The sequence below is a fragment of the Thermobia domestica genome, unplaced genomic scaffold (genome assembly GCF_964235325.1).
Source record: "Thermobia domestica unplaced genomic scaffold, izTheDome1.hap1.1 HAP1_SCAFFOLD_1103, whole genome shotgun sequence".
In the NCBI taxonomy this organism is placed as follows: domain Eukaryota; kingdom Metazoa; phylum Arthropoda; class Insecta; order Zygentoma; family Lepismatidae; genus Thermobia; species Thermobia domestica.
The window spans coordinates 1-59,529 of record NW_027656813.1 but is presented as its reverse complement, the minus strand read 5'-3'; the positions used below and the strand labels follow the sequence as shown (position 1 = coordinate 59,529).

The 59,529-nt window shown below is 36.1% G+C and overlaps 1 protein-coding gene across 1 annotated transcript; it reads left to right on the top strand.

The window, feature by feature from the left end:
* Window positions 1–4,510: 4,510 nt before the first annotated feature.
* LOC145677612 (protein-lysine N-methyltransferase SMYD4-like) lies at window positions 4,511–54,779 on the top strand (the record flags this gene model as incomplete). Its single annotated transcript, XM_081748063.1, is given in 6 exon segments — window positions 4,511–4,860; window positions 8,970–9,314; window positions 18,801–19,023; window positions 27,007–27,416; window positions 29,975–30,176; window positions 49,919–54,779. Coding segments are annotated over 6 exon segments (2,061 nt in total). The 3' UTR covers window positions 50,463–54,779.
* Between the last annotated feature and the right edge of the window lie 4,750 nt (window positions 54,780–59,529).

Below are 59,529 nucleotides of genomic sequence, written 5' to 3'. Positions count from 1 at the left end.
GGTCGGGTCGGGTCAAGTCAACTCGGGTCGGGTTGTCGGGTCGGGTCAGTCGGGTCAGGTCGAGTCGGGTCACTCGGGTCGGGTTATCGGGTCGGGTCAGTCGGGTCAGGTCGGGTCGGGTTGTCGGGTCTGGTCAATCGGGTCAGCTCGGGTTATTCGGGTCGGGTTATCGGGTCGGGTCAATCGGGTCAACTCGGGTCGGGTCACTCGGGTCGGGTTATCGGGTCGGGTCAGTCGGGTCAGATCGGGTCGGATCAATCAGGTCGGATCACGGTTCGGGTCAGTCGGGTCGGGTCGGGTCAGTCAATTCGGGTCACGGGTCTGGTCGGGTCGGTATTCAACCCGACCCGACCCGACCCCTTGAGAGCACTAGTCACGACACTGGGTGAACGCCAAAATGCACTTCCATTGCGAATTAAACCCGGATCACGTGTACCGAAGTCTTACACGTTAACCACTAGCTAGATCAAGCGGGGGATTTGTATATGCATCTTAATGAATATTTGGCACTTTTGAGGTTTGGTTATTTCTTTTTGTAACTGATACCAATGTCCGACGTGGGAGAAATTTATTTTTTTCTTGCTTTAGTTCTATGTGACGAAATTTTTATTCAAGGTCAATATTCTCACCTGCTCGGACGGCAGGGTGTCTTCTCGGAAGGCAGTAGCAAGAGTCTCTTGGCGGAGACAAAAGGAAATCGTTTAACTACAATGATAAGGGTTGAGGAAACGGGAGAACACCTGTGATTTTTTCCAACCCTTCAACTTTCATTCCAAAATAGGTTCTTATGATTCCGGGACCCGCGCCACTTTGATTTTTCTTTCTCGGTGATTAAAACGTATTTTACAGTATATATAGTTGCAAGTATGAACATACATAATATGAATTTTGTAATTTAAAATTTAAAAATACAGTATGATAATTAATTATAAAGTACTAATTTTATTTCATCACCTTCAACCCAACAAATGAAATTGAAACAATTCGCACCCTGGGTCTTGGTCATCAATACTGCGTCTTATTCTTTGTCTTGCACAGTCAAGTCTTGGTCCTGCATTTCGTAGTCTTGGTGGTCTTTCATGCTATACAAGAGCCAAGAATGCTCGCCTCATCGTTACAAATGAAGACCAAGTGTGATTTTGATTATGGTCTTTCATACTATACGGAAAGCAAGAAAATATGCTCATCGCTACTTGGTGATCACCAAAACAAGGCCAAGAGCAAGATTACTATGCACTTCGTCTTGCATATCCAATCTTTATCTTATTCCTGTATCGATGTTCTTGGGCTTGGTGAAATAAAATGAAATATTCAGTTTAAGGTCCCTCGATTCTGCACCGAGGCTAAAGGATATGGTGCCCATGAGAAATGAATGCAATGGTGGAATGAAGAAAGTGGGAGGAAACAGGAGAACCTCGAGAAAACCCACTACACGGCGTTTCTCCACCACAAAGCCCACTTAGCACAAGCTGGGGTCGAACAATGGACACCATGCACCAGAGATGAATTCTCTACCACTGAGCTACCGCGGCCCTCCTTGGGTTTGGTTGTCTATATCCAATCTTTCTTTTGGCCTTGCTTAAACAACTTCTAGTTTTGTTCTAAATCCAGACTCCATATTGGCGTAGATATTAATATTACAGTCGATTGGTAAAATCAATCTTCCACATTTAAAAAGTAAAGTACACACAAGTACAAAAATAAGCATTTACCATAAAAACACTAGCTGCAAGTGTTCAAAATAGATTTATGGCTTCTATAAAATCAATTGAAAATTGCTATTTTTAATTAGGCAGCTAGTGAAAAACAACAGCTTTCCACTCCAGCCGATTTTAAGCTGAACCTAAACTCAGTTGACTAAAGTGAACTGACCCAACTAACCCGACCTGACTGACCCTACCTGACAACCCGACCCGAGTAGCCTGACCCGACAACCCGACCCGAGTAGCCTGACCCGACAACCCGACTCGAGCTGACCCGACAACCCGACCCGAGTTGACCCGACCCGACCCGTTTGAGAGCACTACGTAGATCTCTGCAGTTATAAATCACATCTGCTTTTTGTGTGAAATAAACGGAGCGCAAAGACTAACATTGCAATCTGGGCAATAATATCTGGTGTCCTTTTTCACTCTCTGTCCCTTTGCTTTCCCTCTTGCATTGCACACTACGTATCTTCGTTGTGTCGGCCATCTGGGGTCTGCTGACGGTACCTTTTCTGCAAAGTGCCGTTCAACCAGTCGGCCAATTTTTGCGCTGGCAATATTTTGCATTGCTGTCGCACTTGTTGGTTCCACTAATTGTGAGCCAGGAGTGTAGCCAGCAGGTTTATGTAGGAGGGGCCCGTCGTTTTTTAAGGGGGGCCAAACCAAATTTTTTTGTTGCAGCAAGTGCTTTTTTAGGCCTGAAAAAATCGAAAAATTTTGGTGTCCTTCCGGAAAACTGTTTTTAGAGATTATTATTATTATTATTATTATTATTATTATTATTATTATTATTATTATTATTATTATTATTATTTTGTTTTTCTCCATAAATTATATTCTAGCATGATTTTGCTAGTCTTTTTCTATTTTTTATTTCATGAAGCATACTTTTAAAACCCTGCATTATTTGCATTTTTCAGCATTTTTGCAGCAAATTTGATTTTATATCTTCATATGCGAGGTATAAAGCTCATAATGTGTATTAATTTACAACACATTATGTCTGAAAGTTTATAATTAAAATGAAAATGCATTTTAATTATATATTATACATCTCTGTCTAGAGACCTGCACGGGCCGAATTTTTCGGCCCGAGCCCAATCCAGCCCGAACGTACCTAGGCCCGGTCCAGCCCGGGCCCGAAAAGTTTAGGAGATTTTCGGCCCGAACCCGGCCCGGCCCGATAAGTTTTTTAAAATTCTTGGCCCAAGCCCAACCCGGGCCCAATAAATTTTATAGGTTTTTGGCCCGACCCCGGCCCGATAATTTTTTAAAAAAATTAGCTCGAGCCCCAATCTTTCTCAAAATTTAGTACTAAACTTGACCTAACCTCAGAAACCTTTTCTAAACTCTGGTTTACAATCTGACGTTTGCCTCCCGAATGGTAGGGCCTACCATTGCCTCCTAGAACTTTGCCTGTCATCGAGAGAACAAAAACTCCATTCCCTGTAACAAAAATCTAACTTAATTGATTTTTAGCATAAAGTGAAGATGGCAATATTGTTTAGCGACAGGCAAAACATTCCCACCCCTTCTTGTTATATTTTGAGTTGAGTGAAGGTCAAGGTCAGAGCTCAATTTACCGCATAATGCCTGCAATCCTCTATAGTGAAAGTGGAGCCGCTAAGCAACAAAAACTGTAAATAGGTATTGCATTCTTTGTAACATTTTTTACGGGCACACTTCTTCAACGTTTGGCTTTATTTCAATTATCGTTTAACTAAAGTCAATAATTATTAAAGAATTGCAATTGATCGGCCCCAGCCCAGTCCGACCTGAAGAGAAATCAGTGTCGGCCCGCCCAAGCCCGGCCCGGCCCAAAGAAATAAGAGTCGGCCCGCCCAAGCCCGGCCCGTGCAAGTGTCTATCTCTGTCTATTACGTAAAATTACCAGTATGTCATTCTACCCAAGTTTTATGCCTAAAATAACACACAATGTTCAAATATGTTTCTTTACGTATATCATTTTTCTCAAGTGTTGAGACATAGTTGGTAGCTTCATGTAAAGGCAAAGCAATAATGTAGCCTGAATAATATAGTTTTTTAGGAAAATCAATAATAAAAAGTAGTATCCCAGTTTAGGCCCAATTCATATATTGAAAAATTAAAATGTCAATAGGAGTGCTGACTGTTGATATCATTTTCGTTTAAATTATTGATTGGAATATATATATTGCAATAATTTGTGTGGGTAGAGACAATGACAATCCGGGATTTTAGCCCTTCAGCTATTTATTGTACAAAAATACAAAATAGTCTTTGTGACTACAAAGTTAATAACTTAAATATTCCTTATGACGAGAGGTGAAGGGAGGGATGTTTTATACGGGAACCTCTTCGCTCATGGCAGCCTCGTTAGATATGGTTTGTGATTAGGAATCCCCTTTGCTTTAAGGCAGCTACCGGGGATTTTAGGTAAGGTAGAGCCCTAATCAGGTGGCTTGGTGGCTCAATCTTTTTCAGTTCCCATTGTGTTGTTCTTCGTGTTTTCCAAGGATGTTATAAAATAGAGGACCTGCCCATACAACAAAATCGTGAAGCCATACGTCATAGCTTCGCCACACCTACTCTGCCCACTCCGCGCAACTAAGATCGCAATGTTTGGAGCCAACAATCATGGCGGAAACGAGAGTAACCAATCAGACGTGTCAGCTCAGACGATGCTCGATGCTATTTTAAAACATCCTTGGTGTCTTCCTAGTTTTGTGTATTGTCTACTACTTATAAACAATAGCACATGTCACTTGTAAACATGTGGGCGAATAGTGTTTAATTAATAACCATTTTATGTATTTATTTGACAGATTATTAGCAGCAATGGATAGAGATCCGTTCTACACCACCTTATGTAGCTCTGTGACTCTTCAGTCGAAGAAAGAAGGATTTTTTAAAGATTATGTCTGTCATGTGATGGAAGATGTTAAACCAGAGACGTTGAAGACATTCGGAAGACTCCACAGCGATGAAGAGCGTGTGAAATTCTGTTTAGGATTACCAGGTGTCCATGATTTGGAGCCTAAGCCATTTTTCCAACCTAAATCAGCTGAAACGGCAAAGAAACGAAGGGAAGAAGGAAACAAGGCGATGCAGTATGGAAAGACCAAACATGCGCTTCTTCTGTTCTGTCAAAGTGTCATAAGAGCACCTCAGGAAGGTAAAATTAAATAGCACAATGTGTTCTTGAATTGCCATACAATTTGTTGCGTCGCAGCATGTTCGTTTCGGACTTGGGTCCTCGTTAAATGTTAGTTTACGTGTAACACAAGAACTATCGCTCATGCTACTGGTAAAAATGCTCACGGTTACATGAATTTAATTGAATTTTTTATACTGCAAATTGTGGATGCTTCAAAATATCAAAAATAGTTTCACCAAAGTGGATACTTTCAAATATCTAGGATCAGTATTGAGTCCAAAACCATGTTCACCAATAAATTAAATGTCAACTGAAAGTAGGGTATTCGTGTTCAGTTCAAAATCTTTTGTCATAGCGAATTATGTCGAGGAATTTGAAGTTTAAATATCGTACACTCGGTGGAAGACTGTTACAAGTCAAAAATACACATTTGTAGGAAAATGAATTTTAAAGTTTGCTATTCTATCAAAATCGCTCTGTGGAATACTAGTATTTCTGCCCTCTAGTTGTTTTTTTTTTTTTTTTTTTAGTTATGTTTATGCGAAAATACTCTCTTCTCTCTATCCAATGGTGATGATAAAATTACAATTTTTTGAGTTGCAACACTCTTCCACTGGGTGTGCGATATATAAAACGATAATCGTGCCTATTGTGCCGTATGGTTGCGAAAAATGGTCGCTTACTCTGAGAGAAGAACGCAGACAAAGTATTTGAGAACAAGATCCTGAGCGAATATTCGGACCTAATAGGAACGGGAATGGCGAAAACTTCATAAGAGGAACTGCATAATTTATATCGTTTACCAAACATTATTAGGGTCATCAAGTCAAGGAGCCTCCGGTAGGCATGCCATGTAGCCAGAATGGAAGAAAGTAGGAACGCTTTCAAAGTTTTGACTGGAAATCTAATCCGAAAACGTGCATTAGGAAGACCTAGACATAGAAATGGGAATCCAAAGTAGAAACTGGATCCAGTTGACTAAGGACAGAAGTCAATGGAGAGATTTTGTGAACACGGCATTGAATCTACGGTTTCCATAGGCCATAAAGTTCGTTAGTTTGAGAACGCTGAATACAACAAAAGTATTTTGAAATACATCCATTTATGGGGTCACGAGAAAAATGACTTCAAAGTTAAGATATTAATAGCTATTTATTGATATCTTAACTTAGATGCCTTTTACCTCGTGACACCATGAATGGATGTATTTAAATCCATACATAGATTCAGCGTCTTCAAGTTAGTATACAAAGCGCAATTGGAAATTCATCCAAGAGTGGGCACTTTTACTCTTAGCGGGGTGGTATTTCTTTATAACTATTCTATTCGGCCTTGTTTCCATTTTGTACTAAAACACAACAATACACTGAGCAAGGCTATGTGATAATATGTAACAAAACACACAATCACGTACAGTTTCGACACAATAACTGTATCTTCGTCAGACTTCCACTTCTTCTCTCTGATGAAGTGGAATTCTGATGAAGACACAGTTATTGTGTCGAAACTGTTACGTGATTGTGTGTTTTCTTACATATTACCACATAGCCTTGCTCAGTGTACTGTTTTGTTTTAGTATTTCTTTATGTTTTAGTTTGTGATAATCTGATACGCTACATATTGGTTCTTGTATTTCGGCTGTAAATTTGAGTAACCTATTTATTTACTGAGGCCTTTGCCTCCTCAAGTTTTGGACAGCCTGTTCCGTAGTAAGGCAAAATGGCGTCCCTGATATACATTCCTCAACATGATAGTTCTTGTTAAGTTACAAATTTTGACAGTTATATTTATCAGAAGTCACAGAATGAATTATTTAAGGTATTATGGTGTTACGGTCATAGAATCAGGAAAAACATCCGTTGAACCAGAACCAGCCAGTGGCGTACACAGAAGTTCGTCAAGAGGGGTTCAAACTCCCAAATTCATATAATTTCAGGAGTTTGTATGCATATTTTAATATGGTAAATGTTTATTTTTGCATAATATTTTTCTCAAGGAAGGGGCGTTAAAACCGTGTAACCTGTCTTTACCTGTACCACTGGAACCTGCCTTTTTTGCGTAATAGGCAGAAGCCCAGTTTGCCAATCCTCACAATGGTCTTGTTGATAGCTCAACTCGATGTCTTTGAGTTAATGTTATCTTTGGTCTAGATTCGTTACGTTCTAATCAACGCAAAGTCGAAATCTTTGAAATGAAATCTGTAAGTTTTACGTCCAACAATTTTGCCAGCTAGGCTAAAAGAGGCGGTGATGGTGAGAAATAAATGAAATGATGGAACGAAGAAAGTGGAAGGAAACGAGAGAACCCACGCATATGGTGTTTGTCCACCGCAAAGTTCACTTTGCATGAGCTGGGATCGAACCAAGGACCCCATTGAACCAGAGGTGAACGCTCTACCACTGACCCACCGCGGCCCCCGACGGATTAAGTCGAATTGAAATTAATTATTAAAATTAAAAGGAAGACAAAAAAATTTATTTCAATTAAAATTACTTCAAAAATGTAAAAATAGTATTGTAAAATTAAAGGTAACTAATTATTTTTTTTAAAACTTCACTACTATGCGAAGATACGTACTAGGGAAGTAAGGTAGACACCACACACAAATACGTCTTTCTCGGTCTCAAGCAAGCAAAAATATATTTTTGGACACACACACACACACACACAAGTACAGAAAATATATAATGAACTACACTGACAAATTGTAAGCAGTGATTCCTCACATCAAAATAACAGAAAAAGTTTATATGAACCTATGAGGAAAAGTGCATAGTTTCAGAGCTAAGGCTGTACAAAATCGTTAAAAGCTAAACTTCTGCACATGCTATTTCGAATTCGAGAAAGCGTGTGGAGTGATGGTCCATCTCAGCGTAAAGGAATTTACACATACGCAATCCAAAAACGTCCATCAATATGCAATGGGTTTGCAGGATATTCCCTACAGAGTATATTTCCCAGATATGCTCTCAATACAGTTTTCAGATATGCTCTAATTTCAAAAGGGTCCAAAGTAGGCAAGAGATAAGCCTTGACAACAGTTGACATCAGAGGCACCAGAAGAATTTTTTCTAGGGGGGGGTATCTTCCTGGATGCTATATTACGTTTGATATTTTTATTTGTATAATAAAATCTTAAGAAATTTAGAAATACACATTATATATTTTCGTGAGCCAGGATGGCTTGGTCCCCCCTGATCCCATCTTCGGGTGCCCATGGTGGACACAGAATGCTTCCGCGAGAAGTCGGAAGTGTCAGGAACCACCAGCTCCGCGGTTTCTTGTGTTGGGAATAACGCGTGTTGCAATATATTTCGTCACGGTATATTTCACGTTTTTTTTTTTTTTCACTTATAAGCGTGAAACCAAACATCACAGCACACGTTTTTTCGTTTTCTTTGTTATGGAACGGGCATGGCTTGTATTAGGGATAATAAAGTGTGGTATAAATTATTTTTAAGTAGTTGCCTGAAGCAAAATACATTCGATGACGAAGAGGAACATAGGAACAACAGATGGCAGCATTGCTTTTAAGTTTGACATCTCATGGTCAAAGGAAAAGTAGCACTTCTACTCATTGTTGTTTATCGCTTGCCATGACAAAATTGAGATATGAATTAAACAAAAACTTCTTTTTGACTTTCATATTTGAACATTTTACGATAACTTGAAAAAATTATAATTAAGTAACATAAGCTAACTAGCTGAAAACAGAATTATTAAAGGAATTGATTACGTGTGCCATATTTTTTTTTTTTTTACCCCATTGATTTATATGCAGAATATTTTCTCTTTCTTTTGAAATAAACTGGAAATGATTTTGTTTTACTGCTTTCATCTTCAAATTCAATTAGCTCTATATCCCTCTTGTTTCGTTAAAATGGCTGTAGCTTATATACAGGTCACCAAAAGTAAATGTTGCTCATACGGCGAATATTGGTTGGTTGGAAGCAACGAAATTAGCAAGTTAAAAGTGATATTCATTGGTTGAAATTCGTCTTAACGTTGTTTTGCGAACGAAAAATCAACTCAGCCACAAAGAAACGTTGAACCGACCATTTTGGCTACTTATAATTATTACTTGTAGGTTTAAGGCTATGAAAACTTACACTTAATTTTCTTTGCAGGTGTTGAAAAAGATATTGACGATGGAAAGAGCTTAGCGTATGCATTGGCAAACCGTTCAGCAGCTTTGTTTGGCCTCGGCGACTACAACGAATGCATCCAAGATATCCAACTAGCAATGAAGGAAGGTTATCCAAATGATCTTCGCCACAAACTATATGAGCGAATGGGCCAATGTTATAAACGACTTGGACAACCAGCGAAAGCCAAAGTATCATTCCAAGTAGCTCTCAAGACACTGGAACAATCCTCACTTTCCGAAAAGAAGAAAGACGAGTGGACATTGAATCTTCAAAATGAAATTTCGAGATGTGATATTTCGCCTAGTAGCGGAGAACAAAGTAAAGGTACAGCAGTCTCCCTAGATATAGATAAGTTAGATGCAGTAACGTAAGAAAAAAGTAAACCCACATTTTGTGCCACCACAGTTCACCATGATGTTGATTTTACAAACTGGGTAATAGATCTAAATTACATCTTACACGGTAAATATGGAAGAATCATTCTATCACAGAAAATATTGGAATGTTTTTCATCTTCCTATAATCTAAAACCTAACCTTTCTCCTAGGTTTTGCTGAATTTATGAATAATAGTATTGTTAACTCCATTCCTGATGGTTTCACGCAGTTGTCCAGTCCTCTCGAGCGATTCCTGTACAGTATACACTATTTCTTTTTAGTTAGCTTCATAAAATAATGTTAGGTAAAGTTTGGACAGATAGTCTCAATGGCAGGGTGCGAATTGGCGGGGGGGATGCCAGGGATTTCCCCCCCTGACAAAAATCTTTCCCACCCTGGAGAAGACAAATTTTATCCCTGGCAGGGATAACTTTTCCCCCCTCTGGAGTATTTTTAAATGGACATAAAGATAACATAGAAAAAGGGAACAATTCTTACTTTGCGTAGCGAACCTAAATATTCCTTGAGTGAAAATTTATGAAAGATCTCACATCTCAACTGTTTTGTACTTGTTAGTATATATATATATATATATATATATATATATATATATATATATATATATATACAGATGGTTTCAGATCAAGAGAACCCTGGTTCCAGGAATTCACAGATCACCCACATGGCTCTGACCCTTGTCAACTGGCCATAAATCTAAGAAAACAAGAGGCGAGAAACAGAAAAAGAGATTGCCAAATGTCCTCTTTTCTCAAGATTTCTTTCAGTCTTGATTCACTCTTTGTGTTAGTGTGTTCGGTTATAATTCGTTACAATGTCAATGTTTTTCCGACCTTGGTTAAACAATAACACTCGTAACGAGCAATATTTGGATGAAAATCCGGAGCCCGGGCCTTCTTCGCCAAGAACTCCGACGAAAGAAGATAATGTTGTAGTTGGGAGGGGAGCTAAGTTGCGTAAGCAAACAGTAATGTTAGTGAAAAATGTGAAGTTTTTTTTACGAAGTGTCATTGATAATGGTGGTGTCTTAACTTCCAAAAACTTAAATAAGTTATTAACGCAGGCGACTGGTGTTAGCATTAGTACTATAAAAAGAATTTGTGGGAAAATTGATGTGAAAAACTATTCGACACCAACGAAAAAGAAAGTTGTAAAACAAAAGCTTCAATTCGATAAAATTGACGATTTCACTCGTGATTTATTGCGACGCACAGTTTTTGAATTTTATAAGGAAGGCAAATCTCCCACAACGGAAGCGCTAATTGAAGCAATGAGACTTAAGACAGCTGACACCGAATACAAGTTTCCATACCAACGCACCACAGTTTATCGTCTGCTACGAAGTATGGGTTTTAAATATAAAACCTCGGTGAAAAAATGTATTCGTAGTGAATCACCACATGTAATTGCATGGCGATATAGATACCTGCATAGTATCAATAATCTTCGTGCTCAGGGTTATGCAGATGTGTACCTCGACGAAACGTGGTTTGATAGTAACTCCTGTCGGATGAAGAACTGGACAGACGATTCGGACAATTGTGCTGTAACGAGTCCTGGGAATAAAGGCGATAGAATTGTTATTCTACATTGCGGGGGGCGTTCAGGTTTTATTGACGATGCGCTTCTAATAACACACAAAACAATGGCTGATGCTCCAGCAGATTACCATGGTAGCATGAATGCAGGTATCTTTGAGAATTGGTTTGAGGAGAAACTATTGAAACGGCTTGAGACACCATCTGTAATTGTTATGGACAATGCCCCGTATCACAGTCGTGTTCTCAACCCAAAACCAACCTCTTCCTGGAAGAAAAGTCAAATTCTTAACTATATGACCTTGCATAATATCCCCATTCCTAATCCTGTTCCTATAATTCCAGTTCTCCTTGAAGTTATAGAAGAGAACACTTCTGTTACCGACAGAAAAAAGAAATATGCAGTGGACGAATTAGCTGCAAAATATGGGCATATTGTGCTACGTTTACCACCTTACCATTGCGTCCTCAACCCCATCGAAATGGTGTGGTCAGAACTGAAGGGTAGGGTTTCGTCACGAAATTTAAGGAAACGACCAGTGGGGGAAGTAATACAACTTCTTAAGGAGTCGTGCAATCATGTGACGCCCGAAAAGTGGATAAATTACATCAAACATGTAGAAAGCATTGAAGGAAGCTACGAAAACTTTCAATCTATTTTTGATGAAAGAACTGAAATCTGTGTACAAGTAACAGATTCTTCAGAAGATGAGAGTGATGATGATGATAGCTCATAAACAAGAAAGGTAAGAGTTTACTACATTTTGATCACACACATATTAATGTTGAAATAATAATAGTAATAGTAATAGTAAATGGTAGTAACGACAATAGTGGTAACAGTAAAATGGCTATTGCATACGGTTATCATATTCGTGGTTCTGATTTTGATTTCCAGGCACAATTTTCGTTATTCACTTCACATTTTGAGACAAGTGGAGTTTTTTTGTTTTTTTTTTTTAATTAAAAGATAGTGAGCCTGGTCTAGAGATCCAGAAATAAAGGCGATGGAAGTCATGTACTGACATCACCCGCTAAAAGTTGGCTGGTTGGTTATACACATTCAGAGGCTGTATCTCCAGGGAGTTTGTAGTAACTTTCAGCCACTAATACTAATAATAATAACAGTGGTATTCATCCTTCAAGTGCTTGGGTGCAATCATTCCCCAAATTTCCCGTTACAGCCAAAATAAGTAGTAAAGGATTCCCGACCCCCAGAAAAACGAAAAATAAGGATAAGAGTACCCATACTAATTTACATCCCAAATAATAGGACATTATTTAACGTGGCAGCCAGTGCTAATTCCTATCTATACAAAATCAATCTAGGTTTTCTTATGCCTCCCTCCACAATTTTGCTCTTTCAATTAAAAGAGAATGCATTCTTGGATATAACAATTATTTTAAAATGCTAAGTTCTTTATAGGTAACGTTCTTAAAGACATCATTAAGGTATAATTAAACCGACTGTGCTACTTTCTATGAAATATTTTGTCTTTCAAATAATAATAATAATAATAATAATAATAATAATAATAATAATAATAATAATGCTATGTTAAATCTATCACAAAAAGTAATAACTTTATGTTGTTTTTTTTTCACTTGTTTTCCTTCCGTTTTTCTTTCTTGTTTCTTCTACCTAATGACATCGGACATCTGGCAACAACGACCAACCATCGTCCTAACAAGGGGCGAGTTGCCCTTTTGGTAGTGGTGTGAGAGAAGGCTCACATGTTTTGGAATTTTCTATATATATATATATATATATATATATATATATATATATGTGTGTGTGTGTGTGTGTGTGTGTGTGTGTGTGAGGACTGGGTGCGCATATGGGTGAAATTCATCCCCCCCTGGGAAAATTTTTCAATTCGCACACTGCTCAATGGTATTTTCAAAACACCACTATATTCTGATAAGGTTAGTGTTTGCTTTGAGAATTGTTAGTTGATTCCATTTTTTTCGACGACCCCGTGAATATGTGATTTATCATAGCACATTCAACGAATTTGTGAAACAACTCATGGTATCTAGTTGGCGGAGGGTTAATTTTACCAAGATGACACCACATGTCATATTCAATACTTCGATTTAACTTACAGTCAACCAACTCGCTTCTGCGTTATATGCATGTTTCTGCCTTATACAGCACTATACTCTAGGTGCGGATCGAGGACGGACTTCTGGGGGGGGGGGGGTTGTAATACTTATACTTAGATCTACTTTTAAGAGCTCCAAACTCTGGGATGGGTTTTATTTATATATAAAATTTTAAAAAGTTTCCTCTTCTGGGGGAGGGGCGATTGCCCCGATCGCCCCCTGGATCCGCCCTTGCTATACTCTCTACGAAAACATTTTATGACACTTGTTCTTAACTTCTTATTCAAAAACCCACAAGTTTTGCCTCCAGAATATTTAAGAAATTTCGAAGAGAGAAAAGTTTATTATTATTATTATTATTGGATTTAATTTATGTGTTCTTAAAACTACACTATTATAAATAGGCTAATAATAATAACTGAGCTTTATTTACTTAAACACTTTAAGATGTATATATTTATCATATTTTACAAAGATTTTCTAGTGAGCAAATACTTTTTCCTCATGAATAAAAATTTGAAAATTTCATTCTTGAGAAAAGTTTTTTTTTTTTTTTTTTTGGAAACATAGGCAACATAAAGATCTATTAAATTTTGGATATATTATCAATTATCAGTTATCATATATTATCAGTTATGTCAATCAAGTTTTGTATTAACGGTATTGAAAGTTCTTTGTTTTTAGTTGTTGATTCATTATTTGGGAACTTTTTTTTTTTTGTTTTCTTTGAAATGGACTTAAATTTTAATTTGTACTAGCTGAATCTGCGCTGTCTACTCAGCGCATCGTTCTGTTATGGCTATGAATCTCCTTTCCACTGTGCATGTCTCCTTACTCACACAAGTAAAGGATAGCAGACTATCAAAGGAAGTGATTGCTATACACAAGCATATAAATATAGCATTTAATGTCTTAGATGTTGGAGTGAGTGAAGTGACTTTTTTTTTTTTTTTTTTAAATAAATCCATATCCGTCCGAGTACGCTTCATTGCTGCTCTTTAGGTCTTTGAAGATGCCAACATGCACGGTATCGGGTTATTTCCTCAAGTACGTTTTCCTCAAGCTCAGAAAATGTGGGACATTTCCTCAAGTGCCTTATCTTGATATTGATCATGAGCTAGAAATCGAAGACAGAGATACAAATCTTGGCTAACAGCCAGAATGGGGGGATATGATTTCTATACATGATAAAATAAATACAATATTGCCACTGGTTAGATAAAATTTTACTATTAAATTTTAAGAATGAAGATCTTTTATATCAAAGGACATCTGAATATTCCTCAACTATATAGACTACACAAGCTTTCAATTTAGAATTCAATCGTAGCAGGGAAGTGAACTTTGTGGTGGACAAACACCGTGTGCGTGGGTTTTCTCGGGGTTCTCCCGTTTCCTCCCACTTTCTTCATTCCACCATTTCATTCATTACTCATCATCACCGTCTCCTTTAGCCTAATCGGCATAACCGTGGGACGTAAAACTTAAAGATTTCATTTCAATCGTAGCAGGGGGCGCGGTGGCTCAGTGGTAGAGCGTTTACCTCCAGTGCTTGGGGTCCCTGGTTCGATCCCAGCTCGTGCCGTGTGGACTTTGTGGTGGACAAACACCGTGCTCGTGGGTTTTCTCGGGGTTCCCCCGTTTCCTCCCACTTTCTTCATTCCTCTCATCATCACCGTTTCCTTTAGCCTAACCGGCATAACCGTGGGACGTAAAACTTAAAGATTTAATTTTCATATTTCAATCATAGCAGTTTCCACGTTTTCAGTATCCCATTTTTGAATTACGAAGGCTATGAGTATTTAAACAATATCGCCTGCATCTGAACCATTCAAAACAAAAGGTTTCTTTAAATACTCAATAAATAATTACGGGCGATATTGTTTAAAATAAATTGTCCTATACGCACGATTTCCTCAGTAAATCATATTAGTTTCCTGCATTGTGTATAATATAATTCGAAACAGCTGTATTGAAGAAAACTATAGTAAATTCTCCAGTATTGAAAACAAAACAATATGGTAATACACAGTGGTCGAAGTGAGACGGTATGCGGTGGTATGCCATACCGCCTCTGGTTTTTCAGTAATGAGGACATACCATCTCTGTTTTTTCAGTGATCAAGACAATATTTAAATAACAGATATGTTGAGTCAAAATCACAATAAAACATACCGCCTCTGCTTTTTTTCCACTTCGAACACTGGTAATACAGATCTCGATAAAACTGAGTCACACTATTATTTTTAAAAACATTTATCATTGTTTTGACCAAATAATGTACATGCATCACAAGATCTTTTGGTCTAGTTGATGGAATGAGATACAGGATAGATTTCCTGTAAATAAAACCCTAGGATTGCTACCCATAAATTTATCGTGTTATGCTTAGCACCTAAATATACCATATCAAAACTCTTACTATTCTATTTCTTAGTGCTTCCCATGTTCTAGATCAGTGCTATTTAACCGGGGGTACGCGAAGATGTTTCTAGGGGTACGTAATGCTGCTTCTGTTCGTCTGCTGGAAATGTCCGTTGGCAGTTCACTGCAAATGAAATTCGATAACTTGTCAATTTGTGACTTTTGTATTTATGCTCGAAAAGAGAAATATGAAATTAGTGACAGTGCTATTTCACTTCTTCCATTCCATCAACATATTTGTGTGAACAGTGTTTCCCTGCATTAACATCAATGAAAACGAAACACAGAAATTCCTTGAATCCAAAATCAGCTCTGATTCTCGCACTCTCGAAGATTCGACCAAGAATAGAGTAGTTGGCGTTCTGGAAACAAGCTCAATTATCTCTGAGTGCAAGGTCTAAAGTTACTTTTAGTTTTTGAATTTTCAACATCGTCTTTAGTGTACGTATTATCAGGGAGGATGAGGCGAAAATCCCCCTCAGTAGAACTGGATGTCCACCATATATTTTGAAATTTCTCATGTTAATTTTTTTCGGATGTGTACTTATCCCCCTGTAAATAGTCTTTTGAATAGCCCACAATTGTCATTTTGTTAGGGTCTCTCTTTGTTCCCTTTTTAATCAACAAAACGTGTATTAAGTGTAATAAGTTCATTTCGATTTAATTTCTTTTAAACAGCTTCAGGAGTACACAATTGAATGGCGAATTGTGTCTACGAGTACCGAGAAAAAAGGTTGAATAGCACTGTTTTGGTTTACTATGTTCTATAAAGCATAATAATGCCTTTTGCGTATTTTAAATTTATTTAAAAATGTAGAATAACATCAATTCTACGTCGAATGGCTTTTAAAAGAAAGCCGTTAATCTCATTAGAATTTGTCGTGTTTTCAAATGATGAAAATAAATTTAAATAAATAAATAGGTATTATGGAACTTTTGGGGTACGACACAACTGTAAGTTCCCGACAGTTACAGCTTCAAATCACTTAAAACATAAGCGATTTTAATAATAGAAATAATGTTTCTTCTGAGTGCAAGGTTTTAAGCGCTCAAGGAAACTTATTTACTTTCAGTTTTAGATACAACCGGAAAGTCTTTTCACTTTGAAAGATTAACAAGTAAAACAAAATTTGGGGAAAAGCCGGCTAGGAAGGTATCATCGTGTTAAGAATGAGAAAATTAACTCTCCTAATCAAGATACACAGACTTGAAATTTGAATCCAAGATCTCACGATTGAAAAGAGCAGCGCAAACTGTTTACCTCACACTCTTTTAACTTGGTCTTATACAGAACTACTAGTAAGCTTACGTGTCAATAGAAAGTTTGACCAATGAACTAAAGTTTGAATTAAAATAGATCATTTCCTTCAAAAGTGATAATAATATATAATTTATTCAACAAATATTGGAGGAACATGGTTCTAACAGTGTCAATAGAAACTCGGCAATTGATTAATGTAACTTCTCATTGTCCGTGCGACTTGTTCCATATCACAATACTTTACCCAGCACTTTTAGATTTAAGGGATTTAAGGAATAAATCCGTGCAGAGATTCTACCTTGAGATTTGTTTCTAAAGAACAGTTCATTGAATTTATTGTAAAACAGACATTTCACACTCTGCAGATATATCTTACGTTCATTTTCAGTTGGATTAATATAAAACATGTAACATTATATGCAATTTTGTTCGATAAAGTATGATTTTATTTGACACCCTGCAACCCTAGTTATCAGCAACAGCTCAAATAGAAAGCAGAGAAGTATCACCCCTCTTCTTTCTTGTATTAGTTAAGAATTTAAGCAGTTGTGCTCCTTCTTTTGGTTAATGATCATCAGATTAAGAAGAAAGATAAGCACTTGAGGAAATGACACCTTTCTGGAAAGTTGGGGAAATAGACAGTTGAGGAAATAACCCTATTTCACATGCACTAGGTTTTGCCATTTAGATTTAAGCAAACTGCCTGCAATGTCCGTCAACCCATTGTACGTAACTCTTCTACTGTTTGCCTAACAAAGATATTAATCTTATCTTCGTCCTAGCTACAATATTAATCTTATGGGCTCAAAACGGTACCTAAAATGTTGAATAGAACAATAACGATACGGTTTCTGAAAATTTGAATGAGAACTAGACAATCTACACAAAGTTTGGAATCGACCGGTGAAAACTCTAGCACTTGTGGTTTTCGAGACCTCATTGTCGAAGAGATTACGGACAAAAACCTAGCATTTTAGTATATAGATAATTTTACTAATTTATTCTTCAAGTCTCTTACTTTGTGACAGTTAAATTTCGTGGTACCCTAATTTAATATTTAACTAGCTGAACCTGCGCACTCTACACAGCGCTTCATTCACATATAAGCATGAATCCTCTTGTCATTGTTCACAACATATGTGCATGTCCCTTTATAGACACAAGTAAAGGACGTCTTGATAAAAATCGGCAAGGGGTATCATAAAGGGGAGATTTTTTCAATATCTCGCACCGTTTGCAAGATTTGAACCTACTTCCGATTGGAGTTTCTAATTCATGTATTATAATGTCAGTCATGTATTATAATGTCAGTGATATATGGTGTTCATTAGACAAAACACTCCAAACAATAAAGATTCATCTTAGACTGAAGAAATGGTTATCCTTCGTTTTTCATTATAATTTAGCTATGAAACAGACACCTGAGGGACACCTGAGGCGTATACAGGTGTGTGGTGTTGAAATGTATAACTCGTAGGATATAAGGCTTTATTTTTAAAAAATCCCCTGTACCCCTAAAAAATTTAATAAAGAAATAACGGCCAGGTTTCTTAAATATTCAATTAGAACTGAACAATCTACACAAAATTTACAATCGATCAGTGAAAATGACATCTTTCTAGAGCCTATAGTTCCCGAGATATCATTGTCAAAAAAAAAAAAAAAAAAAAAAAAGCACAAACATTTAAACTTTTATTCACCACAAACTTATAAACCTAGCATTTTTATATATACATAACATACGTAGTTTAGTTTAAGTAATGTTACATTTAGGTCTATATATAATGCGGATTCATTTTGCAAGGGGAAGAGACATTTAACAACACTTAAAGAAGAAAGCAGCAAAATCATTTCATTAATATGCATTTTATTTCAAAGAAAACAGAAGAATAATTCTTGATATAAAACAATGGCGTGAAAAATAAACGTAGTCAATCAACACCATTAAGAAACCGTAATTTCACTAAATCAAATTTGTGTAGTTGAATTCAAAGTTAAATAATCTACCTACATTGTAAGACACTGGAAAACATATGTTTAATCTTAAAAGTAAAGATTTTTTTTTAACTTTCTAAAAATCTTCCAGTTGCAGCTATAGACCCTACTCTCCCTTCTTTAACTGGAGGCTCCAGCACACTTTTTCCAACAGCATCTGCAGCGATGGATGTGGCGTATGCCAAGGACACTGGAAGATATGCTGTCGCCAAAGAACCAATAAAAACGGGAGATACTTTGATAGTGGAGCCACCGTATGCTGCATGTCTATTACCCGAAAAATTTGGAACTCATTGCCATAATTGTTTTAAAAGGTAGATATATTAGTCCAGCTTAATGAATATGAAAGTATCAATACATTTATAAAATACTTCTAATAATTAATTAATTAATTTCTATATAAATTAGTCTATGGTTAGTTTTCTTTATACATTTTCCTAATAATTTTTGCCTACTAAGTTGTTTACCTAAGTGTGGCCACGTACGGTACCTTTCTTCAAAAGACCATATTGTCACAACCATGTGCAAGAAAAAGTAATATTTTGACTTCATATATGCATCGGGAACAGTCAAAGAAGTCTCACTTTTTTTTTATTTATTTACTTTCGCTTACGGATAAAAGCATTTGAAAGGGATGTGAGTAGCTAGTTTTTTTGAACAAGACTGTACATTGTATATTTAAAAAAATGCAAGACTAATTGTGTAGTGTAACACATCATAATCTCCACTTTGCATTTCAATTTCTAACACTACCCCTCAATAAATAAATAACATTTTGATTGGTATACTTTGGTATTAGTTAGTAGAATATAGGGAAGACAACAGCCCAAAAATTTAGGGGGACCGGCTGAAGTTAAGGGGGGCCCGATCCAACCATATTATATGATCAGCATATTATAGTTCATTAGCAAGCCTACCGTGAAAATTTTAGGGGGGCCGGGCCTAGACCCCCTGTGGATACGGGCCTGGAAGACAAATATATTATATTAGCGTCCCACCCAGTGCCGGATTTAGGTGTAAGCTAAACAAGCTATAGCTCAGGGCCCAACTCGCTTGGGGACCCAAAAAAATTATTGAAAAACTGATTGTAATGTAATTTCTAAATAACAAGAAAAACATATAAGATAAAACACATACACAAGCACATACAACAATGGTGTTTTGTATTGTTATGTGCTAGGCTTTAATGAAGCAAGTAATATGGCTCTATTTCTCAGCCCCACTTGTAATGAGGACCCTGTTATCCAGCCCCGCTTATAATGGAGAACCCTTTTCCCAGCCCTGCTTGTAATGGACCCTTGTTTCTATTTAGATAATCATTAGGTCCATAAATTAGCATATAGCATATATTCAAACCTAAAAAGCAGCGACATTTTGTCGCTGGAAAAGAAAGATTGACGTATAAAGGACTCCTCAGGCCCGTAGCCAGCTCAAACATGTAAGGGGGAGGCGCTGAAGTTAGGGGGGCCCGATCCAAGCATATGATAGTTCATCACCATATTATAGTTCATTTGCAAGCCTACCGTGAAAATTTTAGGGGGGCCAGCAAAACTTTAGGGGGCGGCCCCCTAGACCCCCCTGAATACGGGCCTGGGACTCCTTTCAATAACTTAGAGCGTCATCAAACCTAAATCCGGCACTGGTCCTGTATATTTGTTTTTCTTTTCTTGGAGTGCAAGTTATTCTCATATTGATTATGAAAGATTCCAAGTTCAATAGTCTTGCCATGTTTTCTTCTTAGCCACGACACATAAACTCTAGGACGGTACTTTTGGCTAAAGATCAACACAATTTTCGATACTTTCATTTTCCCACAGACACAGAATAAAAAGCAAGAATCATAAATACTCAGGCAAGACATCCATTCGTATAATACTAGAAGCAGTAAATTCATAAATGTCCCATATCAACGACTGTCCAAATCATTAAATAGTTATGAGACAATTGGAATAAAACTGTATAACAAGTTGTCTGCATCACTAAAAGATGAACATATAGATAGATTTAAAAGTAAGTTATATACTACAATTGGTTAGTTGCAACGCCCTTTTATTCTTTACAGGAGTACTTTAATTGCTGAATAGAAGTGTAACGTATTTTGTAATCTCGTGTTGAGCTTGTATTTAAAATGCATATTGTTATTGTAGTTTATTTTGTAATGTCATTTCATCATTAATTTAGTTATAGATCATTATTTATTTATACTTACGTATCAATATTGTATCACGTTTTGACGTTGTCTATTGCTAGCTTAACGACAATAAAATTCTTTATTATTATTATTATTATTATTATTATTATTATTATTATTATTATTATTATTATTATTATTATTATTATTATTATTATTATTATTATTATTTAGACCAAAACACGCATGACAGTATTATTTGTACTTCAAATAAACGTTCTACATTTCTTTATCCTGGACACCTTGGGAAAGAGGGAACAAACTAATTAATTCTTTGTGCGCTGTAGAAGTGAGCGCGAAATATATATACAAAGTTAAGGGATTTCACCACAATAACTTCGAATAGCTGCCAGAATCTCCGGATGTGGGATTAAAATAGTGATCATCAACATCATCATCATGATGAGGCCACGATTTTTCATATTTGAATCCAGTAATAAAATCAAAGAGTTGGACGCCAATGATGATCTGACGACGGGAAATCTCGCGATCTGATCATGATACTATATATGGTTTAGAATATTATCCGCTGAGTTTAGGTCACTAATGAAATTTCCTGTGTAAGTTTCTGTTGTTGCCCTGTCCTTCAGGGATTAACAACATTGAACACTTCCAACTTACATTCCGGTAATTGACTGTTATGATGTCCACTGTACACTCACAACAATTTGGATATGTTGTCGCCTTTACTAACGAGGAAGGTCCATAAACCGTAAGAGTGAAATTTTGATGAAAATTTGTGACAAGATTCAGTTCGAGTTGCTAAGTAACGTAGTAATAGTCACTCGATGCGCAAATGCTTCGTTGAGCTGCTACACCGACGCCATCTTGAAATCCTGTAGGTAATGTCCAAGAATACCCTTTTAGCACAAAAATGAAAAAGCTTAAAAGCTTTTGATATATCTGACTTCAGTATTGTAAACCAAGGTAAATCATCTATATGCGAGAATACTTCCAGTGCATGACCTCCATCTTGAAAGGCGCCATATTGAATCGCCGTCAAATATGATAAATGGCAAGGAGGTCATGTGGGGTATCAAATAGCACTGGAATTTACTCCTGAATTCATTTCCGTAACCAAAAGTTAGATATATGTTTTCACTTCAGAGTTAAGAGCCCTCTTACCCACAGGAACATATAAAAACTGTGCGAGTTAAACTTGTGTCATGAAACACGGTCGTGCGAGCACTTGCATGATTTTAACTAATGCAGTAGTTAATGCAGTACAATAGCAACTATGCCAATCAGATCTTGAGACTAGTAAGAGAAGTCGTTAATTAAATTGAAATTTCTCTAGTGAAAAATGGAATATCAGCATGCTACAAGTTATACCTATTTCAAAGTGCGATGGAATAGACTGTTGGTCGATGAAACATATGCCTAATAGTACTGACAAGCAGAGAATACCAAAGGAATTGTTCGGATATATATTAGAAAAATGATATAAACTGGTACATATTAGTTGAACGACCAAAATGGTTCGGATTCCACTATAATCTGTAGGTCTACGTCTCCTTTAGCGTAGCAGGCGTGTGGGACGTTGAACTGTATCAAACCAAAAATCTCTTTTAGGCAATTTTACGTGGTCCATTATAGTGTGTTAAGTTTTATTCTCCAATCTAATAACCTTACGCAAAGACCATCATTGTTGCAGAATATTACTTTCCTTTCCAATACTCATAGTATTTGACGACCTATAATTTACCGTGCATATTACGAAGTTAAAATACTTTAATGTATTTATTGATAGTTTCTTTAAATACAATCGATTTATTGCTGCCACATTGAACAATGAAGGAAATTTAAATTATCAGTTCACAGCCAATTCTTAGAAGATACACCTGGAAACTTAGAATTCACTTTTCTTGTGTCTGTTCTGCTATTAGTGATAAGAGAATGCATGCACAACTGCTAAGAATATGTGGCACTAGGCCTAAAGATTATTACAAGATTCAATTCCAAGTTGCAAGCCATAAAACAAGCATCTTTCTTCCTTTTCCCTTCAATATAAAATAATTAAATATCTGCATCTTTCCACCTTTAACGATAAAAAACTTGTTTATAATAAGGGCAAGACTAGTTTTCATATCAAAACTGTGATAAATAACTGATTGTAGCAGGTGTTCACTTGTTCGGTGTACAAGTTATATGGCAGAATTTTCATTAAAAAAATGCATTCTGTTTTGTATCATCAATTTTGTGCGTCAGTCCTAAAGGACATGCTTGCATATGCATGGCAGAAATGAGTACGTAACAGGAGCAACAGTTGGTTCATTTACAAATGTTCTGAAGACTAGTAGAAAATAGTGTCTGTGGTCATGAAGATTGTGACGAAAGTACATTTGTTAAGTGTTTGACTGCTCCATGATGCTGTGTGCTAATCACTACGATTTGGATCTCCATCATCGCAATTGAAGAGCAAAAGGTTAGTAGGTTAATATTTGCTTATGTACAATAGTTTATATTATTTTTCTAATATTTTTTTTCTATTAATTTTCTAATAAATTCAAGACAGATTCTTTAAAACCATATGTGCCGTTCCACCTAACTTATATTACAGCATTTAAATGCTATGCATAATCGCAACACACATACTCATATATATAGCGCACTTTGAAATAGGTATAATTTGTTACATTGTTGCTATTCCATTTTTCACTACAGGCATTTCAATTTAATTAACTATATCTCTCACTAGTCTCAAGATCTGATTGGTATAGTGGCTATTGTAGATCAAATAACTAATATTGCATTAGTTAAAATCATGCAAGTGTTTGCACGACCGCATTTCATATCACAAATTTTACTTGCTCAGTTTTTGTATGTTCCTGTGAGCGAGAGAGCTCTTAACTCTGAAGTGAAAACATATATCTAAACTTTGGTTACGGAAATGAACTCAGGAGTAAATTCCAGTGCTATTTGATACCCCACATGACCCCCTTGTCACTTATCATATTTGACGTCGATTCAACATGGCGCCTTTCAAGATGGTGGTCATGCACTGGAAGTACTCTCACATATAGATGATTTACCTTGGTTTACAATACTGAAGTCAGATATATCAAAAGCTTTTAAGCTTTTTCATTTTTGTGCTAAAAGGGTATTCTTGAACATTGCCTACAGGATTTCAAGATGGCGTCGGTGTAGCAGCTCAACGAAGCATTTGCGCATCGAGTGACTATTACTACGTTACTTAGCAACTCGAACTGAATCTTGTCACTAATTTTCATCAAAATTCAACTCTCACGGTTTATGGACCTTCCTCGTAAGTGTGTTTCATTGGCGGGTATCAGACACTAAAACAAAACCTTGGCTATAATCAATAGAAAGTGATGATTAATTTTTTCTTTTACTAATATTGTAACTCGCTGTAAACTAACTCTCTTGCAGAGTTTTATTGAAACCGCTATGGCGAACACAAACTGAACTGAGTGAAAAATTGACACGATTTGAGAGCGGCTACACGTCGACTAACCGTCTTTTCCCTATGATTTTCTATTTTACTTCCGCCAGTTATCCCTCAACAGTTGTAGACTCTCTACCTTTATTGTTTTCGGGATTATTCACTCTTTTTTTTTGTGTGTGTGTGTGTGTGATGTGCCACCCGCGTTGAGCTGGTGACATTTTGACAAATTTGTAAATAATTTAAAATTTACATACTGTAACACCATTTTATGGGTTTATACGTACACTTAGAATTTATTTACACACACCCAGTATGTTTTTTATACCAAAAAAATACACAAATTTATTTAATCACGATTTTATGTTTTGTTTACTAGTCGTGGAAACCCGTTAAGAATCTTCAAGGCAAGCAGACGTTTTGTGTCTCTCATCCTTGGTGTCTCTGGTGTTTAACGCTCTCTAGTGACAGGTCTTCAAATTAACTTTTAGCAGGCGGCAAATGGTGGACCTGTTTGCTTTTGTTTTTACTTTCACATTTTTTTTTCAAAATTGGCTATGAAATGTTTACATACAACAAATAATAACCACACATACAATAAAGTATATAAGTAATTTACTTATTTTTGTAGATTCTTGGAGTTGTCATCTCTTATAGACAAACGAAAAATCCGTCTTAGGTGGTGAGTCGTCTGCTCATTCCTCCCCCAGACACACCACCTGCCGTCATTCAGAAGTGGCTAAGAAAAATCTTTTTGATTGAATAGGAATCGTGTTGGAGACGAAATATCGATGCGGGGTCGCGTAAAACAATTTTCTTAACTGATATCGAAATTTCCAAGAACATTTTAATATTGAATATTACATATTAATAATATACCCTTTGAATCTGGTACTCCTGATATAGAATCTGTTTTCTTTCTTTTTTCCAAGGATGTTATAAATAGAGGATCTGCCCATATGTATCGTCATCCTATTAAATCGATGAAGCCAAAAAAACAACCGAGCATCGGTACGTCTGATTCGCTACTCTCGTTTTCACTATCGTCTGATTGGCTACTTTCGTTTCCGCCATGATTATTGGTTCAAAACATTGCGATCCTATTGGGCAGGGTGGGCAGAGTAGGGGTGGCGAAACTGTGACGTATGGCTTCAAGATTTTGTTGTAAGGGCAGATTCTCTATTTTATAACATCCTTGCTTTTTTTCTGTCAGACTCGCTTACCAGTCAAGCTTCACTTAATGGTTCTTCTGAGGCGTGAAGATGTTGGACAGATTGAAAATATAACACCTATTGTAACAAAAAAATTTTAGCACAAAGTATGTACCCGCAAACAATAGAATGAGTTTGGAAGTAACAATAGTTGATGGTCAATGCTTCTAACTTCATTTCATTTTCCTAATTTCCGTTGCACATAGAATATACATTATAAGCCTCCTTCTTTTGGGCTTGCCCCTACTTTAGGTTAGCAACTATAATAGCTCAAAGGTTATTGATCTCTTGGCTTCTAGTATTATCGCGGTGTGTGATGTGAAATTTGAAATTTTGTGAAGAGGAGTGCTTCTTAGACAGAGAAAAAGTTTTTTTTTTTTTTTTTTTTTTTTGTAATTCGTTTGGACTAATTTGAACACCCTTTTTGAATATAAATAATTTCACTAGTACATATTTATATATTGGAATTATTTTAATATAGTTGCAAATTATTACTAACTTTGGCTATTATATATATATATATATATATATATATATATACAGTGGCGGATCCAGGATATGATCAAGGGGGGCTATAGTCCCTATAGCCCTCCCCTTCGATCCGCCACTATATATATATATATATATATATATATATATATATATATATATATATATATATATATATATATATATATATACGCAAATTACGTTGGTGGGGCTGGCAGGTTACAATACTAGGTTACGTATGGCGTTATATTAGTAAGATATCATGGTTGAACACCTCATTCATTTTCAATCACTTTTGCAGCAACAGTAGATCTTTAGAAACGATTCCTTTTGTTGCTGAAAGATCGTCTGATTTCTATTCGTATCTATCCCCACTTTCCTCTCTCTTAATAGACCAACAGTAGTCTCCTAACATATTCACATTCCAAATGGCCTTGGTAACGTTTTTTCATAATAATTATCTCCTGGTGAAATTTGGAAGTGCAATAAATGTACCTTCAGAAATATGTTACATTCCAATTTTTTAGAAGTTTGTCAGAATTATTCAATTTTTCCGTTTTCTGAATGCTGCTGTATACCTATCTGGTTTATAAATACAGCTTTATTCACCTTGGCGTAGAATAACGTGAAAATTTTCTCTCAGAGACACTGGAAACATTTACCAGACATGATTAGAGCTTGAACATTATGTTTCAATTTGAAACAACTTAGTATAAAGGGAAGGTAATAATTTGCTATAATTCAATCAAAATCTTTCTTACTATTTTTGCAAATAACTTTGGAAAAGAACTGAATAATTATGAATTAATGATACTATATCACCTCCATTCACCAATCCATATTCATCCGTGGAAGGTACTCTTGAGTTCTTACAGCATATAGAAGCAGGTTCTTCACAAAAGACATGAAGCTATAACTAATACTGGAATCGCTTTGTCCTTTTGTATAGCTTTTGTCAGTTGTGTTGGTCCTTTCGGAGTATTGATTTTCAATTTTCTTATAGGTTGAAGGCACCTGTTGGTTGCCCTAGATGCAGTGGAGTGGTCTTCTGTGGCTCATCGTGTCGCGACAAAGCCATATCAACGTACCACAAGATTGAATGTCAATTTATGAATCTTTTCATCGGGTCTGGAATGAGCATTCTTTGTCATTTAGCACTGAGGATGATTACTCAATCAGGCCTAAAGTTCTTCCTTCAACTGAAGTCCAGTCTTTCCAAACAGGAACAAGAGGTTCTAACAGACGAGAAACAAGGAGCATATGATCCATCCAGTTATAAGTCTGTCTACAATCTTGTGACACTGGAACACAAAAGAAGCAGCCAGGATTTCATGGATCGAACGCTGATGGCAATATTTCTTCTCAAGTGTTTACAGAAGGCACAGTTTTTTCCTCAATCATCTACAAATAAAGGTAAGAAATATTTGATGGACATATGAGAGTTACAGAGATTCAATTGACCAATAATAATATATCTTGTGTATTCGTTGCTTAGAGTTTAGTGTCTCCTTTTCAACACCGAGGCCATATGAGACATGCGGCTACTATTTAAGGCGGAATCCAAACCACATTAATGCGTTCAAAATTTTCAAGTCTCTGCCACCTGACTGCTACCATGAACACTAAAGGCGCGGGAAATAGTCACTAGGCCACCAGGAAGGGCTTTATGTATTTGTACATGGAGGAGTCATAACTCTTGCAATATTTTGCTTCAGCCAACAGCAAAAGTATTTCTCCTCTGACTCCTATAACTCCATTATGTCTGGTCCAATACTTTCGCTGCTATCAAACGCCTGGACAGATGTAACTCAATTTACATCTAACGTTTCAATCAATATGACGGCAGTTGGTAAGCCTAAGGAGCACTGAAACATGTTTTTCTTGTGTATTTCATGCAGTAAGAAATTTCTCCACTTTGGATTAATCTCTATTCTTTGGAGCACGTTGCTAAATGAGTGCTATACATCAATAATTATAACGCATCATGTGCGAAATGTATTATTTTAGTGCATGTGAGAAGAAAGAAAAAAATCACTGGTTATACATGAGTTAGAAAATGGTTGAAATTAACTGAAAATGTCAAATCTGGAACGACTGAAGGAAATTTAAATCTTTTGTCTCCATTCATGGACCTACTCAAATTCCTCGTCATTCGTTCATCTCTTTCTTTGTCCACAGGAGAAGATCTTGCATATGACAAAGAGTATAGATTGAAATTAAAGCACATTAAAAATTTGGGGCTTGCAAGGATTCAAATTCGGGCTGCCGTGGTAGAAAACCGATGCGGTAACCACTTGCCCGCAGCGACCACTCACTTTATGTTGCACAAAAACCATTAACTAGTTGAGAACCTTTCTTGTAAGATTTTCCAAATACTAAGGCCTGTATGAAGAGATGATCGTTAACCTAACTCAGAAGCAAGTCAAATAAGTCAATAATGAATGAGGAAAATGTCTTAAAACGTTCCTCAAGTTGAGGCTTAAGTTTTAATGTTGATTTCACAGCCTAGAAAAAATAAAAATGAGATATTATTTTATAATTATTTAAATTAGACATCAAGACATCTAGTAATATTAGTTAAGTTTCGAGATATTTTAAAGCAAAATATGCTTTGCAAACAAATTACCTCCGTAACTATATTTTAACTCATCTATATATATAAAAGAGAACGTACAAAATCCTTTGTCCGCTCATCACGCTAATACGGCTGAACCAATTTCTTTCATTTTTGGGGGGTTATTAGGATTTGGACCCTAGATGGTTTTTATCATATCACTTTAATTTTTAATTACCAGTGTCTTGAGATAATTGACCATTCAAGTGTCCATAACGTACAAATCCTTTGTTATTAGTTCATCATAGGTAAAAATAAACGTATTTATATGCAACCCGCATGACCGTGTCACTCGGCGGGTTAACATAAATGACAGGCGATATACAGCGGAAAATAGCTTGAATCTTCTGTTTAAAATTTTTTAATTGATTTGCTTATTTTTACAGACACTTTTACAATATGCCAGCACCGGGATGACCGCAGCGAAGCGGGGCGGGTTAACATAAATGACAGGCGATATAATGTTAAGATTTACTGCAATCTTCTATGGTTTTTATCATATCACTTGAAAGCGAAAAAGTAAAAATTATCTAAGTAACAAAGTTTATTGCGTTCCGGGGTGACCGCAGCGAAGCGGGGTGAACGCTGCTAGTTTCTTTTACCCGAAGGCCATGTAGTGTAGTGATGTCGTATGAAACTATCATGCAGTAGACCCACATTCGAGTCCCGTTGTTTCAATTAATTCTCGTCATTATTATTATTATTTTATTTTTGTTTAGGTAGTTGTTATTGTAATTCTATTATTATTATTATTATTATTATTATTATTATTATTATTATTATTATTATTATTATTATTATTATTATTATTATTATTATTATTACTATTTTTCAATCATTTAAAACCTCTCACCAGATCACGAATTCTGCTTTACGTAAGTTATTCTGACGCAAAATAAAATATGTGCGAAAAGTATGTTTATACATTGCAAAGAGCTGTTTACCCAAATAACTAGCCACAAACTCAGTCGATTCTGACTGACAAAATCTAATGTGAAGCAAGAAAGAAAGAAGTATGATGAGCGTGAAAAAATAATCGAATTCCAGACTTAAACGGATTTAGCAAGTTTCATCATTTGTGATTTTGAACATGCATTCGTCCATCCTCATCTAACGTATTTACTCTCCTGGAAATCATATAGTTTAACGAATCCGCACCAAATTTTCTCTTTAGGGGAGTTTCTCGAATTTTCATCCTAGATCAAAAGTAAGGGAAGTTTAGTGAAGGTTGAAAATTTAAAAGAAGCGATTTATTGGAAAATTCCTCTCTCTCTTTTTTTTTGAGATTTTTTTTTATATAAGTATAAAGAATTTGTATATATAATTTTACTCACTTATATGTACGTTTATTTGACAGACTCCCTAAGTGACGATGAACTATATATAGCTGGTCTACTGCTACGTCATTTACAGTTATTGCAATTTAACGCCCATGAAATTCATGATTTTAAGATGGTCTCTCCAAAGGATTTCCAGGGATCGAAAACAGAATATTTGGGTGTAGCAGTTTATCCAACTGCATCATTTTTTAATCACGATTGTTATCCAGCTGTAACTAGGTGTGTATTTCTTTCTTTTTCTTTTCATTTTTTTTTGTCCTAGAAGAGTTCTTTTGAAATAAAGTTTATTTTTAAAAACACGCTTTCTTTAAAAACGAAATTTTAACAAATAGAATAGAACAAATCGTATTAAAAAGTAAAAAAAAAGGTTCTATTTTCAAGAAACTTAATTTTCTATTTATTCATGACAAAAAAAGAAAAGTATGGAAAACGCTTTTACATACAATTAATTTACAAATTCTTCAATATCTCTCCCTTAATGCAAATCAAGTGATGATATATCAGGACGTTTCTCATGCTTTTTACTCATGTATAAATAGACATTTTCTAAAAACTCATTTTAATGAAAACGGGATTATTTTTAGCACGATATGTTTTATTTTGTGCTTATTTTCAGTAGGTTAATTATAGCCATCGGTCGGTTTACTTTATTTTTTAAAACATTAACCATTTTTATTTGATCTTGATTTTGAAACCATTTTGAATTCAATAATCTGTATATTTACTTTCTGACAAGGGTCCTAACCAGTTAAGTTTACAATTCATTTATAATTCATTATCATTGTACTTTGTAGTCCATTTTATCAGGCTCTATATTAACATTTTAGAGGTGGTGTGTTTTTGCTTATGAAATGCGCTGCTGCCGTTTTGCGTCCCTTGGGGTTTTGGTAGTGTACGAATTGATTCCCGCATTCTACAAGTTTGTCTAACGATAACATCCGAGTTGATTCCCAACACTACGAACCCTCACTGTCCGTGTTGATTCCCGGACTGCTTTCACACAGTTCCTGCAGGTATCGCTACTCATTCTAGAGAAACCAGTTCATTGTGTGCCAGCGATGGAGTTTGAAGTAATGCCAAGTGAAAAGGACAAGCAACTGTTGGTGATAGATGGTTACAAATTTTGTTTCCATCAGTGTCTCGTCGGTGGGGTTAAAAGATATAAATATACGAGAAGAACATGTAATTGTTTTGTATAAAATTTGTGTGAGCGCCCGTCGAAACTTATACGCATCGAGTTAGCTAATAGTGATAGCGACACCTCACAACACGTGATTTAGTTCGAATTAGGAAAAATATTAATGCTGCTCGCTCACGCAAGCTTCCTAAGTTGCCTAATAACTTAACCCATATATTCCCAAGATAATTTTTTATCGAGTTTCTAATTCTTCTTTGGTTTTATCTATTCATCAGGTCTCATGTAACATGAAAAATGTTGTTATTTATTTTCCTGACTATAAACCTTTGCGCGGCGAGGCCGCCCCAAAAATGGGGCAGTGGGAACTGCAGGGTACGTGACACCTGGTACAATATAGCTCCAGAAATGGGGCAGTGGGAAATGGAGGGTAGGATAAAATTAATACCAGATATACATGAATGTTTCTGCGAACTCAATTTGTGTTATGTATAATATGCGCTTTATTAAATTTTGTGTTAATATTATCCTTAAAGATCTAATGAAGTGCTTTAGTATTAACTTAAGTATTAGTATTAACTTTAGTATTAGTAAAATGTTAAAACATCTAAGCCTTAAGCAAATATAAGAATTAACAATTTTAGACATACAAGCATGAAATCTGCATTTAAACAAACACAATTAAACATTTTCCAGGCATTCAAATATGTATGCAAATAAAAAAAGAATACCTAAAAGTCAGACAACGCTTTGTGCTACGATCATTATGAGTGGGATGCAAGGAAACACTTAGCATGAAGTCCAACTTCACATTTCACACATATTTATCTTGTATTCTTCTGACGTTGTCCACATCTTTTCTGTGTTTCACTCGAACCAATACCATGTACTTTTCCGTCCAGCTGAGCTCTTTCTGGAACAAGTTTCTTTGCTGGCACTGATTGAGGTGTTCTACCCATTAGTTAACGCACAACATACATTGCCAGATACGATTGAACCATTATTCTAGTAAAATCCAGAAAACTCGTGCAATTTTTTGCCAACCACTCGGTGTTAGCCTATACAGGTGATATGCGTTACACATTGATGCATTCAAAGGGTACATCAGTAGCTGCCAATACCATTTCTCCATTCGAATATACACCCTATATGCGGCAATATTTGCATTTAACTTGTCCACGCCACCCGTACACATATTGTACTCTACCACGCACGCTGGTTGATCAACATCAATTTTCTTTTTCGCTACTTCACTCCAGCGTTTAGTTTTCCCTAGCGGAGCTACATCTACCTTGTTTGAAACAATAGTTACATTATTGTATTTGTACCTGACAATAGTTACACCTGATGAAGTGTCTGTAACTTGATCATATGAACCACGAGGCTGTTTCTTCATTTCTTCCGGTTGTTTAGAGGTACCTTTTCTACTCTGTTCATCCGCACAGTACCTGTTCCATCGTGACCTTTAATTCCCAGTGTTTCCAACAGACGCACGGATGTAAAAAACGTTATCCACTAAATGCTGTATCCTTCTCCTGCTGGAAGCCTTTCAAACTAGATTTAAAATATCTGAACCTCGAACTCCAACTTCACGATTTGTGTTTCCCGTTGAAGCACCCTGATAAGGTTCTGCAGAAATTAAATATCATAAACGTGTACACATGACCCATATTTTAAACCCAAATCTTACCGGTTTCCCTTGAAGATGTTGCTTACAACCATGGTGCCCGAAGTATGGTACCATGGACTCGTCAATGCTCACATATGAATCTTTAGGAAAATACTTTAACGTTCGTTTAACATGGTCCATAGTGGGCGAATTTTACTGAATTTATCACTGCAGTCAAGCTTAGTATTATCACAAACATGTAGATAACGCAATATTCTTCAAATCGATTTCTAGACATGGCCTAAGCTACTCCAACATGATGGGTATCTACACCCAGGTCCCAATACAAACAATACCTGGAAACCGTACAATAACCACTAACCAAAAGAATCGCGAAAAATAGTCGCATTTCATTAGGAGTGACATCAAATTCTTTCCTATTTTTCTGAAGAGCGTAAAGTCTCGAATAGTTAACGAAGAGAGAAATAACGTCATCCTCAAAGAATAGTTCGAAAAGATCAACAGGAGACATATCTTCTAATAATTCTGGCCTTTCCCAGGTACGTGGTGGTTTCGTAGGAATATCGATCCTCTTCCATTTCCTAATCGGAAGTGAATTACGTTTTACTTTTTTGAGCGCTGTGAGCTGCTGACACTAGCAGTAGGTGGTTCAGGTTCACTTTCCTCTTCCAACCCTCTTCTGTCCACAACAATTCCATTGCCCGTAATTTTTCTAATTTCAAGCTCAGTGCTTGTACTAAGCTGGTTACCAGATAGGTCGTTTATTGTTGCACTTTGGCAATCCTCGTCTCCGATGTCTTCGTCGCTCAGTTGTAAGTTCTCAGGAGGAGTGATATAAATATTCGCATCTAGGAAGTTGTCCTCTGCTTCAAGTATGGCAGCAATTTCGTTTACAGTCAACCTGAAGGAAAAGAATATATAAAGGATATATTTTAGTGTGAGTAGAAAATATCGTTCAAAAATTTCTAAAACATATTTTATACACTTAAAAAAATATACTTTAAAACACCATAACAGCCCAATATCTTTGCAGAGCTGAATCCCAATGTCATTAATAATTCTATAATTTATAGGGGATGTTGTCGTACTCGAAGAAACAGAAAGAAGGTAGTCTTTTACACAGTCGGTTTTGAAATCTGCATTGTTTCATACACTACAATATTTACTATATGAATTACTTATTAAGTACATTACAAAAAATGAATGTTTCAACCTAAATAGTAGAACAAAAATACCATATTTGAAAGATTATAAATGTAATACTTTTTTTATATAGAATGTTTTACAAGTTTGTATAACTAAAATGTGTTAGTTGATGAAAATATTTATTTTAGATTGTTATTGAATCGTTTAAGTTTCTGTCGCATGCTTAGAAGCACATATTTTAGCTAAAAGGCCTAGTTCTGTTTGGCTGTCCTACATTTTCCCTAAACTTATCCGTACAACCAATTATAATACGTATATAATATCCTTACCACCTATTGAAGCTGGTAGAAGCGAGAGAACGTTCGAGAGAAATAGGAATAGCGATAGCTCTTTTGCTTAAACCAGTCCTACCTGACAGAACTAGGAATATACCCAAAGTGTAAACTAGGAATATGACCAAAAGTTAACCATGTCTGGTGTTCCCAATGCCCCAATAATTGGGCAGCAGGCTTCTTACAGTAGGCATGCCTACAGTTCCCACTGCCCAATTTTTGGGGCACCTAAGTTTTGGTTAAAAAACAGTGGATTTTAATAATAATCGCCAAATATATTATACCCAGATTACAGAAGTTCGAAAACAACAAATCAATAAAAACAAACAAAAAAATCAAAATATTAGTACTTTAATATATTACCTTTTTTGGCCTGACATCGGGTCTTGCTCTTGAGAAATGTCCTCACTATAAAACACACAAAGGAAACAAAAGACGATCACTAACCGAATGTTGCCATCTAGCCAGATACTCCAACTAATGATCCATAAATAATAGAGTCTTAAAAAGTTTTTAGAGTTGCTATTAAAAAATCGGAAATATATCGCCCAATTTTTGGGGCAGTGGGAATATATGGGTTAAAAGAACTCCACGAAGCTGTAGTGTTTAGTATTTTCTAAATATCAGTTGAGTTATTTTGTATGTATAAAAAAAGAAGAAGAAGAAAAAAGAAAGAAAAAAGGAATTGAATTAGTGGTATTATATTGCAGTTGGATACACTGAATGTGAAAAGAGAGTTCAATAAGTTAGTTGGAGAGGTACGATCCTAGTGTTGAGACGTGCGTGCGACATTGTAGCATTTGTAATAGCTAACGTTAAAATATAATTATATAATATATTAATGAGCACTCATTTAACATACAAACGAATTAACCCGTCCATGCGAGCTTTTATTATAGTGTGCTATCGGAAGAGATTTATATAAAAGAAGTTTAGTGGAGTCAGATTACAGAAGACATTATCCTTTCGATAAAGAAGAAAACGGAACATTGCAAATTGGTGACCTCGACGTGATTCAAAAGTACGTGTTGGTTCGGGTGTATTCTTGACGTTTGTGGCTTGTTCAAAAGTGAGTTATTTCCATTATGTTATAGTGTTTGAGCAATTATAGTGTTTCAGATTTAAGTGGCCACGTTTATTTTGATAACAATGTCGGACACGAGCACGGAAGCTGTTTGTTGTGACGATAGTGGACTTTCTATGGGCTGTGATGTTTGTAATAAATACTATCATTTTAAGTGTTTAAAAATGAGTGCAGAGGAGCAAGACTATTATTCGCAACCAGATACTCCATGGAAGTGTGACGAATGTACAAAAGAAGACACACACAATGAAAAGTCGGTAAAAGATGACAAACTGGACAAATTATTAAGTTTGATGACAGGACTCGATAGCAGTCTCCAGGAAGTTCGTTCTGAAATGAAAAACAACCTCCAGGAAGTTCGTTCTGAAATGAAAACCAACCACCAGGAAGTTCGTTCTGAAATGAAAAACAACCTCCAGGAAGTTCGTTCTGAAGTGAAAAACAACCTCCAAGAAGTTCGTGCTGAAATAATGGAAGAGATGCAAGGAATGCAGAAACGATTAGAAGAGAGTGTATTTGGGTTCCAGCGCCAAGTTAAAGATTTGGAAGTAAGAATAGTTTCTAATAGAACTGTTTGCAAAAAGGAAAATGATCAGCTTCAAAAGGAAGTGGAAAAATTAACGGAGAGATTTGATTCCCTGGAAAAACTTGTCAAAGAGCGGCCAGACGACTTGTGTATTCGTGAAAAGGAGACAGCCATTAAAAGTAGAATCTGTCAAGAAAATGAAGAAGTGGAAGACCAGGGCTCAGAGGTGCGAAATCAGCTTGAAGAAAAGCAGGAAGACGCGTTTTATTTGTGTGCAGATCAAAATCGCCGAAGGAGGAACACTAACCAAGTTGTAAGTACATCTTTTGAAGGCACATTTGGCAAACTACCGCGGTCTAATGATAATACTTTTGTTGCCGACTGTACTAGAAGTTTAAACTCTCATGTTGTGTCTAATATCAGTAATAAGAATTGTTCTGCTTATGAAGAGTCTAACAATAGATTTTATTTTCCATTTAATGAACAAGTTGAAGGGTCTGGTTTGTTGCAAAATTTTCAGAACGATAATTTTAAATCAAATAATTTTGAACAGGTAGAAAGTAATAGTTCTTATTCTGGTTCTGAAACTCACGAAAAATTAACAGAGTGTATGAGATCAAGGGAGGAATTGTGCTCAGCTGTTTGTAAGAGACGTGAGGGGGAACATCATTGTTGCTTTCCTACTGACTCACGTGCAAGGGAGAGAAACTTGATACGGCCGGTTGAAGAAAGCAGCAGAATGCGATTGTTTCAAGGTGGAAAGGTCAAAGAAAAAAATATAGGTAATTGTTGTCAACCAAGAAAGGGTTGTGACAAGGAAAGGGATTGTATGTGTGTGTGTAACCATACAGTGTTTCCTACTCACTATGCAGATAATGGTCAGTTTAATTCTAATAATGAGGGTTTTGATAACGATAGGATATGTTTTAATAGATGTTTTGGTAATAATGTGGTAGCATCTAGGCCAGTTAAACTAACAGAATTAAATGCTTACCCTTCGTTTTCTGGCGACATCATGACTGAAAGTCCGAGAAAGTTCTTGGAAGAAATGACCTCATATTTTGAGATGGGATGCATTAATGAAAGGGATCGTTTATTAATCTTGGAAAAGAAACTTACTAATAGTGCACAAGGTTGGTTTTTGTCGATGAAGAGTAAAATAAGGTCTTATAACGATTTTGTACACTATTTTCTTCAGAAGTATACTGATAAAAGGATTGTAGCTGCACAACTTCGTGCTTTGTATCATTCTAATTTTAAATCTTCAGGGTATAAATCACTTGTTGATTATGCATGGTCAGTGTATCGAAAGTATGTGAACTTAGTGCCTTGCCCTGACGAATTTGAGACTGTGGATTTATTGTTATCAGTGTTGCCATATGATGTACGTAAAATGTTATCACTTGTTAAAATACAGAGTGTGTCTGATCTAATTGAGAGATTAGAACGTTTGGATATTCCAAGCTATAATAGAGTTGTTGATAGTTGTAAGTATTACGATAATGATAAGCGTGGTAAAGAAACAAGTAGCCAAAATGACAGATATGCTAAAACAAACAAATATGATGTAAGGAATGTACAAGTAAATGATAGGGGGACCCAATGTACTGATAATAAGAGTAGGCCTTACGCCAAAAGTAAATTTCGCGAAGGAAAGTATTTTCACAGAAGAAATCGTAGGTTTTCAAACAGAAATGACAGATGGTATTGGAGACGTAGAAATAGGCGAGATTATGAAAAGAACGATGATAATGATGATGAAAGAAGTGTACAGAATGAAACTAGTAGAAGTGGTGCTGAGCATGATAATAGCGTAAGTGCAGAACAAGATGAAAGAGGCAGGGATTCTAGAAGTTTCCCTGATCATCGTGTATTTCACACTAATGAAACTAGAAATGATTGACTAGGCGTGGAGTCAGGTACACAAATTTCTGAATTCAGAAATGATGAGGTAGAGTGTTATCATGATGAAACAAAAGTACAAACTAGCACCAACTTAAAAATTTGTTTTGTTGTTGACGACGAATTTTTTGCTTAGTTCTGAGAGAAGAAATTTTGAGAGATGTAAATTTTCTTCACCGCGATCAAGTTGTAGTATTGTAGGGTTAGAGTTTACATGTATTATTGATACTGGTAGCGAGTGCTCTATTTTATCAAAGAAAGCATGGGATAAAATTGTTGCAATAATGCCTAAAGCAAAACTGAATCCTGCAAAAAATGTGATATTGTCTGGATTTGTAAATAATGTCAAACAGTGTGTAAAAGGTTGCCAGGAACTAAATATAATAATAAATGACAGGGTGTTCAACATTTTTGTATTTGTTGTCGATGGTCTTCATGTAGATTTGTTGATTGGTGCAGATTTTTTGTATAAATACAACGCTGTCCTAGAGCTTCAGAAGAATATAATGTGTTTAAAGGATAAAGTTGGTGCTGAAACTCTTGTCAATTTAAATAGTTTTAATGTGAGTAACTGTTTCATAAAGGAGAGTAAGAGTTCAAACTGTATTACTGAACAGTGTATAATAGATTCTGTGCAAGCTAGGGATGACTTACCCATGTATGTTAAGCCAAAGTTGATAGATTTATTAATCAAATATAAAGATTTATTCTCAGATGAGCCTAGGTTAGCCAATTTGGAGCCATATAAGATTGTTTTGAAGGATGAAGGGATAGTCAATGTCAAGCCTTATCCTATACCAATCAACTTGAAGGATAGCTTTAGAGAACAAATAGAGAAATGGTTAAGACTCGGAATTATCAAAGAGGCTACTAGCCCTTATAGTAATCCCATGTTTTGTGTTAGAAAAAGCGATGGTACAGCTCGCCCTGTTCTTGACTGTAGATTTTTGAATGAGAAAGTGGAAGCACCTAAAGTGCAGGTTGAGCCTATTCAAACTTTGTTACATCGATTATCAGGTAGTAAGATTTACACGTCTTGTGATTTAAAGGATTCGTATTACCAGCAAGCCTTGCATCCAGATTCGTATGCATGTACAGCGTTTCTTTATGAAGGTAGACAATATGTATGGACACGCCTACCCATGGGGTTAAAGAGTAGCGCCTCGATTTTTCAGGCGGCAATGAATCAATTATTTGGGTTAGAGACTACCAAATTTCTATGTTGTTACTTAGATGACCAATTAATATTTTCTGATAGCTATGAGAAACATCTGGAACATCTTGAGTATGTCTTAAGTGTTTATCGTAAGGCAAATATAACTTTAAACTTTGCTAAGACGAAGTTTATTGTTAGAAGTGTAAAATTCTTGGGTCACATTGTTGATGGTAAAGAGATAAAAATTGATCCGAAAACAAATGATAGTATTTTGAAGTTTTGTGAACCAAGGAATAGGAGAGACGTTCGTAGATTTTTGGGTTTAGCAACCTGGAGGAGGAGACATATAGATAATTTTGCAGAAATTAGTCAGCCTTTGGTGAATTTGTTACGTAAAGATGTGAAATTTGTATTTGGCGAAAAGGAAAGGAAAGCTTTTAATACTTTGAAAAATGCATTAGTAACAGCACCAGCGTTAGCACAACCTGATTTTTCTAGAGAATTTGAAATTTATGGAGATGCATGTGAGTATCAAATTGCTGGTTATTTGGCGCAGAGAAATGACAATAATGAGATCGAGGTAATATCATATGCTAGTAGGGCTATTAAAAATAGTGAGATGACACTTTCTATTTTTCAGTTGGAACTTTTAGCTTTAGTCTTTCTGTGTGAAAAGTTCGCAGATTATGTATTGGGTAGAAAGATTGTAATATATACGGACAACAAAGCTGTAACGAGAGCCCAAACTATGTTAAACTTAGACGCTAGAACAACCAAACTTCTTATCAGATTGCAAAGATTTGACTACGAATTAAGGCATTTACCTGGGCGTGAGAATATTATTGCTGATACATTGTCACGTTATCCTTGTAACGATTCTGTGGGTAAAAGTGAGGAACTGTTCGTAAATCTGGTATTTAGCGAAATGAAAGAAGAAGATGAAATTAAGTTGTGGAGAGACGAGCAGAATAAAGATAAAGTGTGTACAAAAATAAAAGATAATATTGTAAATTTGAATGACTTATATAAGCTCAATTTTGGTGTGCTATTTAAGTTCGAAAGGAATACCGGAAGTTGGTTGTTAGTTGTACCTCAGGAGTTAATTAAAAGAATTTTGGAATGTGAGCATAAGAGAGGGCATTTTGGGATAGCGAAAATGTACAAACATTGTAAAAGATTGTATTTTTGGAAAGGTATGCGCAGAGATATAGCACGATTTGTAAATGACTGTCTGGAGTGTTCAAAAACAAAGGTTGTAGCAAAAAATATTCTCAGTCAGGAAATACATGTAATCGTAAAACATCCTCATGAGCAGCTTTCTATAGACCTGATTGGTAAATTAGTACCTTCTAAGGGTTACCATTACATTTTAAATGTGACTGATGTGTATAGTAAGTTCGTAGTTTTATATCCATTAAAAAGAGCAAGTACTAAAGAGATTGTGACAGTGATGGAAAAGAAATATTTCTATCATTATGCCATTCCGAGGCAGATATCGAGTGACAGGGGGGCACAATTTACATCTAAACTGTGGGACAGTTTTTGTAAAGAACATAGCATCAAACACATTACGACTACTGCTTTCAATCCAAAGTCAAATGTATGTGAACGTGTAAATAAGGAGGTAAACCGGCTTATAAGATTGTATTGTCACGAAGATAATGCTAAATGGAGTGAAACGTTACAGGAGATTCAACATTTGTTGAATAATTCTGTCTCATTGGTAACTGGATATGCACCTTGTGAGTTATTTCTTAATGCTAATGCTTTAGATTCGTACAAGAGAAGTATGTATTGGCCTCAGGAATTGTCTCTTATAAATGAAAAGCAACGATATCAATTGGTTGAATCCAACTTGTGTAATAGTAGAAATAAGAACAAATGTAAACCAAGTATTGGTCAGGTAGAATTAAGAGAAGGAGACCTTGTTTTTGTGAAGTCTCATGAGTTGAGTTCAGCAGTGAACAGAAAAATTAAGAAATACCTATTAAAATATATTGGTCCTTTTTCGGTATTAAAAGTCTTTCGAAATTCAGCAGCTTTGGTATCGTTAGATGGTAAAAAGCAATTAGGAACATACAGCTTTTCGAATTTGAAGAAATTTAATTGTTCAGAGGAGAGAAAACTTGAACTTTTGGGTAAAGACTAAAGAAAAGATAAATAGATTATAAGGAAGATATGTATAATAGTATATATAGACTTATATAATTGTTATTGTATCTTATAGTAAAGTTAGTATTGTTTTAAAGTATTTAGAAGTAAAAAAAATTAACTACGTTAATTTTTTTCAGGCAGGGAGAGCCTGTAGTGTTTAGTATTTTCTAAATATCAGTTGAGTTATTTTGTATGTATAAAAAAGAAGAAGAAGAAAAAAAGAAAGAAAAAAGGAATTGAATTAGTGGTATTATATTGCAGTTGGATACACTGAATGTGAAAAGAGAGTTCAATAAGTTAGTTGGAGAGGTACGATCCTAGTGTTGAGACGTGCGTGCGACATTGTAGCATTTGTAATAGCTAACGTTAAAATATAATTATATAATATATTAATGAGCACTCATTTAACATACAAACGAATTAACCCGTCCATGCGAGCTTTTATTATAGTGTGCTATCGGAAGAGATTTATATAAAAGAAGTTTAGTGGAGTCAGATTACAGAAGACATTATCCTTTCGATAAAGAAGAAAACGGAACATTGCAAAGCTCTAGAGAAAAGTGTTTTCAACACAAATAGGGGCAAAAACTTTTTGTTTGTGAACGACTCAGAAAAGAATATTGTTGGTTTCTCGTGTGAAAGTAATTTGGATTTTTAAGAATTCGAAAACTTTATATGTAGACGGGACTTTCAAGAGCTGCCCTAAGCTGTTCCACTAAATATTTATAATTCACGTGTAAATAAAAAAACTATATTTCCCGTTGGTACTTTTATTGATCCCAAACAAAACCTCTGAGACATACAAGGAAGCTTTAAGGAAGCTTTGTGCTTAATTAAAAATATCACCAATCCAGACATTATATACGTTGACTTTGAGACCGCACTCCACCAAGAAATTGCTTACGTTTGGCCCCAATCGACTATAAAGGGCTGCAGATTCCATCTCGGACAGTCATGGTGGAGAAAAATTCAACCCTTGGGACTGTTAAATGATTTTAAATCAAAAGACTCTGAACTAGGAGCACTTCTCAAAACCTTGTTTGGACTGCCTCTTCTCCCACCAGATCAAATTGAAGACTGCTTCGTAGAAGATCTAATGTCCCGCAAACCTACATATGAAAAACTGTCTGAATTTTTTGATTATTTACTTGAGACCTATATTCTCGCAAACAGCGACTTCCTACCCACAATGTGGGCCGCCTTTAATAGTAGTTCTGAACGTACTACTAACTGTTGCGAAGCATTCCACTTTAAACTGAACACTCAATTTTACTCTCCCCATCCAAGCATTTACCACCTGACAGAAACAGTGAATGGTGTTCAGACCGAAACTAATGTTAAAATGAGAAGCGAGAAGAAGACCACTCCCAAAAAATGCGGGACAAACAGAACTATATAGAAGAACAAATGATTAAAGTAACAGAGTCTACCATTACTCGTTATGAATATCTTCGGAAAATCTGCTACAAGTTTCTTCTATGTACATAATTCCATTACTTATGCTTGACAGTTGCAACTTAGCACGTAAATTATGAGGATAACAATAAAAAAATAAAAATGTGTAATGCATGTGAACTAATGTTGCTTAATAGGTGGTCTGCGATATATTTTCCTGACTGTGTTTAGTGAATGAGTTCAGTGATTGAAAATGTTTTAGTGGTGTGCTTAGTGATGCAAATGAAGTTGACATATTTACTCCAGCATCTCCCAAGTATCGGAAATGGTGAATTAAAAGCAGTGATTTATTTGTGGATTTTGTAGAAGGGGGGAATATTTATGAAAGATTGTATTTCGTATTACAGAACACAACTATAAAGTCAGGTTGGGACAACGCTGTTTTTAAACCTATCTACTTTGAAATTATGGTACTAGTTTCATAGGCAGTCCCCAAGTTCATATTTTTTTTTATTAAAAAAAAAAAAACAATTTTATGATAAATATTGGTAGGGACGTTAGATAAAATTTGGTTAGGTAGATGAGATCACATTCGTTACTTGCCTTGCTATTTTTCGTCCTACTGCTGAGGACAAGTATTCAGCATCCAGCAAAAGCCCTATAGTTACATTGCAACCTGCATAACGTGTCATAACAAGTGTCACACTCCTACGTAAAACTGTTTTGTTATGACAAGTAATTCTTTAGTCCATTCTTATTAGGTATTTGAAGACGAAGTTCATCGCCCGAACAAAAATGTTAAAGAGTTTACTTTTTGCAGAACAGTGATAGGTGCACATACACTTGAATCTAATTTTATTAAATAGAAGGAGAAAGAGGGTACTAAATGTCATTCTTCATACCATAAATAAGTTTTAGTACCAGTAGAATTAATAGTACTTTCACACCTTACCTCACTTTAGAATAGTGAAGCAATAGGAGATTGGTTTAAATCGGATACCGTCTTTTTCCCAGTTGATTTGTCGGTAGCAGCACGATGTCCACCTTTTATCCAGCTAATGACATACTTTTCTGTATTGAAAGAAGTCTCGTAATGTTTGGTAGATTCGAGGGTTTTTACAGATAAACGGTTTCTAGCGTCAGTGTGCTGTAAGTTTAAGCTGGAAAAGCCTCTCCCACAATATGCAGAAGAAACTAGAAGAACAATGATTTCATGTTAAGAGTTTGTAGATTTGGTCCAATATTAGGAGGTTCTCTCGGAATGCTGCAGAATCTTCGCTGTATTATCAGAGGAAAATTTTATTTTATTTTTTTTTTTAAATTTTCATTACTTCTTTGTCGCCGTATAAAATTCTTGCAGACAATTCTTCTGGCCACTTGGATTGTAGCAAAACCTCGACCCTACTGAACGTTTCGTTACGAAAGCAAGACCGTATGTTATCTGCTAGACCCTGACAGAATTGCAATCTTATTTGCTGGTACTTCTCAAGAGAACTGTCTAAGGGTTTTGCAAGTGGGACACCACAAAACTGACCAGTTTCTTCAAACTGATGTTATAATTCTTCCATGAACATGCCATCCTTTTCTTGCAACGCTTCCAGTATACGTACAGTTGTTCCAATTTTGCTTATTGCCTGTACAGTACAAGGGATGCTGACCTTTCTTGTAGAAACAGGCTAAGGACATCTAGAGGTTCTAGCACATCTCGGATCATGGACATTTCATAAACAAAATTCCACTTAGTGAAATTTTGCAGGCCCGAAAATATTGCACGCTGCTGAAAACTTCTCTGCAAATTTGTAGAAGCTTCTCGAAAGTGTTCCACTAGCGCAGGGTAGGACTTCCACAATGCTTCTACTGAACGGTAAGAAGAGCCTAACCCCCGTATATCAAAAACTGTAGTAATATTACCGAAGAGAATACCTAGTTCTTCTGATATTAATTTCGATTTCTCGTGTTCTACGGGCACATTGAGTAAACACCGTGTAATCGCTCTACAAAGTTTTGAAAATGAACCATATCTGAAACCGTATTAACAACGTTGTGAACAACCAGTTCCATCTTCTGACTCATGTAGTAAAACACAAGTAAATTGGTGTCTAATTCTCGCTGCAGTAAAGAGACAACATCATTTATTTCGCCTTGCATGTTACTGGCGCTCTCAGACAAACTGCCATAAGTCTTTCCCGTAATATCGTTTTGGAGATTCATACGTTCATATAATCACGGAATCACAAACCTCTCTGCCTGTTATTGCCTGTAACTCAAATAATTCTAAAATTATATTGATACATACGTGATTAACTACAGTACGGATATACACAATGAGAACAGGTTTATGAGACACAGTGGAGGGTTCATCCACCATTACCTCGAAGGGTTCAACGAAACGCGCAAGGTACTCGGCCAGTGTGCCTTCATTTCTGTAGCTAAAAGTCAATAATATTTGCACATGTAACATACGAGTAAAGAACTTATCCGAGGTCCACTAAATTTATTTCTTGTAATTTAATAAGATGGGGAAGCACAGTAAATGAAAAACGATTTTGAACAATAACGTAGGCAGACCGAAATATCGTAGCTGTCTTTTTAACACGAATTTCATTCACAATTTTCCACCTGTCTTCTGCATTTGCCATTGAAACCTATATTTCTTCCCTATCCCTTTGTTCACATATTGACATGTGAACATTTCTTGTGTGCAATAGACTTTTCGTGGTCAAAGATTTTATAAAAACGTTTCTTTGATGCTTTTGCAATAATATCGTTGCACCATACACTTTGTATATTTATTCTTCTTTCTGTATGAATACCAAAATGAAATAAAATCTTCAAGTTTTACGTCCCACGTTTATGCCGGTTAGGCTAAAGGAGACGGTGATGATGAGAAATGAATGAAATGGTGGAATGAAGAAAGTAGAAGGAAACAGAAGAGCCCCGAGAAAACTCACGCACAGTATCAATACCGAGTTTAGAACGGAAGCACATATAGTACACACAACGCGAATGTCATTAGTATTTTGTTTATCACCTAGCCACGGTAGTTTAATTTTCCAGCTCGCAAATTGTTTTTTGATCGCATATAGAAGGGAACAAGCCACTGGGGCTAGAAATAACCTTAACATTATTAACTCTAGGTTCCGAATCATTTTCATCTTTCTGCTGAGATGTCTGTAATGTGATTTCGGACGTTGCACTATCTTCAAAGCCTCTTACTTTGTGCGCTGGAATTACTTGCCTCATCGTCAGGAGCTTTTCTTTTGTTAAAATATAGTCTAATATCCATTTCCTTTTGTTCTTTTGAACGTGCTTGTCAACGAAGAAGATACCAATTCACAACTGCTATGACTGCTTACTGATTATTGAAAACGTTGTTTTTTTTATTACTGTGCTACTCAGATTAAGAATGATAAGTAGTGATGCCAGTTGAAAGATTTTTTCTTCGGGAAGTAATTCTATAAACAAGACCAACACAGCTCGCGACAATAAGCATACTGAAAAAATGAATTATTCTACTTTAAAACAGATTGTATAGCCTAAAAAAGGGGGAAAATATCTTCCCAGGCTGGGAAGACTGAATTAAATCTAGAGACAGGGAAGTCAAAACTTAGAAGGGGGGAAATTCCCAGGCTTCCCTGGCTACAAATAAATCCCTGATTAAAAGTAATTTTCTTCTTTTTCTATAGTTTGTTCACTGTATAAAGTTTCTCAAATTTATATTGCAACATGCATCTGTCAAGTGAGTTATTCAAAGTTGAAAGTTGGAATTATTTAGAATAGTTTCCTTAACTACAACTTCACAAGCAGACAAGATGTGGTTGGCAGACGTGAATCGGTACGGTATGCGAAATCGGAATCGCACGCTATGGGAATCAACTCGTACGCTAAGGTGAGCTATACACTACGAGATCAATCCTAGGAAATATCTTAGGACAGGGCCGCCCACAGGGGGGATGTATGGCGCAAGCTGCGCCATTGAGAAAAATTTTGGGGGGGATTTTACTCTACTTTCGAACTAGCAATTTTACTGTCGGAATAGCATTAAAACACGATTTTGAGAAGCTAATTTTCAAAAATTTTCCGGGGTGAACCCCCGTACCCCCTGCTTCGATACTCGATGAATGAAGTACCGCGCAAGTTGTTATATGAAAGGATGGCGCCAAGTTCTGGCGAACAACAGTTACAAACACTCAAGGAATCACTTTCAAATTTAGATTTGAAACTTGCCTATGTTGTCTGTTGAAAATTATAAAGTAGTTTGACATAATTGTGAGCTAGTGGTAACCATACAGACAACAGCCAAGTTTCAAATCTAAATTTGAAATGAGCCAGTGAGTGTAACTGTTATCCACCAGAACTTGGCGCCTATTTTTGTGATTTCAATTCTTTTTAAGGCCACTCGTACTTGGCTCTTTTACAGGAATGGTTTTTGTTGGATATCACATCTTTTTGTAGGCTAATTTCGAGGATAAGATTTTCTTTTAGTATCAAACTCAATAACTTGTAACTTGCGTCTTACTTTTCATGTACAAGGGAATTATATCAATATTTTATAAAGAAAAAAATAATACTACTAATTGTAAAAAAAAAAAAAAAGAATACCTGTGCCATACACAGTGTGTAGAAGTTTTTATACCCTTCAATATCCTTATAGAACATATTTAGTATTGTACACTACCAAGACTACTAATAAAAATAATGCCATTTTTATAATTACTACTGCCCCTACTACTACTACAAGCATTCTATAATACTACTACAGGAAATAAAAAAACAACAAAAATAACAATTACTAGTACTTTAAAAACTACTACACTGGGCAATTGTTTTTAGAGGACTTGAGTTTTGAGGAGGGAAGAGATTATTAGTTTTGGGGGGAGTGCGCCATCAGCTTTGGGGGGGATGGGCACCCCTGTCTTAGGATTTATCTTCGGAAAAATGTTATGACATATCTTGTAGGAAATCCTACACTTTTTGTGCCATACACGTGAAGAGTTTTCCTGTCTGACGGAATGAGGTTTATCAACATTGTGAAATAGTTCTATTTAATAAAAGTACAAAGCTGAAGAATTACTATCCTAACCACACTGCACTTTTTTTTTTTAATATCAGTCGCTATACTGTTAAATTGGATACATCTAAAATGAGAAAAAAGAAGAAAAAACATAAAAGTAAGAAGGGTGCTGGTATACTTTTGGCGCACCATATTTTAGAAGATTTACAAGTAAAGTTTAATACTTTGCATAAAAAGACTTTAATACTTTGCATATTTATAAGGAACAAATTTCTGCAAGCAACATAATTAAATACAAAGTAATACACCTGTATTTTATGTTTACAACTGTAGGGTTACTAGTGTAAAATCATTATAAATGATTTAACGACGTATAAAATAGGTGAGAGACAATGTTTAGCACAAAGGAACCAGCTAATTTTTCTAAGAAATGTTACAATTTCGGTAGTTTCTATTCACATTAGTTTAGGTTGGTTCAGGTTAGTTACGGTTATGTTACGTTAGATTATATTAGTATATGGTTCCAGCTCAAAAAGTGATAGAATTTCGTTTACTTCTATTAATATTAGGTTAGTTTAAGTTAGTTAATTTCATTAGGTTAATATTTAGTTAGGTCTAAGTACTTGCATCTTCCATTTCTCCTGTAAATTTAGTATATTTTGCCTACTTCTGGACCCCTTCTGCGAAACATTTACCTAACTGGGTGCATATGAAAGATGACCGGTGATACTATTTTCCACCACCAGTGTATTTCTGCATAATTTACAGAAGCTATAATTTATGTTTACAAGTGGAGCGCTACTACCACGATACCATGATAAGTGCTATTCAAACTCGTATCATTGCCAAAATTCACTCGTTTTCACTACGTTCACTGACGCGCCCACTTCCTTTGCTCGCACTCCCTAGCTGACGCTCGCGCCCCCGCTTCTGACTGGGTTCGATAGTATTCGTACTTTTCAGAGGCCACCTAGGACAACTTGGTTTGCGTTTTTTGCAGTATACTTTTTATACTATACATCCTTACCCCGTATTTGTACGCAAATCGTAAAAAAAAAAATGTAAAAAATGTAGTTTATCAACAAATGCTTTTGATGGTCTCCTTGAGAAATTTTATATATGCTATGCGAGATATTTTCATGTCGGTCAACGCAAATCATTTAGGAAACAGTGACAAATTATATTTTTTCAACAATTATATCGAGTGGTACATGTAAACCTGCACAATCAGAAGATACCTCATCAGTTGTGTTTTCACTTGTTTTGTTTTCACTTTCTCTCACCTGATGCCGCTTAAATCGAAATCTTGCGAATTTTCTTTCCGAAATAGAGCGAGCTCTAAACAAGAGAAATCTCATAGGATTTTTCAGAACACAGGAAATGACATGCGATCTGATGCCATACACGTTGCGATTTTGACTCTAGGACAAATCGTAAGAGATTTCCTAGGATCTATCTTATAGTGTATAGTGGGCCTAAGGGTAAAAACGCACTCACCAGATGGGAATCAACTCGTACGCTAGGGGTAAATCCACTGTCAGCTAATGGGAATCAACTCGTCCGTTTCGGAATCAATTCGGTATCAGCCATGAAATGTTCGCAGCAATCAAAATGAAGTTTATTTTATTATTATTATTATTAGAGACCGGATGTTTAGGCATTAAAAACCTGGAAAATAGGCAGGCAAACAGGCACTTAAAATTGAAAAAATAGGCAGTGAATTAGGCACTAAAATGTAACTCGAAATAATGGACATAAATACTCAATAGAATTAAAAAATAAATTCAAGTCATAAACAATGTTTAAAGAATATAGAAACATACCTGTTTATTTATATATCCTTTTACTGTGAATATAAAAACCAAGCTTGATATGTATTTCATGTATATTTAGTAAATACATTCTATAAACCACTTTAACACTACACATAATAGTCCAAATTTTGTACACTTTATCAGTACACATAGCAGTCCAAAGTTTTACGGCATCTTATCACTACAAACAACACATATTTCTCAGAAGAGGCAGAATCCTTCCTTGAAATTCTAAATTATATATTTCACCAATAAAGTCTTATTTTGAAGAAAATGCATAGAATAGGCAACATTAGGCACTAAAGCAATTATTCAATTATTTAGGCAGGAATGGGCGAAATAAAATTGACGTAAATTGTAACTATAACCCCTCATATAAACTTTAAAACGTTACTTTTGATCATATATTTAATATTAAAGAATATGCATTTTGCCTAACATCCGGTCTCTAATTATTATATTATGGAATTTATTTTTGGATATATTAGTAGGATATATATTCTGCTTTATAGATATTCTTTAAGTGGATCGTGTTAGTAGTCAATCAGCCCCGGGTCCCCAATTATGTAAATCCCGCCCTGCTCTGTATCGTCGATATTGTAACATATTTCATAACAAAATTCTCTTATTTAGATGCTAATTACTTTTTTCTGTTTATTACTTTTTTTTTCAGGTACTTTGTTGGCTCAACTATTGTGATAAAAGCTATTCGTCCTCTGAATCCAGGTGAAATCATCGCAGAGAATTACGGACCAGTGTTCACCCACAAAAATAAGAAAGATCGCCAGAGGTCGTTGCAGTCGCGATATTGGTTTGATTGTTCCTGTCAAGCATGCACCGAAGATTGGCCAATGTTGAAAAGTCTCACAAACGATACTCTACGGTTAAGATGCTCAAACTGTGGCAAGTTATTCTCTTATGCGATCAACAGGAAATCAACTTCGATCAAGTGTGTTGGATGTAAAAATCAAAGTAGTCTGTTGAGTGCTTTACAAACTAGCAAGAAATGTGCAGAGGACTTCACTACTGGCCTCAAATACATGGACGAGGGAAAGGTTTCAGAAGCCATGGATCTCTTTTGTCAATATCTCGATACCATGCACAAATACGCACATCCTCCTTATCGAGATATTCACTTATGCCAAGAGGCGCTACGAATGTGTATGGCACGAGATGGCAACGTTTATTTTGAAGATGATCAGCAACAGCAACAATGACACATACCATTATATATATAGTTATCAAAATAATGGAAACACCTATGTAATCTTTACGATCCAATGTAATAATACTAAACATTTGGCACTGTGACTGTCTCATGTTAGTTTTTTTAGTTTAACGTCCCACGGTTAGGCACTAAGGCTAAGGGAGACGAAGATAATGATGATGATGAGATAGATTATAATGAATAAGTGCAAGAAAATGGGAGAACCACGAGAAAATCCCCACACATGGTGTTTGTTCACCACGAAGATCATTTGGCGCGGGATGGGATCGAACCAGGGACTTTATGCACTAGAGGTAGGCCCGCATTTAGGTGTTATTCTGTGCTCGAGCACAGGGCGGCAAAATTTTGGATTTTTTTTTTAATTCACAATAAAGTAATATTTAAAACTAGCAACCCGCAGAGTGTCGCGCAAGTGCGAGAAAATATGTTCATGTGTTTCACTCGTTCAAATTATAGTAGTTACTGTATCAAATTATTTTTAAAAAGTCATCCTTTCCCACTCCCACTGCAAGGGGTGAGGATGAACTTGAACATTATGAAAACTGATACCGTTAAACTCAGCGACTTCGAAAACTATGAATTCAACACTAATATCTGTCATTTTTGATTATTTTAAAATCTCGCCTCCTCCCTGGGGAGTGGAGTACGACCTTGAAGTGAAATTGTTTTAGAAGTGTCACTATTCATCTCAGCAATCCCAAAAACTGTGAATTCAACTCTAATATAGGTCGTTTTCGGGGAAGGGGGCGGCAAATTATATAGAGCACAGGAGTGCACAATATATAAATACGGGCCTAACTAGATGTGAACACTCTACCAACCACTGAGCCACCAAGTTCTATTGTAACTTGAAAAACTTATGAGTCGTTTCATGTCATTAAAAAAAAAAAAAAAAAAAAGCACTACTGATCAGTGTTTCTTAAACGAAAAAAATAAGATGTGACAACATGTAAATTTATTACTGAGAATAATGACAATTTTAATGGAAACACTAGGTGAGTTTAAGTTCTAAGGTCTCCTTTTTGTATTTCACTAACTACTTACTTTAAGAAATTTAAACGTGCCACTTCTCAACATAATCTTCATTAAGAGGAACACATTTTTCGGAACGTCGACGTCATGATTCCATAGGTACCAAAAAGCTCATTTAGGAGTGTCTTTTGAGCACTTGCAAAATCGTTGATCCCAGAGCAACCCAACTGAGAAAATAAACGTCCACGAAGAATATGCTACATTGTCGAAAACAGCCGAAAAATCGATAGGACGAGGTCTGGTGAGCAGGGACCATGACACACCACTGCAAAATTGTTGTTACGAAGAAAATTTTGAGTTAGGAGTCCCCGATGAGCAGGAGCATTGTTTTGATGGAAGTGCATACGAGATATCTTTTCGAGTCGTTTTGCTTGCAATGAGCTTACTTTTCTAAATATGTGCGTAAGATGCTACTGTCCTCTGAAACACAATAGGGAGAAATTACACCTCTATTGTCCCAAAACATGCGCACCATCACTTTCTGTGTACTGGCAGTAATTCGAAATATCTTTAGTTGTGCAGAGTCTGTGTGTTTCCATTGTCACGACCTGCAGTTTCGTTTCAGGATTAAAGTTGAGTTGATTTTGAGTTTAATGTCCCGTTCTGCAGGGAGGCTATATGAGACGTCGACCTACTGATTAACGTGGAATCCGAACCACATGAGCTCCCGCCGGGATTGAACCCGGATCTCCCACGCCAAAGGCGCTTACGCTAACCGCTTAGCCGCGAAGGAGCTCACTGTTTCAGGCAAGGATGTTCTTAAATAGAGGATCTGCCCATACGTATCTTCATCATATGAACTCAAATAAGCCGAAAAACAATCGAGCATCGTCTAAGAACGCACGTCTGATTGGCTACTCTCGCTTCCGCCATGATTGTTGGCTCGAAACATAGCGATTTTCGTGGCGCGGAGTGGGCAGAGTAGGTGTGGCGAAGCTGTGACGTATGGCTTCACGATTTTGTTGTATGGGCAGATCCTCTATTTTATAACATCCTTGGTTTCAGGATTAAAATGTGGTACCCTTGTCTCATCTATTGTGACAATTGACGAAAAGGCGGCACCATTTTTGGTGTTGTCACGTGTTGATTGACTGACACATTGCTACACACATAGCCTTGTAATTAACAATCTCAGAGTTCGGAAAACTCACCTTGAAGACACTTTTACCATTTTTAGATTTTCATACAGAATGATCTCAACAGATTCCATGTAGTTGCTAAGCTTGGAGGTATGCTGGACGCTGATATCGGCTATCCTCCAATAATAACTTCTTCCACTGACGCAATCATGCGGTCGGTCCAGTTTGTCCGTGGTAAGGCTGCTTGGGTTCGTTAACACACAACGTTCGATATTCTGTAAACTTCCGCACTCACGAACACACATTTTCCCCATCTTCTCACTTTTACCGCATATCTCATTGAGTTGTCAATGGATATCGATACAAGCCACACCATCTGCAGGCAGAAAGCGGACGATCACATGCTGTTCTTCCACACTTGTTCTTGTTGTAACGAAAACGGTGCTCCCTCGAGCGGCAGCTGTAGGAACTACGAATGCTGCTGCCTTCTATATCCGAAATTCGCAAAGACTGTCCGCATATTTTAAGATGTTCTGCCAGGGTGTCTACTAAAATTCCAAAACAAAATTTCGTGACCTTTTCTTTACCAAACCATAAAATTTTGTAGCACTCTCAGGAGCGAATTTAGGTGCGAATCAGGCTGAATTTTCATGTATGCGATAGAAGCATACTTTGCTTGCGATTTGCTAGCATCTAAAGCCGACTATATAGACATTTTTGGCGGTGAATTTTGACGTTTTATAGAACAAAGTTTCTCAGTCAGTATTTATATGTATACAGATAAAAAAAAATCGTGACCCAAAAGCTAAATTTCGTGACTTTTTCATGACTTTCATGACCGTTTTCTGATTTCGTGACTTTTTCGACATTCGTGACCGATAGACACTCTGTCTGCTCACAGTACCTGATAATACAAATAGCACAGTAAATAACAGACCTTAAAACTTAAACGTACCTCGTATTATTTTATTTGTATTACAGTGAATTACTATAGATTGTAAACAACATATGCAATAAAGTCTGAAATTAGCGTAACTTCTCCAGTAATTTACTGTAAAGTTGCCACTATCTTACGTACGGGGGGGAATCCAAAAGAAACCGGACTTCTGTTCTTAAAAAATATATTTTTTTAAAAATTCTTTCAGTCTCCTTCAAAGTACTCTTCATTAAATGCGATTCGTTTCTCCCATCTTCTTTCCCGCTGTTTGAAGCACTTCTGGAACTCTTCAACTTTTAGATCGTCCAGTGCGCTCTGCAAAGTTATTTTTACAGTCTCTACACTATCAAAACATTTTTCTTTTAGATTTCATTTAATTCTCGGAAATTGTCATCATGTTGGTCAAAAAGTTTGGATCACTTTCAATCTGATTTTTCAAGTCCTGTCTCAAATTCAGACGAAAGTTTTTGATCCTGTCTAAGCAGGCGAGAAACAAACTTAGCAGCAACACGTCTCATTTGCAAAACCTCTCGCTGGCACGAGCTCCAACTCACTCCTGTCTAATTTTAAATATCATCGATCATAAGACGGCGATCCTCGTTGATTTTTTTTTTTTTGGCAGATGTTTTCGTCGTTTCGAAATGATAAAGAGCACCCAGAATGAACAAAGTCTTCAACACTCATCTCACCACACTTAAAGGTCCAAACCACTTAAAAAAAAAAAAAAAAAAATGTTCTTGAAAGCCTGTTGAGCATTTGGTAAGTTTTCGTTTCCGATTTTCCAAGTAGGAAACGAAATTTCACACACACTCTTTGAATCTGCCGTAACGATTTCGCAGGCGGCAAACGAGAACTGTTGAGAAAAACAATAATCCGATCAAACGTTAACCTGCTAGGCAGACGCCGCTTGGCCAATTGATTTGGGAAGGTCTCTACTAGATCCATCTAGCGGGAGAAGTCTCTACTACGCCTAACAACGGCGGCGCTCTTTCAATCCGGTTTCTTTTGGGTCCCCTACTCGTATTCTTTTGTTGATAATTTTTAATGTTGAATTTATCTTAATACACTTTCATAAAACTGTGCTGCAGCGTTTTGTGAAAAATAAAAAGAAAACTCTTGCATTTGCTATTTAAATATTAATCCAGAGCACTTTGAACGCAATCGTTGTCAATCAATAGCCGAGAGTAAGTTAAGACAGATAAATCAGCTGAAATGGATGGAAATCAATTGTGATGACAATAATAATAATAATAATAAAATTCTGAAATAAAAATATAAGCGTTCTACTAAGCTTCATAATATGTAGTTCCTTCTCATTTTCATTCTCTGCTTTATTTGATGATTCAGAAAGTTTCTTCTCTCTAATAAAGAACCATGAGTGAATTCAGAAATACAGGAAATTAAATGCGATGATATTATTTCCTGTACAAAAGAATTTTTATTTTTAATGTTTTGATTAATATAGAAAGAATTCAATTTCCTGTCAGTTGCCAAAATCCATGCACAAGTTTGTTAGATCATCTCACAGTTATCGATAACACGAAATGCAGAGATGGGGCAGCATTTTTGTTGATCACTGCACCGCAGTTCTCCGCCTATTTGCACAATAAATACTGAAGCTCTTCATTCTCTATGAGTAGGGCGACATACGTCTCGTTTCGACCGGGGCGTGTCCCGGCCGTCCCGTCAGTAGATGGAAAAATGTAGTATTTGTCCCGTTTTATGCAAGTAAAAGAACTAAGTAACAGACCCAGTACATTTACTCCTTGTAAAAGTATTAATAATTAATAATAACAAAGAGGCAAGAATTGAACTGAAATTCGCTACATTAAACATTATGTACAGTTTGCAGTACTACTCGGTTCAAGAATCTACTTCTCACCAAATGTAACATCAAGGATTCGAGCTAGGGCAAAGGAGCAAATGCAGACAGCATCATGTCCTACTATATTGTAAGCAGGGTTGGCAAAAACCATGGTTTTTATTGAAAAAAAAAAAAAAACAAAAAACCTGGTTTTTTGGTTTAAACCATTTTTTTTTAAATAATTTGCTCTATGTATTTATATTACATATGGACAGAAATAAGTTTATTTTGCATTGGTGTTGGTATGTGACAACAGGGTTATGCTGGAAGGGGTCACATAAGCTTAAAGCGGAATCCAAACAGATTCCCGGCTTACTTCCGAGAGAAATTGTCCTCCATTTGGACTCGAAACCGGGACTAATTGGCCACAAATGCAATGAGTCTGCTGACTCACTCACGAAGGACTCCTGATAAAAATACGCTGTACTGATCTTTACATACTTGTTAATATAATTATCAAGAGTCATTTCAGGACAAAAGATAAACAGTTGCACAGGTGAAACAATTATACAGAATTACATATATATCGGGGAACTCCCGCCTTAGCCATTGGGAAAATTCTGTTAGCACTTTAAAATGCAAAGCAAATTCCGTTATTGCTTTGCATGTAAGATTTTAAGGTTAACGTATCATAATCAGTTGGCTAAAACTGAGGTATTATTAAATTACAAATTTAGTATGTAAATATCATTCAATAAAATTAAAACAAAGTCCAATCCAAGCTAATGTTGGAAGCTACGTAGGCAGTCGACAAATTTTGCCAATGTGTATCAATATATTTAACCAACATTTGCTTCTTTACAAAACAACAGGCATTCAGGCAAGCAGAAATATACAATTTGGTTTCGTTTCGTGTGTTTAGATGTAACATCCTTACGTAATACCGAGGTTATTACGGAGAATACTTACGCTTAAAGTTATATTTGAGCTGCTACTTTGTTTACACTTGAAGAAGAGTTGTGGTTCGACCGAGAATTGAACGTGGGACACTTTGATTAAAAGGTGACAAGGAGATAAAATTAATGCGGTTGATATGTGGAAACATCACCGTGAAGTTCACAGGATTTAAAACATTTTCTTGTTCTCCTTCTTTTTTGGTTTAAACCAGCCAACCCTGATTGTACGTTAAATGCTGTTTATATTTTTATAGCTTATATATATTGTATTACAATATAAATGTATTAGGTATTGCTAAGGTAAACAGGAACTAATTTACGCACTGACTTGTTTATCATTTGTCATGATTTTTACATAGCCGGAACCTGTCCCGTTTTAAGCTGAAAATTTTATGGCCACTCTACCTATGGAGGGTCTGAAAGGAACAGCGGACCACACAATGTAAACCGCTATCAATAATTATTAACAATTATGTTAATGGAGTTTTAGTTACCATTCAAAATGAAATGAAATCTTTGAGTTTAACGTCCCACGATTATACCCTTTCGGTTGAAGGTGATGGATGATTAGCAAATGAATGATGATGGAAATCAGTGAAATGAGTATGTGAGAGGAAATAGAAGTACCCTGAGAAAAACCCACGGACAAAATTTTGTTTACCACAACTTATTTGGTCCCTGGTTCAAATCCCGGTGGGAGTTCACGTGGTTCGGATTCCACGTTAATCAGTAGGTCCACGTCTCCTATAGCCTCGCTGCTGAGAAGGACGTTAAACTAAAAGGAAAAAAAATCAAACTCAAAACCTTATTTGGCCGGGGATCGAATCAGCGATCCCACACACCAGAGGTACGCGCTAGTTACCATGTAATGGACTCAAGATGTATTTGGTTAGTTTCCATACATTATTAACTTGTTATGGGACAATACTGGAAAAAGTACAGAAAGCACAGTGAATATTCTAGCAAGTTGATAAGACATTTATACAAGTAGATTTAACAGAATGATTTTAATTTAAAAGCTTTAAATATATATATATATATATACAGGGCAGGGCCGGATTTAGAGGGGGTGCAAAGGTGCACGTGCACCCCCCTTAGTTGTAAATATACACTATCTAAAATGAGAAGCTAGCAGTGAAAATAGCAACACTTTCCGAAACTTTCTGCTATCATGTTTCCTTTTAAGGCTTATAATAATAATAATAATAATAATAATAATAATAATAATAATAATAATAATAATAATAAAAAAGCAGAGGTTTGCAAAAGCAATGGTTTAAGTCAATTTTCTAAAGGTTGAACGAAAAGAATTCACCAAGCAAAAGAATATAACATTTCTCAAGTAGGGAAGAAAAGAGAAGCCAGGAGGAGAGAACAACATCTTTTTCCTGCATAACACTTGCGACCCTCTTTAAAATACTTTCCTTAGTTCTATGCTTCAGTGTTGTCAGGGTTAAAGAACATTGTCACATGTCACTTTGAAGAATTCAATTGACTTGACTGAGTTTAACGTCCTGTCCAGCTCACTTTGAAGAGTTTCAGCGTGATTGGTAATTATTGGTGCACCCCCCCCCCCAGACAATCCTGGATCCGGCCCTAATACAGGGAGTATCAAAAAGGATTTTACAACTTTGAAAACTCGTATTGATTTATTTATTTATCTTACAGACATGGCTTTGGTGTCATTTTGTAGCAAAATACGTCAAGTTTTGACTCACGTAGTACACTAGTTCAGAAACATGCCACCACAAGCACCAGCGGCAGTTGCAGCAAAGATGGCTGCCTTTACTGGTCCCGAGCGTGCTAGCGGTGTGTTTTGGTTTGAAGAATCCAAGTCTGTGACAACTGTGCAACATAATTTTCGTACAAACTATAGTACAGATCTTCCCACTAGGCCTACTATTTATCAGTGACGTAAATGTTTTATTGAAACTGGATGTTCGGTAAGACACAACAAACCTTCAGGTCGTCTTCGCACGTACAAAGACGTTGTAGAGCAAGTGAAACAAAGCTTCGTGAACAGTCCTACAAAATCAACCCAGCGTGCTTCTAGACAGCTGGGAGTCTCACACAAGACAGTTTGACGTGTGTTGAGAAAACGGTTGCATCTCAAACCATACAAATTACAAATGGTGCAAGAATTAAAAGACATTGATAGAATTGCTCGTAAGGAATTTTTGGCGATAAATCGACTTCAGATCGGATTTGTGTGCCGCATCACCCATGGAAGCCACTTTGAACTTCTTTAGGTATAAGGTTAAAAAAAATTATGTATTTTGGTACAAAATGACACAAAAACAGTGTTTTCAAAGTTTTTGATACACCCTGTATATACAGTTTAACGTCCCACGGATTATGCACCGAGGCTAAGGGAGACGATGATCTTAAGATGGATGATAATGGTGGAATGACATAAGAGGGAAGAAACGGGAGACCCCGAGAAAACCCACGCACACGGTGTTTGTCCACCACAAAGCTCACTTGGCGGGAACTAGGAAATGAAATGAAATCTTTAAGTTTTACGTCCCACGGTTGGCGGGAACTAGGATCAAACCAGGAACCTTACGCGCGCCAGAGGTAAACGCTCTACCACTAAGTCACCGCTCCCATTTGCCTTTTGAAATAATTGCTACAAGTTATTTTATTATATGATATTCAAGTCGTAATCCTTGAAAGTGGGAAATTACGGATTGATTCTCCGTCAATTAACCGATCCGTTTTTCTGTACTTTTTCCAACACTTATAAAATTCCTATTTTCTCCATATTTTCCTTTCTCAAAACGGTTCTAACTAGAACTTTCAGTTAAAGTCTATAAATTTTATTTCTAACATTGCACATATATTCAACACAGATTTCAGATTTACAGTTTTCACTTGAAACTCAACATACATGGGTTGACAAGAAAAGCTAACATGTAAACTAGCACTGTTTCATTCTTTGAACATCATTTTATACTACAACCTTTTGTATGAAAATTCCAGAGACAAATCATCAAATTGTTACAATTCATCATCGAACATTGATACAGATCAGATCCATTTTCTTTTACTTCAGATAATATTAAACATAAATTTGAAATAATGCAACCATATTGAGTTTTGTACATCGATAGATAAAGTTAACTTTTGTTAACAAAGTTTCAAGGATATTCAATCGAATACACGCCAAAAATAATCTTATATAATTTATTTAATCTATTAGATATAGAAAATGTATAAGCAGTGGTGGATCTAGCCAGGAGCCGGGG